General features: G+C 43.7%; 2 long non-coding RNA genes across 2 annotated transcripts in view; both read right to left on the bottom strand.

Annotated features, from left to right (window-relative positions):
- Window positions 1-18,186: 18,186 nt before the first annotated feature.
- LOC129636631 (uncharacterized) lies at window positions 18,187-37,616 on the bottom strand. Its single transcript, XR_008707046.1, has 2 exons — window positions 37,107-37,616; window positions 18,187-18,520 (listed from the first exon to the last, which is right to left on the bottom strand). It is a non-coding gene; the product is annotated as an uncharacterized LOC129636631 (long non-coding RNA).
- A 26,399-nt stretch (window positions 37,617-64,015) lies between these two features.
- Window positions 64,016-72,089, bottom strand: part of LOC129636630 (uncharacterized) — a 12,803-nt gene continuing 4,729 nt past the window's right edge. Inside the window, exons 2-3 of the long non-coding RNA XR_008707045.1 lie at window positions 66,463-66,673; window positions 64,016-64,212 (exon numbers count right to left, since the gene is read on the bottom strand). This is a non-coding gene — a long non-coding RNA (uncharacterized LOC129636630). The remainder of the gene's footprint in view (window positions 64,213-66,462; window positions 66,674-72,089) is intronic.

Genomic DNA, 72,089 nt, shown 5'->3' with positions numbered 1-72,089 from the left:
AGTCCAACTTATCACTTTTTCTTTTATGGATCATAGTTTTAATGTCATTAGTACTTTTTGCCTAGCCTTAGATTTTGAAGATTTTCTACTATGATTTTTTCTAAACATTTTACAGTTTACATTTTACATTTAAGTTCATGATCCATTTTTAAAATTTATTTTATTCAAGTATAGTTTATTTACAATGTTATATTAATTTCTGCTGTACAGCAAAGTGAGTCAGTTTTACATATATGCACATGCTTTTTCTGATTCACTGGGAAAGACCTTGATGCTGGGAAAGATTGAAGGAGAAGGGGATGACAGAGGATGAGATGGGTGGATGGCATCACCGACTCGATGGCCATGAGCGTGAGCAAGCTACAGGAGTTGGTGATGAACAGGGAAGCCTGGCGTGCTACAGTCTATGGGGTCACAAAGAGTAAGACACGACTACATAACTGAACGGAACTGAACATGCTTTTTCATGTTCTTTTCCATTATGGTTTGTTGCAAGGTATTGAATATAATTCCCTCTGCTATACAGTAGGACATTGTTGTTTATCTATTCCACATAGGATGGTTTGTGTCTGCTAATCCCAAACTCCCAGTCCATCCCTATTGCACCTCTTCTTCCCTGTGCCAACTACAAGTCTGTCCTCTGTTTTATAGATAAGTGCATCTGCATCATATTTTAGGTTCCTCATGTAAGTGTCATGATTCATTTTTATTTAACTTTTGTATAAGGTATGAGATAGTTTGAGGTTCATTTGTATGGCTATAAATATCCAGTTGCTCCAGCATTATTTGTTGAAAACCTATCTTTCCACCACTGAATTACTTTTGTACCTCCATCAAAAATAAGTGGGGCATATTTGTGTGGGGCTGAGTTCTCTGTTCTATTCAACTAATCAATCAAATCTGCCTATTCTTCTGCCAATACCACACAGAGTTCATTATTGCAGCTATATATTATCTTGAAATCAGATAGACTGATATCTTCCACTTTATTCTTCTTTTCAAAATTGTTTTACCTATTTCAATACTTTTGATGTAAACTGTTATTTTTAATATAAACTTTAGAATAATCTTGTGCATATTTATAAAAAAATCTTGCTGGGATTTTGAATTGATATTAAAACTGTATACCACTTTAGGAAGAACAGATTTCTTTAATATTAATTATTGAGTCTTCCCATTCATGGACACAGTATGTCTCTTCAGTTATTTATGTCTCCTTTGCTTTCTCTTATCAGCATTTTGTAGCTCTTAGCATAAAAGTCTAGCACATGTCTTGTTACACTTATACCTAAATATTTCTTTTTTGAGTCACTATAAACAATATTTCAGAGAGGGCAATGGCAACCCACTCCATTTTTTGCTTGGAAAATCCCATGGACAGAGGAGTCTGGTGTCCATGGGGTCACACAGAGTCAGACACGACTGAAGTGACTTAGTAGCAGCAGCAGCAGCAAACAATATTTAATGTGTGTGTGTGTGTGTGTGTGTGTGTGTGTGTGTATTTGACCATTCCATGTAACCTGTGGGATCTTAGTTCCTGGAACAGGGATTGAACCCAGTCCATGGCTATGAAAGTGCCAAGTCCTAAACCCTGGACTGCCAGGGAACTCCCTAAATAGCATTTATTTTTAAAGTTTGGTGCCCACGATACTGGATGCTTGGTGCTGGTGCACTGGGACGACCCAGAGGGATGGTATGGGGAGGGAGGAAAGAGGAGGATTCAGGATGGGGAACACATGTATACCTGTGGAGGATTCATTTCGATATTTGGCAAAACTAATACAATATTGTAAAGTTTAAAAATAAAATAAAATTTAAAAAATAAATAAAACTAAGGAATTAAAAAAAAAAAAGTTTGGTGCCCATGAGTTCATTGCTAGCATATAGAAATACAATTAATGTTTCTATTTTTACTTGAATCCTGTCACCTTGCTGAACTTATTTATTCCAGGATTACTTTTATAGATACCTTTGGATTTTCTAAGTAAATAATCATGTCATATTGCAAATAGAGATAGCTTTATTTCTTATGGCAGAAAGTGAAGAAGAACTAAAGAGCCTCTTGATGAAAGTGAAAGAGGAGAGTGAAAAAGTTGGCTTAAAGCTCAACATTCAAAAAACTAAGATCATGGCATCCAGTCCCATCACTTCGTGGCAAATAGATGGGGAAACAGTGTCAGAGTTTATTTTGAGGGGGCTCCAAAATCACTGCAAATGGTGACTGCAGCCATGAAATTAAAAGACACTTACTCCTTGGAAGAAAAGTTATGACCAACCTAGATAGCATATTAAAAAGCAGAGACATTACTTTGCCAACAAAGGTTCATCTAGTCAAAGCTATGGTTTTTCCAGTAGTCATGTATGGGTGTGAGAGTTGGACTATAAAGAAAGCTGAGCACCGAAGAATTGATACTTTAGAACTAAGGTGTTGGAGAAGACTCTTGAGAGTCCCTTGGACTACAAGGAGATCCAACTAGTCCATCCTAAGGGAGATCAGTCCTGGGTGTTCATTGGAAGGACTGATGTTGAAGCTGAAACTCCAATACTTTGGCCACCTGATGCAAAGAGCTGACTCATTTGAAAGACCCTGATGCTGGGAAAGATTGAGGGCAGGAGGAGAAGGGGACGACAGAGGATGAGATGGTTAGATGGCATCAACGACTCAATGGACATGAGTTTGGGTGAACTCCAGGAGTTGGTGATCGACAGGGAGGCCTGCCATGCTGTGGTTCATGGGGTCCCAAAGAGTCAGACATGACTGAGCGACTGAACTGAACTGAGTCTATAATGCCTTTTATTTTCTTTTCTTACTTTATTGCACAGGATTAAACTTGTAGAACTGTGCTAAATAAAAGTGGTAAGAGTATACATCCTTCCCTTGTTTCTGAACTTGGGGGAAAGCATTCAGTATTTCACCAATAAGTACAATTTCACCTGTTGTCTTTTTGTAGTACTCTTCATCAAAGAGAAAGGTCTCCTCTGTTCCTAATATTCTGAGTTTTTAATCACAAATAGGTGTTAAATTTTGTTAAATGCTTTTTCTTTTTTTGACAGACAGGAATTCACATGTTAAATGCTTTTTCTGCATTGATTGGTATGATCAGTTGATTTTTCTTCTTTAATCTATTGATATTGATTGATATCCTCATATTAAAGCAGTCTTAGAAGCCTGCAATAAACCCCACTTGATCATAGTATATGATTCATTTTGTATATTGCTGAATTCTATTTGCTAATATTTTGCTAAACATTTTTGTTTCTGTCTCCATGAATAATATTGGTCTGTGGTTCTCCCCCTCCCTTTTTTGTTACTGTTTGATTTTAGTATCAGGATAATACTAACTTCATAAAATGAATTGGGAAATGTTCCCTCTTCTTCTGTTTTCTGGAAAACATTATGGAGAATTGGTCTTAATTCTTTAAGTGTTAAAATAAAGTACTTCCTATAGTAATTCATTTAGGGTAGGTTTGCTAGTAATAAATCCTATTAGCATTTCTTCACCTGAGAATGACTTCATTTTCCTTTCATTCTTTAAGGATAGTTTCACTGGCTATGGGTTTCTGGGTTGACATTTCTTCACTTTCAGCACTTGAAAAAATGCCATGTCACTTCTTTCTGATGTCCATGATTTTTGATAAGAAATCTATTGTCATTTGAATTGTGTTTTTCCCCTATAGCTAATGTAGTTCACTTGCTGCTTTCAAGAGTTTTCTTTGTCTTCAGTTTTTAGACATTTGATTGTGATGTGTTTTGCTGTGAATTTCTTTGTGCTGTTTTTCTGACTGTTCACTCAGCTTCTTGAATATGTAGGTATGTTCTTTGCCAAATTCGAGAAGCTTTCAGCCATCATCTCTGTGAGTACTTTTCTATCCTCCTCTTTTTTCCTTCTCTCCTTCTTTAAGTCCCAGGACATGAATGTTAGATCTTTTGTTACAGTCCCACAGGCCCCTGAGATTTTGTTCATTTTTCTTTCAATTTTCTCCCTACTGGTCAGGTTGGATAATTTCTACTGTTCTACCTTTAAGTTCAGCGATTCTTCTCTCGGTCAACTCTACTGTGCTGTTGAATTTATCCTTTGAGGAAGTTTTTTTTTTCAATTATTATGCTTTCCAGTTCTAAAATTTCCATTTGTTTCTTCATTATATCTTCTATTTCCTTGCTGAAACTTTCTACGTTTTTATTTCTTTCAAACATATTTATTATTACTTGTTGAAGTATTTTACAACTGCTTTTCAGTCTTTGTCAGAGAATCTCAACTTCCCCATCATCTCAGTGCTGGCGTCTACTGATTGTGTTCTTACATTCAATCTGAGACTTCCTGATTCTTAGTGTGACAAGTGGTTTTTTTCACTGAAATCTGGAATTATGAATATTATATATGAGACTGAATTTTATTTGAACCCCTGTCTTAACTGGCTTCTTCTGATATAGCTCTGGCAGAAGGGGAAGGGATATCATTTTGTTACTGCCAGGTAAGGGTATGAGTCTACATTCCCTACTTGGCCTCCATTGACACCTAGTGGGGTGTGAGGCTGGGCAAAAGTTGAGTTCCCTATCCCCAGCTAACCTCCACTGATACCTCTCTGGCTAGGAGGAGTAGGACTGTAGCTCATTACTGCTTCACTGTGGCCTCCATTAACACAAAAATGTGGAGGTGAGATATGACTTCATTACCCCTGGGCAGAGGTTAAAGTCCTGACTGTCCACTAGGCATACTCTGACACCACTCCAGCAGGGTCAGGGCAGAAATGGCTTCTACTGACATCACAGATAGGGATGAGGGAAGCCTCATTACCACCTGGAGTAGATCAAAGTTTTGGCTTCCTGTTATATTGGCCTTCCTCTAACATAACTGTAGCAGGGGCTTGGAGCACCATGTTAATACCACAAAAGGGTGCAAGTCTAGGGTCTTCAGTCAGCCTTTGCAAGTCTAGGTGGAAGTGAAGCCACAGCTTCTTTAGTGGTGTTTGGACACAGTAGACCTATCATTGTCTAAAAGTTCTCTGTCTTGCCAAGCTTCATCTTTCCTGGTCCTTTGGCTAGAAAGAGGAGGATTTTTTTTTATTGTCTTTGCCTATTGGTATTTCCAGGTTTCTTGTTTCTTCATCTCCATGTCTGGGACACATAAGGCAAGAAGATCCAGGGATCTCACCCCATCATTCCTTGAGTCTCAGGTCCCTGGCTGATCTGCCTTATTTCCATATTTCAGAGTCTTATTATATTTATTTTACATATAATATCACGTGGTTTGTTGTATTAATACATAGCAGGAAGCATAAGGAAATTACAGCTACTTCGTCTTCCCAGAAGCTGATCACACCTACTTTTATTCATCATCATATGTTCAACAGGCTTCCCAGGTGACGCTAGTGGTAGAGAATCCACCTGCCAATGCAAGAGACCCAAGAGATGCGTGTTCGATCCCCAAGTTGAGAGGATACCTGGAGTAGGAAATGGCAACCTGCTCCGATATTCTTGCCTGGAAAAAAATCCATGGAGAGAGGACCCTAACCTAGGGGGCTACATTCCATGGGGTCACAAAGAGTTGGACACAACTGAGTGACTGTACTTGTATGTTCAACACCAAACTCAGTTCCTGGCACAGAGTAATAGATCTTCAATGAATGTATGTATACAACCAAATCCAAATTCGCCAGTGTTTAAGTAAGCCCTTTATCCTACATGTGAGCTTTTCCGTGGGTCCATGCTTGCCCAGGCTTAAAGGGGCCTCCAAGAAGTCGGTGGCCTTCCATTTTCTGTAGCAAGTACATCCCTGAAAGGTTATATATCTGTAAAATTGAGATAATCATAGAACCAACCTTCCAGGTTATGGTAGGGATTAAATAAGAAATCCACACAAAGCACTAAGAAATGCTTCTGTCAAATTGTAAGCTCTCAATAAATACTATTACTGGGCAAAAAAAAAATACCCTGAATTTTTGTCAGTTAGATTGCATTTCTCACTGAGTCTCCTTATCATTTTAAAGGTGATGTCATTTCATTTCTGATTCATTTTCAACCTGACAATGGTCCCCAAAGCTTAGTTTCTCAGCCTCCCTCTCAGCCTTTGTGACAGGCCATCGGTAATCTATAAATGGACTGGTGGTCAGTGCAGCCAAAGGTCTTTAGAATTCATTGAATTCTGGTGTTCCTTCTTTTGTCAAGCCCTTACATCACCCCCTAATTGTTCCATTTTCTAGACTCACTTACTGGTTTCTTTGAATCTTGCATGTTGGAAGTTGAATGTAATTAACTCTTGTGCTCACATGCTAGACTTTACAGAGATTTTCCATTGGATCATCCTGGGTGGCACAGTTATAATAATACCTATTTTTTCCCATTGATAATAATTCATCATAATAACAGTAGCTGCAGCTCATGGGGCATTTATTATATTCAGGCCCCTTTTTCAGAACTTTACCAGCATTTTCTCAATTAATCCTCATGAAAGAATGGGGTTATAGGCCCTTTCACACCCCCTTATCAAATGAGAAAACTAAGGTTTAGAGAGTTATGTAACTCGCCTAAGGTCACAGAGCTCCTAGGTACTGGGGCCAGCATTCCAGCCCAGGCCTGAATGAGGCCAAGAACTCTTCCCTGAGAAGTGGGACCACCTTCTTTAGCAATAACAACCACCACACAAATCAGTGATGTTTGCCCAGAGGTCGCCTTTTCCAGAGATATAAAGCAGCTTACCTGAGCAAACCTGGCTCACAGAAATAAAAAATTCTAACAGGCTAACAGGAGGAGGTCTGAGTTCTGCTTAATTGACCTGGTGTAATTATTTCCATTGGATTGCTTTACATCTGGGGATGGGTCCTTACTAAGCAGACCTGCCCAGTGATTCCCATCAGCACCTGCTGTAGTCTGGAGGAAATTAATTGCATGGAAAGTTCTCAGCTAAATCAGAGTGTCTTTATTCCCATCAGTGCCTAAAACACATACCTACACACACACACACACACACACACACACACACACACACAGAGTCCTGTGCTAAAAGGGTTTTGTCAGAAGATAGGTTTGTCCTTTAGTTTAGATGCTGCTTCTGAATGACACAGATCAACCCATTTTAAGGCCCTCAGTGGCAAAGTTACTCCAAACAGCCTGAACAGGGCCCTCTATATAGCAGTGAGGAGATAGCAATGAGCAATACAGTCTCTGGACCACCCAGACCAGAGACACACCCACTCCTGATCCCCACCAACAAAAGGAACAAATCAGACAAAATATACAGCTGAAATATGTTTGGCCAAAGTTTCCTCTCTCCTCTTTGTAAACGCAAGGAAAAGATAAATTACAGCTTCTGTTAGTAACATAATTACTTTAATTAAAATTTAGGGGGTCGGAAAAGGCAATTCTGAATGTCAGCTTTCCAATGATGTTTGTTAAGCCTGGGAGAATAGAAATACAGTCTTGTAAATAACTAGCATATTATAACTGGAGCAGTGTGTGTATTGTAATCACTTTGAGTTGGAATAGCAATTAAATGATAACCAGGATTGCATTCTCTGCCCTCCCTCGCCTCTATCCTCATTTCACAGCCAGGTAACAATCACATGCATAGGACTATGGTGGCTTCTTTTCCCCTTAATCCCATCCAAGTCACTGTCAACCTCTAAGGCCCTTCTCAACCTCTTCCTTCAACCGTTTCCTAAAGACTCTGCCCCACAGAAACCCTCCCATACTAATCAGCCGCACTTGTTCTCTACACCAGACATTTTCCTCCTTAATTGGACTGATTTCAGCTTTGTACTACAGTCTGTCATATACAGCCCTCTAATTGTGTCAGGTCTCCCTAACAAGATTATAAACTGTTGGGAGGCATCGAACGTGTCATACTCAGCGAACAGACATTTAGAACTGGAGGGATCTCAGAGACAACATTGCAGATGAGAAAACACCAATCACAGAGCTGGTTTGGGGCTGAGCTAGGACTAGAGTTCAATCATTCTAACTCACAGTTCAATGTGGTTCCAACCCTGGATTGGTGGCAGGTTTTGAACAAGTCCCATCAAGTATCACCTTGGTCAGGTATGAGGGAGAGGGTGTTAGGAACAACTTTCCTTAGATGACCACCCTTCAAGCTCCATTCCAGAGGGACTTGTCCCATTGAACAGGGTGAGAGAAGGCAAGTTAGGTGGAGAGCTAAGGAGAGGCTCCAGTCCAGAACATGCGCTTGTGACTGGCAGCCTAGCCAGCTGCTGTCATTTGGCCTGGGGGTGAAGGCAGGTGTACTTTCTGAAGGACTATGAGAAAGGCCAGGCTGGCCCAGCTTCCCTGTAGCATCTTGAGAGACACAGGGCTTGTATTAAAGAAGTTCCTCTAGTTCCTCCCCCCTCTCTCCTTTCCCAACCTAGGTGACTTAGCTCAGGTTCTCTAGAAGCTGACTTTTTGAGTGATTTTTATAGGTGATCCTCCCAGAGAAGTGGAAGAGACAGGAGAAGAACAGGGAAGAAGCCAAAAAAGGGCATAATTTCATGAAAAATCCCATGGAAGGTAGCTTCATCATGATCCCGGAGGGATGCTCATGAGTGTAAGTCACCGCTGGGACTTATCCCAACCAGAGGATGGGGGGCTAGGATCTCATAGTCTCAGCCTGCAGTCACTGGCTCAGGATGCGCTGGTGGCACATAAGTTCCCAGGCCCTTCTACCTTCTCATATGATTGAGCAGAATGAGTGCCAGGTGGCCAAGGGCAGGTCTTTGAAAAGGAGCCACAGGATCTATTGGGAGCTAAAGGACAAGGGGTTGGGCGGCGGGGGGGGGGGACCATAAATGGTGAAAGGGCTTACCTGGTGGCTCAGATGGTAAAGAATCTGCATGCAATATGGGATACCCAGGTTCAATCCCTAGGTCAGGAAGATTCCCTGGAGAAGGGCATCGAACCCACTCCAGTATTCTTGCCTAGATAATCCCATGGACAGAGGAACCTGGTGAGTCAGTCCATGGGATCACGAAGAGTCAGACGTGACTGGGCGACTAACACTTTCACTTTCACAAATGGTAAAAGGGGATCCGAAGACATCCGAGCAGAGAACCAACACTGTCAGTAACACTGGGACATTTTTATCTAGTCAACAAGCAGCTTGGAAACTTTATAGACAAGTCTCTGTAGCCTTCATTTTCTGGTTTCATAAAGGGGTGACCAGAGGTGGGCTGCCGTCTATGGGGTTGCACAGAGTTGGACATGACTTAGCAGCAGCAGCAGCAGAGGTGGTAGGAAGTAGATAAGGTTTCCACTGAGGAAAAGACCCTCAGGGCTCAAGTCGAGAAATGCAGTTAGGGGAGAAGTCACTTTGAACTATCCTCCCACCACACTCAGCACGCACAGCAAGGTGGGAGTCACTGGGAAGGCTGGCTGCCAGGCTGCCAGGAACCTCTCCAGGTAGCATTTACCTTGGTGCCTCAGGAATTGGGGAGCATATTGTTTAAGAATGCAACCCTACAGCTAACCAACAACAAGTCCCTGGATAGATTACTTAACATCAGTAAGACTCAGTTTCATCATTTATAAAAATGCAGAATTGTAAGAACTATCTCATGGATTTATTGTGAGGAATACATACGTGTGTATGTTGGGGGTGGGATATTTAGCAGTGGCACTGAATATAGTAAGTGCTTGTGGCAAGTTGTATTTTCTCAAATAAAGGCACAATATTACTTCCCACTGCACTTGGCATTTTCTTATCAAAGGAGGGAGTCTATTTCCCCTGCCTTTGAATCTAGATGAACCTCTGACTCTCTTGTAACAAATGGCAGGCAATTGGAGGTGACGTGACTTTCGAGGTTACATCAGATCAACTATGCTTCAATTTAAAAAATTAAATTAATAAAAAAATTTTTAAGTTGTTAGAGCTTCCACCTAGTTTACTGAGAACCTTGCTTTTGGAGCCCTGGGAACAACATATTGTGAGGAAGCCATGAGCTGTTCACATGGAGAGAACATGTGGGGAGATCCTGAGTTGATATGAAAAGAGAGAAATGCCAGTCAACCCCCAACTTCTCTGGTCATTGTTCAAATACAATCCAGGCCAGAACTGTTCAGCTGAATCTTTCCAGATTTCTGATCCACAGAAACAGTATGAAACAGTAAAATGATTGTTCTTGACTCAAGCCACAAAGTGATGATTTATTACAACAGGTAACTGAAATGGTGCTTCATGAATGCTAGGTCTTCACTTTGCTCGGATATCATCCACAGCCTCTCAGGTTCTAAAATGTGGTTTTGTTTTATTCCACTAAGAATGACTCAGTAAATCGAGGATGGACTCTCTCACTAATCGAGGTCACAAAGGACTGATGTGCAAGCCAGAATGACAATTTACCATCATAATAAAACTGCAAAATGGTTCAACATTCTGTCCTCAGACCAGATTATTTCCTCCATGTAAGAAATTTACTTTGGAAAATAAAGTATAATCAGGTATCTAGTGAGTGTAAAGTGAGAATAAGGGAAAGTAATTACCTGACTCAAATGATCTGATGGTATCAGGTCAAGGGAGCACGCTGCCTTCACCTCCCTGGAAACTACCCACCAGTTGCCAGAACCCAACAGCCCAGACCTTGGGCCAAGACATCAGCCCCTTCATGTGGCCTTTGGATGGACACTGATGGCATCCAGCCATCTGATAGTCCCTTTTCCATATTTAATACAGACAATTCTCCTTGTGATTGGTACAGTATTTCTTTAGCCCAGCAGATATTAATAGTGTTCTAAAAAGAAATTACATTTCATAACGTTCTATGAAAAATAAAAGAGCCGTGTTAATTCAAAAATACTAGATTCAGCAAAATTTAAAGGGGTTCATTACTACAGGACTTCCCAGAACATTGACTTTGCAAATCATGATGCAAACCACCCAGAGAAAGATACAATAAGACAATGAATTCTGTCCCCACCAACCCCCAGATCACAGTTTGTTGAATGCTGTTTTCAAGATAGTTTCCATCACATCACATTCTGAACCAGAAATCATTCTGACTACTTAAGTTGTCTTTCTATCCAACTTTTCTGGCCTAATAGACTGATTTTATAATTTAACTCTCAGAAGACTTACCTCATTTCCCTTCTGTCCAAATTCTCTTTAAGGGTATTGGACCTCTGCCCTTATGGAGTTCTGGACTAGAGGGTTGGAGGGGGCATCATGAACACTGTAATTTAGGGACAGTGCTGGGACAGAGATCCAAAATGTTGTGATGCTTCTGGAAATGCCAGAAATAACTTTGGAAGGGGGCAGCAGCATTTAAGGGGAGCTTTGAATACAGGAATTTGACACGAGTTTAAGAAGCAAAGTTGAAAAAAAAAAGTGGGGGGGCACTTCAGGCTAAATGACCAGAATATGCAAGAGGTCTAGAGAGGAGCAGAGAACAGAGTATTCAGGAAGTTGGGAGGAGCACATGATGGTGGAGGGATGAAGCTGACTACGCAGGAAGAGTCTAGAAAGCCATATTAAAGAGTGAGTGTGTGTGTGTGCATGCGTGCTCAGTCATGTCTGACTCTTTGGGGACCCCATGGACTGTAGCCCACCAGGCTCCTCTGTCCATGGAATTTTCCAGGCAAATATACTAAAGTGGTTTGCCATTTCCTACTCCAGGGATTGAACCCACATCTCTTGAGTCTCCTGCACTGACAGGTGGAATTCTTTACCACTGTGCCACCAGATGAAAGTATAGAGACACAGAAACAGACTGTGAAAGAGTGAGTGTAGCTAGAATAGCCCCAGGAGCTGGGAAAAGGACCCTGAAGCTAGTGGATGGAGTCCACAAGGAAAGCAGAATGTGGGAGACTGCTTAGGAAGTTACTAGACAAGGGAGATGGTGAAGGACAGGGAAGGACTGGTGGGCTGCAGTTCATAGGGTCACAAGGAGTCGGGCACAACTGGGTGACTGAATAACAACAGAATATCCCACAGGAAGATTAACTGATGCTCAGAAATCTGTGGTGGCTCCATCATCTCCTTCATATTCCATGAAACAGGAGACAGACTATTAGAACAGCTGCCTTAAAGGAAAAAAAAAAAAAATACTGAGCTTTGTGCTTGGGGCTCTTTGAAAAATCATCACCACATCATTTCAGATGTGCAACTTCACACAATGACAAAACAAAGAGAAGGCCTTCCTTGTGAGCGCACGGAAGCAAACTGCACTAATCCAGCCCTGCAGAGAGGAGAATGGGATTCATCACAGCTCTCAGTACAGGGAGACGTGAGGGGACAGCCACACTCCCCAGTGCTGATACAAAACTGCTGATGCCTGTCACTCAATCAGTACTCTGCTCTGAACTCTCTCCCACATCCCCAGAGGATGTTCAGCAGGTACCTGGACAAATGAGTGGTATCTACCAGCTGGGAGATTATAAAACGGCAACTGACTCTCAAGTCTCGGTGAGGAAGACAAGACAGAGTTATAGGGATTGTAGCTAACCATCCAGGTGTTCTAAAGCAGACAAGGTCATTGCTGGCCCTTAAAATGCAGAGCCAATATGGACTGGGCACTCAATATTCTGGGAAAATCTTAAAATCTGGGTTTGTATACAGAATTTCTTCATTTAAAAAATTTAAAAACAGTCAGATTTAAAATGCCAATGCAAGAGACGCAGGAGATGTAGGTTCAATCCCTGGGTTGGGAAGATCCCCTGCAGTAGGAAATGGCAACCCACTCCAGTATGCTTACCTGGAAAGTTCCATGGACAGAGGAGCCTGGTGGGCTTGCAATCCATGGGGTCACAAAGAGTTGAACATGACTGAGCATGATTGTGTGTGCGTGCACACACACACACGATACATATACACAATGATACTGCTCAGGGCATATGGGACATAGCTCTTCACTGGTTTCAGCCCTGGACCAGTTGTGTAAGACACAAATGGTCTCAGAAAGCCTGAGATTTCAAACACAAAGGAAAAGTCTGCTGTAGTTCGGCAGGCACAAAAGCTCCTGAGGCAAAGGAACTCAAATTTTTGTCTATGTTTTGTGTTCTTGGAAGCTGTGTTGTGGGTTATAACTACAATAAAAAGGACAAATTGAAATCTCAATAAGGAATTCTGCCCCAACTGTGTTACAGAGCAACCTGGGATCTGGAAGGATGTCTATGAGTGACCATAATACCCCAAGTCTTCCTAGAGAAGAGAGGACTATAGGCAGAGGTGTTATTCAATTAGGACACACGAGTGTGCCAGCTGTTAAAATATTGAAATACTAGGATTCTACCACTATCTCAACTCTTGTTATCCATGCCCAGAAGCTAACAAGATTTAGGCAATTCGGTATTCATGTTATCTGAACTCAGTACCTAAACTCACAGTATACAAACTCGGTACCCACACTAAGTACTCAGAGTTGCAGCCTCACTTTCTTGGGCGGTGGCTATGCCCACACTTGGTAGGTGGAGAAGAGAGCAGGATCTAGTGATTCTACTGATCACTTCTCCCTAGGCAGGTGAGGAGCCAACCAATGAAATCTTCCACAGAACCAGAGAAGGGTCAGCTATCGTTATCTGCCCTTTGAGAATGACTTCTGATCCCTCCAAATATGACCCTCTTAATGGTCTTCTTTCAGTTTCATGCTATGCCTGGGGCTCAGGGGCCTTTTGCAAGGCAGTCTGTGGTTTCAACAGTCCAGATACATCACACACTTTTAGCAATGCTGGGAAGTAGCAAGCAGGACCCATCTGATCCAGATGCCATAGACAACACTCTCTTCTCTTTCTCCCCCTACATTTTCTCTGTGAAGGAGAGTCTCCATCCTCCCCACTGCTTCTCCAAGATTTTGCCTACACCAGTGAATCACTTTATTTTCTTTTAACTCTTTCATCTGCAAAACCCCCACTTCCTTCTACTCTTCAATCCTCATTGTCCATGGTTGTCCTTTGCCCAGAATCAGCAAATATGAGTTTCTCTTTCCTCTAAGCAGAAAGGCTTCAAATCCTCTTACTACAGAAAAGAAATGAATCAAGAATAAAGCTGTTAATTTTCCACATGAAAACAGCCTCAAGCTTCATATCTTGCTCCAGGTCATGTGTCACCCATTTGTCCCTTTTGTCTCAGATGCATTCCTATCCTTTGCCCAGGAAAAATGCATTTCTCTGACTTCCTTGCAGGCTGCCTTCTGGGTTAGCCAATGAGAGAAAATGTTGGGAGATTGCTGGGCAGAAAAGAGGGAGAAGTCAGAGTATTCCTCCCCCTTCTTTCTGCTTTGATTAGCATTTCCTCTGTGGTCCCAGCTCCCATCAGGCAGTCTACTGTAGACCCAGACCCTGCTGAATAGTTTGAACTCCAGCTCTCTGACTCTGGTCATACCATCTTCTCCCTTTACTGTCTATATCTTAAAGTTTGTAGAGGTTTCTTGCTTCTGTTTATCTCTGGGTTGCCTCATGGTCCTGTTTGACTCTTCAACTCTCCCAACACCTTTATAATCTATTCTTCATATTTAATTCCTTCTGTTGACTAACTGTACGGAGTATTAGTATGTACTCTGTTTCTCTGACTGGATACTGGCTATCTCAGATGACCTTATCATCAGAGCACCAGCCTCCTTTTCTTGATTGCACCATAGAGGGTAGTATCAAACTATGGAGCAATGCATTAATATGATAATGTCCTTGAAACCCCCCAACTCTCTACCAAGGCCACCATAAGCTAGGGAGACTATCTTTTCTGAGGTATACAGTTCAGTTCAGTTGCTGAGTCGTGTCCAACTCTTTGCGACCCCATGAATCGCAGCATGCCAGGCCTCCCTGTCCACCACCAACTCCCAGAGTTCACTCAAACTCACGTCCTTCAAGTTGGTGATGCCATGTATACGGTAGTCTTGTAACAAATTTTCTTTTAGTTAAAAGAAATCTTTTATTTAAATGGCAGATAGTAGGAAGTATTGCGGAGAAGGCAATGGCACCCCACTCCAGTACTCTTGCCTGGAAAATCCCATGGGCGGAGGAGCCTGGTAGGCTGCAGTCCATGGGGTCACTAAGAGTCGAACACCACTGAGCAACTTCACTTTCACTTTTCACTTTCATGCATTGGAGAAGGAAAGGGCAACGCACTCCAGTGTTCTTGCCTGGAGAATCCCAGGGACGGCGGAGCCCGTTGGGCTTCCATCTATGGGGTCGCATAGAGTCAGACACGACTGAGGCGACTTAGCAGCAGCAGCAGGAAGTATTGCATTTGCTTCCAGGAAATTCATAAAATGAAAAAGGAACTCGTATATTCTGGGAAAAAAATTGGTCAGATACTAAAAAATAATTTGTCAAATACAAAACGCAATTCAAATTTCTTATGATTCGTGAATATATAGGTTGGACCTAAAGGTCTTAATCCTGATATCTCATTATTATTCTTCCACTTAGAGATTAAAACTAACCTTTTTTCAGACAAGGTTTTTTGTTGTTATTTCTCTTTGTCATGTACAATCATTGGTAGAAAAAAATAAGACTAATTAGCTACTTCAAAAAGTATCTAGTTGAAAAACTTGTCATGATTCTGTGTTATTTTTTACCTACCCTTCATCCTTCCTTAATTCTTCTGACAATGATAGTCAGATTTTCCTCTGGAGGAAGCCAGTGCCTCACTCTCCCACTGCCCTTTATATGCCTGTGTGAGTGCTCAGTTCTGATTCCTTGTGACCCCGCTGGACTGTAGCCTGCTGGGCTCCTTTGTCTATAGGATTTTTCAGGCAAGAACACTGGAGTGGGTTGCCATTTCTTTCTCCAAGGGATCTTCCTGACTCAGGGATTGAACCCACCTCACCTACATCTCCTACATTAGCAGAAGGATTCTCTATCACTCTGCCACCTGGGAAGCCTGCCCTTTATATAGAGCAGATTATATCCCAAGTACCCTGGGGAGTCATGTGACTCAGGTCAGGCCAATCAGCATCCATGCTCATGGCCATGATGACTGATTGACTGACAAATGGGCATATGATCTAATCTAAGCCAACGTGCTGCGATTCATGGGGTCACAAAGAGTCGGACATGACTGAGCAACTGAACTGAACTGAACTGAAGCCAATCAGGTCAAATAGAGCTAATCCTGGGACTTTTGAGCAATCAAGAAAGAATTTGTTTTTCTCACAGCTTAAAGGTGTGAAGATGCAAGCCTGGAATTTCCACTTGGAGGGAGACTCTGAGTAAAATCAAAGAGAAATGCACTGAGGAAAAATGGGGAGAGAGAATCCAGGTCCTGATGCTATAATTTGCATCTGTTTATCCAGTTACTGTTAAGTTAATGCGCTGTTGAAATACATTGGGATGGCAAAAACTTTTTGGCCAATTCAATATATATATATATATCAAACACTCTATTTTTTTTTTAAATCCTGATATCATTTATTGGCACAAAAATTACTCAGATACAACATGGTGTCTAGACCTGGCTACATTTTATACTTTGGGGATTCAGTTTAATACTTCTTTTGCTCATAACTCCCAACATGTCGTAGAACTTTGTGTTCAGCACCTCCATGATAGAATTTCTGTACTCTAAGCCATTGCTTTAAACACAGCATTTAGACCTCATTGAAAACAACCCCCCTACACACACACACACACACACACACACACACAGGTTTGTGTGTGTTTCTATGTTTTGGTTTAAGAAAGTTTGTATTGGATTTCTATCCTTTGCACCCAAAAAGGTTCTACCTAATACACCCATAACAAGTAAGACATTGTGTTGGGCACCATGGAGAATCTCAAGATGAGCAAATTCCTCTCTCTCAATTGAGAGAGGAAATAAATGGTTCCATATTTGAAGCTGATGATATTATTGGAAGAGGAAGTAGAAAGCACAACTAATTATTCCACTTGTATTTTGCCTCTATCATTTCAAGAAAAGTAAACATCGTATGGAGAGGGTAGAACAAATGTTTTTTCAGGGCTCAGAAATCTGAGATAAATGAGGAGATGGAAGAAAGCTCTCCACTGCCTTGAGTGAGTCCACATTGCTTGGCCCACCTGAGCTACACTGAAGAGTGCTTACAGGACTTAAAGATGAGAATGCCAAGCCACAGGGAATGCTCTCTGAAGGACTGTGAGAAATTGAAAAATTGTCTGGATTTTTTAATGAATTTTATTATTTACAGTCCAGTGAGTTGTATTTAATCCTTGGAAAAATTAAACAGTTGGTTTTTTAACACATTAGAAAAATGTGTTCATTTCTTAAATTAAATATTTTTTAAAGGAACTAATTAGTCCCATTTTTTTCACCAGCAATTGTATATAACAAGAGAAACAACAATAACAAACACCTTAGTCTGAAAAAAATAGTTTTAATCTCCAAATTGAGGAATGTATCAAGATTAAGACCTTTAAGCCCAATCTATACATTCAAGAATGACAAGGAATTTGAATTGGATTTTAGTATTTGACCAATTTCTTTTCCTCCAGAACAACAGCATGAGTTCAAAAAGAACAAGGAGTACCAAACCAATCTTCTGTCATTAATAAAATTATAAGATGAGCATAAAAGGGAATATGACAGACATAACGAATTCAAATGGTAAAGTGATTGGCAGTATTTTTTCTTGTTTTTGAAAGTTCTTATTTTCCAATGGAGAAACAAGCCACAGGATAGTACAGCTAAAATTATTAATTGATCAGAACTAAACAGTGTTTGATCAATGGAGTAACTGTAGGGGGGTTTCCAAGGGAATGCTATGAGGCTCTATCCTACTTAAAATGATGTATCAGTGATTTTGATCCTTACTGATTTTAAAATTGTATCAACCTGGGAGAGATTGGTTAATGAAATCAGGACTTAAAAGATCATAAAAGACTAATAATTTATCTTAAAAGCAACAATATGATTTTTTAATAAAAATGTAAAGTCCTACATTTAGGTTAGAAAAAAAAATTACACAAGTACAGAAGGAGGAAGACCTGGTTTAACTGCTTCGCATCCAAAAGAGATGAGGTATTTCGCTTGACCACACAGTGCAATATGATGTCACCACTATGGATGATAATATAGGATACTTCCTGACGTGAGGGGAAATAACATGTAACATTTTCTTAAGTGGATCAAACCAGTTTATAAAATTATAAGACACATACATAAACATAGTTATTAATAGAAAGAAGATACAAAAGGTAGCAGTAACTCTCAGTGGTGATAATACAGGTCACATTCTTCTTTCTATTTTACACATTTGCTGCAGTTACTTTGTATAATAAGTATTTACTGAAAATACTTTGTATAATAAAAATTTTATTTTGGCTCAATGCAGATAAAAAAGTGTAAGGTGGCTAATAAAAAAAGAAACAACACAAATGCAGTTTTAGGCTGCATTCAGAGAATTATATTTTCTGGAAACTAGACATTGATCAGTTCACCATGCTCTGTACTGGGACGGCCATATTGTATCATAATATCTCCACTTGCTGCACTCCCAGAATTTATCACAATGTGTAAAATGCCTTTATTTGCTCTTTCATTGACTTCTGCTCCACTAGCCAGTATGTTTGTGAGGCCAGAGACGCTGACCTTCCTTATTACTGCGTCACCAGCACCTCATCCAGTACCTGAAACAATGAAAACGTTCAAATAACATTCATTAAATAGGCGAATAACGGATGCTTTACTATACTGCACTTAACTGTGCCTATCTTTCAGTCTAGGATGCACTTACTGGATATATTCTTGGGAAACTTTTCACACATATCAGACCCAGAAGAGAAGGAGAAATAATGAAATGACAAGAAGCCAATTATCAAAATTTCAAAGTTTGGGCTTGATACATATTCACAAATAACTAGGGGACAGCTGCAGGGTGGTGGATTAAAAATTAATTACTTTCACGTGATTAAGGTTGCTCTCTTTCCAAAGGTTGTCATTTAGTTTCTTTTGACAGGACCTTGCCGAGCAGAGGAGAGTAAGATAACTGCTGTGATTGGGCAAAATAAAATATAACAAAGTTACAGCTCTTCTGAGGGCTGGGTGTTCGGGGCTCTATGGGTTCATATTTAAATCAGATTCTGAGCAGATGAAAGGCGTGTACAATAAGTCAGCCTGAAGAGAAAGACAGGCATATGTGCCCCCCTGGGAAACAACTGAGCCTTTAGCAGGTGCCAGGATTTGGGAAAACTGGGGGTGGGGGGGGTGAGGGGGGAAAGGTTGGAAGGGAGGAGGGAAGGAGCCATCAGTCTCTGTACCACTTTCAAGATCCACAGTAAGTGTGTTTCTATAGGTAGATTGCATCTCAGAGGAGCCCTGTAGCTCAAGATAAAGATGTCCATATAAGATGCAAATTAGGACCCCACTGCAGAGGTGCCTGCAAAGAGCTCATAACCTGGGGAGAGGCTTGGAAACAGCCTGAAGAAAGGACAGTTTGGTGAGAGGGAGAAGATCGAATGTCTTTGGCTAAAAGAAAGTTGCTGTCATTGTCCCCGATGGTGATGCTGCTTTATTACCCCTGGGCTCTCTGAGCCACGGGCACAGATGAGAGAGGGCTGGATCTCTTGGCTCGATCATCTAGCACTAGAAGAGGAACACTCCCCTCCTCCAGCCTGCCTGGTTTTAGGACCCCACCCGATTTCCCTTCACGCCTTATATCTCCGCTGCTGGGTCCACTTGCTGCCAGCGTGCAGGTTTCTGTCCACCAGCCTCTGCCTAAGCCATCCTGGACACAAGGAAAGTGTCTTCCCCCCGTCTTCAGATCTAGTGTCTGAATGACAGCTTGTTTGGTACTTTACAACTGACTTCCTTGGGGGCTCAGTCAGTAAACAATCCTCCTGCAATGTGGGAGACCTGGATTCAATCTCTGGGTTGGGAAGATCCCCTGGAGAAGGGCAGGGCAACCCACTCCAGTATTCTTGCCTGGAGAATCCCCATGGACAGAGGACCCTGGCGGGCTGCAGTCCATTGGGTCACACAGAGTCGAACACGACTAAGCAGCTTAACATACAAACACACCTACGTACCATGTGCTGTGTCTCATTTGACCTTCACAACAATCCTTTGGGGAACCCAATGAGAAAGAGAAAAAGCATTAATAACTGTTAAGCATTAACAACTCTGGAGCGTGGCACAGCTGAGCTTGGGTCCTGCTCCCACCTCCTAGCTGTGTAACTTAAGCCTCACCTTTCTGTGCCTCAGTTTCCTGTTCTCAGCCTGACTTTCAGCCCAAAAGGTGATACAGAGTTTGCTTAAGAACTTAGCTATGGAGACTGGCTGCCCAGGTAGAATCTCTGCCACTGAGCAGACATATGACTTTGGGCAAGTTACTGAAGCTCTCTATGCCTCAGGGTCCACATCTGGAAACAGAGGATGATGATATGGCCAACTTGGAGGTTTGCTGTGAGGATTAGAGAAGTAAACACATGTGAAAGACTCTGATGAAAATCTGGCACACTGTTATTATTATATAAGCTTTACTATTAATCTTGCATGCATGCATGCTAAGTCTCTTCAGTGGTGTCCGACTCATTGCAACCCTATGGAATGTAGCCCACCAGGCTCCTCTGTCCATGGGATTCTCCAGGCAAGAATACTGGAATGGGTTGCCCTGTCCTCCTCCAGGGGATCTTATTAGTCTTCAACAACTATTTTTTTTTTTTGTCCTGCTACTAAAAGTAACACATCAGCACTGCAGAAATCTTGGGGGATCTCTAGTTTGCTATTTATATGTAATTATTTTTTAACAAGAGTCTCAGTGAGCACTGCTCTAAAACATTTAGCCAATGCCTCCTCTCCTGTGGTCCTATCCCCCTCCATCCAGGCTGTCCTCATCACTGAGCTGAAAAGCAGAAGTGAGAACTCAAGAGCTGGGCAGGCGAGCACCCCTCCAGCAACCACTTCCCTTCCCCCAATGACAACATTGGCAACAAACAATCAGGAGAGAACAGGATGCAAATTAAGCCCAGAAGTTTCTTCCTTGGAGCTAGTGGCTTATTTATTTTATATGGGTTTTTGTTGTTCTGTTGTCATTTTAATTTGTCCTCTCTGCACCACTCTCCCTCTAGCAAGTAGCCACTCACTTTCAGAATCCAGGAAGATGACAAAGTTCCCATAATGTGTGCTGACCTGGAAAAAGAGAGGAAAAAGGAAACATCCACATGCTTCCAGGTGAGGGAAGGAAATGGGTTCTCCATGGTCTCCCCTCCTGTGGCCTCCCCTACCACACCTGAGAAGCCCCCTCACCCCCTCGACCCAACAAAATGCCAGGCTGCCTTCCCAAAGTCAGACAGGGCCTCTTGGTGCTTCCAGCCACACCCCTTTGAGATACAGGGGGGTGTTTCTCTTAAGTAGCTCAAGTATGAGGAATCGGATAATTTAACATCTAACTTAGGAGTTTTCAAGTGAAGGGGGACACAGTTACCAGTAGGTGGCAAAGACCAGGATGGGTGGTCACCCTGGAAGTCCCCACAGGCTTTGGTCCCAGGTTCCTAATATGCAACTGCTTCGTACCTGGGTCTCCCCACGAGAGCACTAATTCTCAGAGCCAAACTGCCTTTTGAGGCTTCAAGTTGCCCCACCTTTAGTCTCTTCTCCAGATTTTTTCGTGCAATCTTACAATGTTCTAACTACAATGGAAGAAGCAAATATTCATCCAAAACAGAAAAGATGTCCATGTTCCCTCATTAGAGAAGGAAGAAACCTCATTCCATACCAGGCCTACACTCCACACCAGCTTCATTGGTATTTGTTGAATGAATGGTATTAAATTCAAGTAGTTCTTGTGCTAATAAAATAGATAACATTGATTAAGTGCTTTTTCTATGACAGGCGCAAGGCTCAATACTTTAAACATCTTATCTCATTTGATGCTCCTAATAACCCCAGGAGAAGAGACATCCCAAATAACAGATGAGGGAACAGAGACTTAGAAAGGTTGAATAATTATCCAAGGTCATGAAGCTGGTAAGTGGCAATGCTAAAACTCAAGTCCAAGTCTCTCTATCAACAAAATCCCCTTTTTTAACCACTATTAATACAGATAAAGATAATGATAATAATAACACTGTGTGCCAGGCACACTAAGCATTTTACTTACATCTGTAACTATAATACATGTCCATACACTATCACTAGAACATTGGTATTGATTATACCCATCCTACAGGTGAAGAGATTGAGGCACAGAGAGGCTAAATGACATGTCCAGGGTCACATAGCTCCTCAAGTGCCTGAGCTGAGACACAAACCCAAGCAGTCTGGCTTGAGAGGCCCTGTCCTCTACCATCCCTCCTATCTCACTCCTCTATTACTGATCATGATCCAGGACAACAGTTTTGAATGGGAGCTTTTCTTTAGCAGGACTTTGATACTTTCATTCAATGTAAAAACCTATTATTATTTCTTTGACCCTAGACTTCCTGGAAACTGTCAGGGACACAGCAGAAGACACAAGTCTTTCTCCTCCAGAAACTTCCAGTCCCTTCCAGGCTGAGATTCCATGAGTAGTAGGTATTTACCGAGTCCCAGCCAGACACCAGCACTTTGCTAGAGCCTTGTGCTTTCCTGCTTCCTTTGATCTGCACAACCATCCTAGGGTTTTGTGGAGACCCATGCTATCCATTTAATAGGTAAAGAAACAATGACTTCCAGGGGAAAAAGAGATCCCTTAGCTGTTGGCTGTGGCTCCACTTGGCCAGGAATTCTCCCAGGCCCATCCTCAGATCAGTCAGCTTCACATAAGCCAGTAGTATTCACACTTGATTTTTTTCTTAATATTCAGTTCTCATATACACACATACATATACACACTTACAAAAAAGCCTAGCCTATTTAAGAACAAAATATAGAACTGATTGCTGGGTGCAGTGTTTATTCTAATCCGTGCAGGTTCATAAAGTCCACTTTAGACCCAAATAAGGCTGACTCACATATGTAAAAGAAAATCAGTTCCTATTTACAAGCTCCATAAAATCTGCTGCAAATACTTAGGCAGAAAGATGCAGCAAAGGCATTTACAACCTTCCCCACACGTCTCCTTGGCAGGGGTCTGGAGGAGCTTTGGAGAGAGCTGAAAACCCAAAAACTATAAGGCTCAAGTAATCTACAAGGGTAATATATCTTAATTACTAAGTGAACAGGGCAATCTGAGAATACTGTATTCAAATGGATTTTCTTTTGCAAAACCACTGCAAACTATGTCATAAATGATATGTTTAAGGGACCAGACTCATAAATAGACACATATACAGGCTTTTTGTCCCTAAAATGTCCAAGCAGTGTTGTCATTTCTGTGGGCAAACACTATCTCCATGCCCAGTCTGGTGCCACCCAAGCTCATCAGTCATTAAACATCACCTACCAGCCCTCCAGCATCTCTTCCTTGCCCCACCCTGTAGTGTGCATAAGTGGGGAGATAAGAATGGAAACACGGCTTCTGGTTCTCAAGAAATCTGCCACATGACCCATAGGTTATTCAAAGAAGAAATTAGCTGGGGTCTGTTTATAATGGGTCCTGAAAGCCTTTGACTCTGTAGATCACAACAAACTGTGGAAAATTCTTTAAGAGATGGGAATACCAGATCACCATACCTGCCTCCTGAGAAATCTGCATGCAGGTTAAGAAACAACAGTTAAAACCAGACATGGAACAACAGACTGGTTCCAAACTGGGAAAGGAGTACATCAAGTCTGTATATTGTCACCCTGCTCATTTAAGTTATATACAGAGTACATCATGCGAAATGCCAGGCTGGATGAAGCACAAGCTGGAATCAAAATTACCAGGAGAAATATCAATGACCTCAGATATGCAGATGACACCACCCTTATGGCAGAAAGTGAAGAAGAACTAAAGAGCCTCTTGATGAAAGTGAAAGAGGAGAGTGAAAAAGCTAGCTTAAAACTCAACATTCAGAAACCTAAGATCATGGTATCTGGTCCCATCACTTCATGGCAAATAGATGGGGAAACCGTGGAAACAGTGACAGACTTTATTTTGGGAGGCTCCAAAATCACTGCAGATGGTGACTGCAGCCTTGAAATTAAAAGACACTTGCTCCTTGGAAGAAAAGCTATGACCAACCTAGACAGCATATTAAAAAGCAGAGACATTACTTTGCTGAAAAATGTCTGTCTTGTCAAAGCTATGGTTTTTCCAGTAGTCGTGTATGAATGTGAGAATTGGACTGTAAAGAAAGCTGAGCACAGAAGAATGGATGCTTTTGAACTGTGGTGTTGGAGAAGACTCTTGAGAGTCCCTTGCACCACAAGGAGATCAAACCAGTCCATCCTAAAGGAAATCAGTCCTGAATGTTCATTGGAAGGACTGATGCTGAAGCTGAAACTCCAATACTTTGCCACCTGATGTGAAGAACTGACTCATTAGAAAAGACCCTGATGCTGGGAAAGATTGAAGGCAGGAGGAGAAGCGGACAACAGAGGATGAGATAGTTGGATGGCATCACCGACTCAATGGACATGAGTTTGAGCAAGCTCCGGGAGTTGGTGATGGACAGGGAGGCCTGGTGTGCTGCAGTCCTTGGGGTTGCAAAAAATAGGACACAACCAAGTGACTGAACTCAACTGAAAGCCCACTGGAAATGACTGGAGGAGAGAGGAGGTTTGCTGTCAAGAGCAGCATCTTGAGGAACCCAGGTGCAGGGAGCACAGCAGACTCCTCTCTCTCCCTCTGTCTGGAATGTCCCCAATCTTGCTCTCTCAGCTCTCTTCTGAGGCTTCTCTTGCCTCATCTCAGTCCCTCCACCAGCCCCCTCTGCATCCACACAACCAGCAGTGTATAGAATGGGCAGGGCTCTTGATTAGGCTACTAAACCTGCTGCTAAGGAATGAAGAGACTGGCTGAAGCCTAAGAAACTCTCAGAGTCCTCAAAGTCATTACTAACTGCCTTGGAGACTTCCTTGCCGTTTGCTGTGCCCCCAGGGAAGGAGCAGCCTGGCTTATTTTACAAGCGCTTTGAAATCAGTCCTCTGAGTCTGATTCTCCCTGAGGAGAAGGACTCTCTGCCATGGGGCCGCTTTCCAAAGAGAGATCATAAGAAAATCAAGCAGGACCCTGTGGGGCTCCTGGGCATGGACACTTTTCTGTGTCCCCTGTTTCTTGATTGTAGGAAATAGGCTTCAGTCTCCAAGACCTTCCAGAGTTCCAAAGGGCAGTTTCAAACAATTGCTAATCAAGGAAGGGAGGAGATGCCGAAACAAGGGAGGGGCAGTCAAGAGACAATCCCTTCAGTTCAGTTCAGTCGCTCAGCCAGTCGTGTCCAGCTCTTTGCAACTGCATGGACTGCAGCACGCCAGGCCTCCCTTTCCATCACCAACTCCCAGAGTTTACTCAAACTCATGTCCATTGAGTCGGTGATGCCATCCAAACATCTCATCCTCATCCAACCATCTCATCCTCTGCTGTCCCCTTCTCCACCCTCCCTCAATCTTTCCCAGCACTGGGGGCTTTTCAAATAAGTCAGTTCTTCACATCAGGTGGCCAAAGGATTGGAGTTTCAGCTTCACCATCAGTCCTTCCAATGAATATTCAGGACCGATTTCCTTTAGGATGAACTGGTTGTATTTCCTTGCTGTGCAAGGGACTCTCAAGGGTCTTCTCCAACACCACGGCTCAAAAGCATCCATTCTTTGGTGCTCAGCTTTCTTTACTGTCCAACTCTCACATCCATACATGACCACTGGAAAAACCATAGCTTTGACTAGATGGACATTTATTAGCAAAGTAATGTCTCTGCTTTTTAATATGCTGTCTAGGTTGGTCATAACTTTTTTTTTTCCCCCCAAGGAGCAGCCATCTTTTAATTTCATAGCTGCAGTCACCATCTGCAGTGATTTTGGAGCCCCCCAAAATAAAGTCTGTCACTGTTTCCACTCTTTCCCCATCTATTTGCCATGAAGTGATGGGACCAGATGCCATGATCTTAGTTTTCTGAATGTTAACTTTTAAGCCAACTTTTTCACTCTCCTCTTTCACTTTCATCAAGAGGCTCTTTAGTTCTTTCTTTTCTGCCATAGGAGTGGTATCATCTGCCTATCTGATAATAGAGAAGCCTTAGGACAAGACCCTGATTCCACTTCAAGGGATACACATAACAATGTCTTTGAACTCTTCTGCAGAACTAAAACCCCCAACAAATGGATGATGTTAAATATTTGAGGAAGTATTCTACATTCCAGAAAGAAGGTCACAGTTTGATAATTCTGAGAATCACAGACATTCCTCAGAATGCTGAAACCAGATTAAAGGGACACAGGCTCCATACACACCCTGATCCCCATCAGCAAGCCTACTCTTGAACCACTGCTATAAAACTCCTCACCAAATCCTCCTGGGTTGGCACACAGTTTTTGAGGGCATGACCCCATTGTTTTCCCCTTTGCATGGAAAAGCAACAAAGCTATTCCTTTCTATTTGATCCAAAACTCTTTTTCTAAGATTTGACTTGGCACCGGTACACAGAGGTCAAGTTTTCAGCATCAAAACTTTCTGAGGCGTCCCACATATGTGGAGGTCAGAGCTCCAGGAACTATACCTCCCAGGACACAGAAAAGAGGAAAAGGCCTCCCCAGGGCCTGTATCCCTGAGCCTGCAGGAGACAACACAGCCATTCCACAGAACTTACTGACCTACAATATTCTCCATTCTACCAGCATTAATGGAGAGCCTACAGCAAACCCTTGAGAGTCATTTGGATAGCAAGGAGGTCAAACCAGTCAATCTTAAAGGAAATCAACCCTGAATATTCATTGGAGGGACTGAAGCTGAAGCTCAAATACTTTGGCCACCTGAGGCAAAGAGCCAACTCATTGGAAAAGACAATGATGCAGGAAAGATTGAAGGCAAAAGGAAGAGAGGGTAGCAGAGGATAAGTTGGTTGGATGGCATCACCAACTCAATGGGCATGAGTCCAAGCAAACTCTTGAAGATAGTGAAGGACGGGAAGACTGGTGTGCTGCAATTCATGGGGTTGCAAAGAGTCAGACATTACTTAGCAACTGAGCCAACAAAAACAGCAATCAAGCCTAGCAAGTGTGGTGGTAGGAGAGGCGGGAAAGGGGGGAACCCAGATTTAGGAAACAAGGTCACCAACCTCAAGGAGCCTGAATTCTACCAAAGAGGACAGATATGCCCATGCTGCTGCTGCTAAGTCGCTTCAGTCATGTCCAACTCTGTGCGACCCCATAAATGGCAGCCCACCAGGCTCCCCCGTCCCTGGGATTCTCCAGGCAAGAACACTGGAATGGGTTGCCATTTCCTTCTCCAATGCATGAAAGTGAAGTCGCTCAGTCATGTCCGACTCTTAGCGACCCCATGGACTGCAGCCTACCAGGCTCCTCCGTCCATGGGATTTTCCAGGCAAGAGTACTAGAATGGGGTGCCATCACCTTCTCCAGATATGCCCATAACCAACCCTAATAAAAGGCAAAGGTAGAACAGGCCTCTAATGAAGAAAGGAAACTAGACTTTGCTAAAAGACAACTCTATGCAGGTATTTGAACCTCACATTCTTCCTGAAAGACCAAGGGATTCCAGGGCTCAGTGAAGCTGAGAAACTTTCCCACAGTCTCACTGCTAGTTGCGGGATTGAACCCTGCTCTTTCCGTAATGCTGAGAGGCTTCCTCCAAGAACACTGCAGTGCCCGAGAGAGATGCTGAAAATGTGAAGAATGCAAATGGAACTGGGGAAATCACCAACAGCCATGCTGGGAGTGTTATTATGTAAAATTAAATTGCTGTTGTACTTTTGCAATCAACAATGTTGGGGAGGGGGGGTAGACTTTAGATGATTTGTTTGAAGTAGCCACAATGAGAGATTGATGATAATGAAGACAGATGTAAAAAGTACCGAGACCCCAAAATAGCACTAAATAAGCCCCCTTAGTATAGAAGCAACAAGACCCACATACCCCAGTCAGTCTTATATTGCAATGTTATATGGTAATTAGTGTTCCTAATGATACCTCTGGGTTATCAAGAAAAGGATAAATTACCTTGCCATGTTGTCTAAGTGAATAGAATGCACGGTCAGGATGCTATTGATACTGCATCTGTCTTGGCCAGGCTGTGCGATCTTGGAAAAGTCAGTGAACCCCTCTGGACTTCAGTCATCTCACTGATGAAATGGGGATTGTGTCAACTCTAAGTCTTTCATGCAAACAAAGAGATCCTGGAGAGAGTAACTATTCCCACCCATCCCACTCCAACAGTACCAGCAGCCCTCATGGGGTTCTTCCCATGGACCATCTAATTCATATATGGTCATTTATGCCAAAGGTACCATCTCGTGTCCTCTCTGCTCATATCCCTATGAGTTCTTTTCTTCATAGCAGCTCTACTTTTTCCCAGATTGTCACTGGGGATAACATGACTATATTCATTTTAAAACCAGGGGGCACTTTGCTACTTATGGAAAAGAAAAATGATTTATATGGCAGAATTATTTTTACATAGGATTTTTAAGGGCATAAGTTACACTGTTCAGATGCTAAGCTACCTTTGCCATCTATAGGCAGCACAGGTCCCTTCATTCCCCTAAAAATCAAAATGTGTTTCAGAGAAACTGCTGATGTCCTGGCTTCTACACTGGAGTATGCTGAGTCTGAATGCAGACCTGGAAGAGATGTCTCTGCTCTGCTGGAAGCCTTGGTAGGGCTGAGGTTTGAGGTACATTCTATAACCCTATCTCACGCTCAAGGGTCAAAACCAGTCTAGGTCAGAGAAGGAAACGTGAGGCTGTCAGCCCCCAGGTTCATTCACGTCCAGCTCTTGAAGTTACAGCATTAGAGGTCCAGTCCTGGAAGCCTTGTTCTTTAACTTCCAGAGCACACTGTATAAAACCAAATACCCTGGGGGGAGATAAGACCGTAATCCCTGGATGGTAAATAAATTTTATCTTAACTACCAACTTTGATCAATTGGTAATGACTGCCTGGAGTATTCTATTGAGAAAGAGTGTAAAACTGTTCCCCAGGGGGGTATTCAAAATATTTAACAACCCACCAATCAGCTCTTCTTGGCCCCCTGATAGTTTGGATGTTAACTCTTCAGTTGCTAGGTCAGTTATGGGAGGTCCAAGCAAATAATCTCAGTTCAGTTCAGTTGCTCAGTCATGTCCGACTCTTTGCGACCCCATGAATCGCAGCACGCCAGGCCTCCCTGTCCATCACCATCTCCTGGAGTTCACTCAAATTCACGTCAATCGAGTCAGTGATGCCATCCAGCCATCTCATCCTCTGTCATCCCCTTTTCCTCCAGCAGCAGCTATTTACCAACTGATGCAGAAGATGATTACATATAAAGTATGATTACAGGTAAAGTATTACATGTAAAGCATCAGCTCTGGCTGTCCATCAGGTTCATGGGAACTGGGCAGCAATAGATTAGCAGTGTCAGCCTTACACAGAGACAAAGAACATAGCACCTTGTCAAACATTTTCTCTCCCTGTCTGCCAACTTGACCCTCTAAAGAATCCACGTTGTCCTTGGTGGGTCATGGGACCAGAAACTCCTCTGTTGTAAGCACTGTAAATTTGACTGGTTGCAAATCGAGAGGGTGAACCTCAGATATATTCATACTGGATATGGGTACATTGATTTGTTTTCCATTCAATAAACTACCATTGATGTGAAACCAGAACATTCATTGATAATTTTGTTGGACTATACCTTAGAAAGCTAACAATGATAGAATTGCTTCTATTCAGCAGCAATTAAAATTATGGGTAAGATGAAGCCTATGGATCTGACACAGATGGTAGCTTTCAGACCCTAGGAGCCCTGGAAAGGTAGTCAAGTTCTTCTGGCCTTTCTTGAGTGCTTCCAGGTTGGAAGCTATTGCTAAAAACCTTAGGTGGAGAGCAATTCAGGGTTACCTTGAAGGTGGGACACCTGGTCTGACAGGCAGAGCAGATTACTCTTCAGCCATAGAGGATATCTAGGGATAAGGGTCTAAATCTCTTGCATATCCCAGTGTGCATCAGAAACACCTGGGACTATGTTAAAATGCAGATTTATGGGCCAGAAATAAAAGATTCTAGCTCAACAGAAGTCTGCACTTTAAAGAATTTCCACTTGACTCTGTTGCAGGTTGTAGATCCCATTTGGAAAAAACTCAATGGGAGTGAGAGCCCAAGAGGCTTCTGAGGGTGATGGAAACTGACAGTAAAAGAGAGGAAAAAGATATCAAGGGGACGTGGGGCAGCTGACATACCCTGCACCCACTCTGGCCTTCCTGACACATGGTTAGATCCTGCCTTCACCAGAACAATGAATGGGGTTCATTGACTGATGCAGAGTGACAAGTGCTTGCTGCACATTCATCATTTTGAATCTCACTGCAGCAGAAACCTACGTAGTGGACACTCCCACCATCACTCCAATTTTCAGGTGACAAAACTAGGCCCAGGCCACCCAGCTTGAAGGCAGTGAAGCCGGGGCTTGTAACCGGTCAGCCTATCTCCAGGGCCTGGATACTCGTGGCCCACCGGGACTGCTGAGGTACATGAACAGTTCTGGTATACCTGAGACAATAGCCGGCAAGATCCTCGTAGACGAGCTGGAATACAAATACAACTATTAACTCTCCTCAATTTATAGTGACTAGAACTGGGGAAAAAAGGGCAGAAAGTAAAACTGACAGGAGCTCAAGCTGCACGTGATAAATTTCCTTATAATTAAAATACAACTGAAGAGTCTTATCTCCTTGACCAAATTTAGATTTACAAAATTGACCCTGAGAAAACTGGACCCGAAAAGAATAAAATTATTATGGCAAGAACTAACATTTGAAATGGTCCAAAAAAACACCTGCATAATAAATCAAATATGTATTTATTGTACAATATATTGGAAATAGAACTTCTCATAATGAAATGGAAATGAAAGCCAAATTATTGGAAATTTTTAGATATTACCGGATAGCGAAAGATGATCAAGAAGCTAAATTTGGGGAATTTCCTAGCAGTCCAGTAGTTAGGACTCCACACTCTCAGTGTCAAGGGCCTGGGTTCGATCTTTGATGATGGACCTAAGATTATATGAGACACAGAGTGTGGACAAAAATAGTTTTTTTTTTAAATTCCGATTAAAATGATCTTATTTATAAACATGGAATCAAAATGTCCTTTGGGGGTCAAAATAGCAAGAATGAGCATTCAATAGGTCACATTGGGCTGTAGTTATACATGGTGCCTATCACTTGGGCAGCCACCCTCCCTCACAGTCAGGATTTGTAGAATAATCAGGACACAAAAATCCTGTGTCCATCGGTAGAGGAGAGCATGTCCCCCACATTCCTCCAGCAACAATGTGCTGTTCACTTTCCAAGGGAAACCAAGACAAGAATCACTGCTGAACTGACACCGTGTTTACATTCTTGATGCGCGTACACAACAACCCCCTCGAGGACAGGAAGAAGACTTTGAGAAACACTGCTTTAAAGACTGAGACCTTCCCCTACCTTGGCATCTCTCTATCCCACTCTCCCCACCCTGAGTATTTAACACCTGCACCCCACTCTTCAGCTATTGCTCTAGTCTACACCATCGCCATCACTTATCTGGACCACGGCACTAACCTCACCCAGCCTCCTATTCTCATTGTTGCCTCCTTCCCATCATTCTTCATCCTGTAGCTGGAGAGATCTCTCAAAAATATAAGTCAAATTATGTTCCTCTACTTAGAGCCATTCAGTGGTTCCCTGTTGCACTTAGAATAAACCATAAAATCCTTATCCTTTTTTATGAAACCCTTTACATTCTGACCCTGCCTGCTTCACCAGATATATCTGTACCACCCGCCCATCTCCCACCTCACTCCCCCCACACTACCTGGCTTTTCTTTCTTCCAGTTAATCCCCACCATGGACCCTTTGCATTAGCAGTTTTCTCTAGCTAGGGCACTCTGTTCTCTGAAAGATCCTGCGGGCTCCTTCTTGACTTTCAGATCTCGGCTTCAGTGTCACGTCCTTGGAGAGCCTTTTCTGACCTCCCCCAGCCCAAGATACCACAGTCACTATTGTTTCACCCTAGTTCAATTATCTTCATTCGTGCCGCATCTCCTGCTTTGAGTTGTGTGTTCATTTTTGTTGGATCCGTCCATTATGTGGTTAGGTTCCATAAAGGCCAGAACTGATTTACCTTGTTCACTATATGTAAGCACCCAACATGTATCTATGGATACAGTGAATGAATAGACAGATGAATGAATAAGTAAATGAAAAAATGAAGTAACTCAAGGCTATGGAAAGTTTAGGAGCTGGTGTGCTGGGAATACCCAGAGAAATGAAAGTAAGGTGATCTTCCTTCTCTCAGCCCAAAGCCTGGCTGAAGTCCCTCCACCTTTCCTTTAGGAAGCCTGCCCCATCCTCCTATGAGTTTCTATGTCAGTAATGGGCATTTATGGCTCACCCTTGATTCCAGAGTGAAATCACCTCCATCATCATACTGTATTATATTCCATGTGATATTGCTCCATCTCATGGCTTTGGATCTCCCCAACAAGTGTAAATCCCTTGTAATTTTTGGTGACCTTTGGATCCTAGTGGACACCCAATAAATATTTCACAAACCATAGAAGGTCAAGGTTGGGAGTGATCTTAGAGATCATCTTCTGGAGGTTTCTGTGTGGAGGTAACAGAGCTGAGACCAAGAGACATAAAGTGACTGCCCAAGGTTGCATGACCAGCCAGACACAGGATGGCTCCTCGAACCTGGATGTCCTGTTTCCCAGGCCAGGATCTTTTCCACTGTATCAGTGGACCATTAGGAATGCAGATTCCTGGGCACCCACTCAGATCTGGGATAGGGCCCAGAATCAGGTGCCCAAAGTGACTAGGAAATCCCAAAGGCAGTGCTGCTTCTGTGACTTGATGCTGTGCAGTGCTTAGTTTGGAGAAGGCAATGGCACCCCACTCCAGTACTCTTGCCTGGAAAATCCCATGGACAGAGGAGCCTGGTAGGCTGCAGTCCATGAGGTCGCTAAGAGTCGGACACAACTGAGCAACTTCACTTTCACTTTTCTCTTTCATGCATTGGAAAAGGAAATGGCAACCCACTCCAGTGTTCTTGCCTGGAGAATCCCAGGGACAGGGGAGCCTGGTGGGCTGCCGTCTATGGGGTCACACAGAGTCAGACACGAGTGAAGTGACTTAGCAGCAGCAGCAGTGTTTAGTTGCTTAGTAACGTCCAGCTCTTTGCAACCCCATGGATGGCGGCCCTCCAGGATCCATGGGGACTCTGCAGGCAAGAATACTGGAGTGGGTTGCCAGGCTCTCCTCCAGAGTTTGTTCCCAACCCAGGGATCAAATCCAGGTCTCCTGCATTGTAGGAGATTCTTTACTAATTGAGCCACCAGGGAAGCCCAACTTCATGTTACGTGAGACCATATGAACTGGCTGACATTCAGGAGCTCTTGAAATACAAAATGGCAATTTCATATGTTTTGAGCTAATAATAGGCATCATGTGAAATGTCGAGCTAGATGAAGCACAAGCTGGAATCCAGATACCAGGAGAAATATCAATAAACTCAGATATGCAGATGACACCACCCTTATGGCAGAAAGCAAAGAGGAATTAAAAGACTTCTTGATGAAAGTGAAAGAGGAAAGTGGAAAAGTTGGCTTTAAAACTCAACATTCAAAAAACTAAGATCATGGCATCTGGTCCCATCACTTCATGGCAAATAAATGGGGAAACAATGGAAACAGTGGCAGACTTTATTTTCTTGGGCTCCAAAATCACTGAAGATGGTGACTGCAGCCATGAAATTAAAAGACACTTGCTTCTTTGAAGAAAGGCTATGACCAACCTAGATAGCATATTAAAAAGCAGAGACATTACTTTGCCAGAAAAGGTCCGTCTAGTCAAGGCTATGATTTTTCCAGTAGTCATGTATGGATGTGAGAGTTGGACCATAAAGAAAGCTGGGCACCGAAGAATGAATGCCTTTGAACTGGGGTCTTGAGAGTCCCTTGGACAGCAAGGAGATCAAACCAGTCAATCCTCAAGGAAATCAGTTCTAAATATTCATTCGAAGAACTGACGCTGAAGCGGAAGCTCCAATACTTTGGCCACCTGATGTGAAGAGCTGGCTCATTTGAAAAGATCCTGATGAAGATTGAAGGCAGAAGGAGAAGGGGACAACAGAGGATGAGATGGTTGGATGGCATCACCGACCTGATGGACATGAATTTGAACAAGCTCTGGGAGTTGGTGATGGACAGGGAAGCCTGGCGTGCTGCAGTCCATGGAGTTACAAAGAGTCAGACACAACTGAACTGAACTGAATAATAATCTCTTGGGTATAAGGTGTTCCTTGTAACCAAGGAAAAGACCCTGAGGACAGATAATCGCTCTCTAAGGGAGGAAAAAACAAAAACGAAAAACTGAAAGCCTGAGGAGGAGGATAATAAATAGATTCTCTGAAGTGGAAATTTCAAGTAGAACAGGGAGACCTTCCCTTCCTGGACCAAAAGCTACCCTGAGGTGCCAGGGGGGCAGTGTGGGTATCACTGGCCATATCAAGTCTTCATCCCCGAAAACATCATACACAGTAAGGCAAGTCTTTAAAGGTGATGTGTATTGAGGGGGTCCTCTCACCAAGGGCCACTTCTGGCCCTTTATACAGACCACCTCATCCTCACAGCAGCCTAAGTCTGTACTGTCAGCGTTCCTATTTTACAGATGAGGAAACCCAGGCAGGGAGCAGGCAAGGACCTAGCCCAAGGTCGAGGATGAGAAAGTGATGGAGACCTTGGTCTCACCCACTGCTCTGTTTTGAAGATGGTCCAGGGAAAGTCATAGGGCCATTCAGCACGGACTTTGAAAAACCACCTCCAGCATGGAGTGGACAGTTGACTAAAGGACCTTTGAGGCAACTTCTTAGCCTGGGGTTTTCGGATTCCAGGATTCTGAGTGTGGTGTTTGGAAGAGGGGGTTCACCACAGGTTCTTTTCCCCCAAGCACTCTCCTCCGTCCCCTCTTTCTCTTGCCTCCTGGCCAGGTATACACTGTTGCTGGGGGGAGGATGTACGGGGGTGGGCCCAGGAGTTCAGGATTACAATCTGCTATTTCCACCTGATATCCCCTGGGCACTCATTTATCCACAGGAAATGCTGTGTCTTACAAACTGCTCTCAACACCACAGAAGCAGGCATACTCCCCGCCCAACACCACTCTAAAGACAAAGAAACTAAGTCACCGGAGAGAGGCCTGGCCTCAGCTGGCCAGTGACAGGGCCAGGACAGGAACCTGGGTCTGTCTGAGTCCAGAAATCTGTGCTCTCTTCAAAAAACCCCAGAATGCCCATGAAAGGCGGCTACAAAACACAGCTGTCTCTTCCCTGTTCTTCTCCAGATGTTAACGTGGCCTGAGAGCCAAGTGGAGCTAAGTGGGAGGGAAGGAGTCTAAATTCTTGGTTCTGACTGCAAATGGCACGTGCCTCCCGCAGCCCAAGTCCTCACATCAGAGAAGCTGGCAGCCCACATATGCTTATCCCAGGTGGTGCCACGTACACGCCCCACACAAAGCAGGGGGTGGGATACGGGACGTGGCTTTTCTTACTGTGTTGATCAACAAGCTTGATCACAAGAGTCTGTAATGATAATCTGACAACAGTAAACAAAAGGAAGTTGGGTCGCTCCCTAAGCATTTAAAGTCTAGCCCTGGTCCAACGCTTGCAGTCTTCTTCTCTTCAGGTGAGGTCGGTGGGAGCCTGTGACGAGCTGTCAGCTCCCTCAGAGAGGGGTGAAAAACGCCTCCCCACAAGGTTCACCCCCGGGAGCTGCCACCTCCCCAGCAGCCCAGCTCCGGTTCTGGCAGGGACAGGTGCTGCTTCCTTTATTTTGCCTGATAATGCTGTCAGTTCCCTTGTGGGTTCCTTTGGCTGGTTTTTGTTTTTTATGCTATGGGAGTTCTCAATTAGCCTCTCTCCTCCACCATCTGCTGATGACAATGTTGGCGTTCGTGACAGCAGCAACAGAGGCTCCGTCCCGTCTGGGCTCTGAAACAGCGAGAGGGGACTCAGAGCTGAAGCAGCGAGAGGGGACTCAGAGCTGAAGCAGCGAGGGGGACTCAGAGCTGAAGCAGCGAGAGGGGACTCAGAGCTGAAGCAGCGAGGGGGACTCAGAGCTGAAGCAGCGAGAGGGGACTCAGAGCTGAAGCAGCGAGGGGGACTCAGAGCTGAAGCAGCGAGGGGGACTCAGAGCTGAAGCAGCGAGAGGGGACTCAGAGCTGAAGCAGCGAGAGGGGACTCAGAGCTGAAGCAGCGAGGGGGACTCAGAGCTGAAGCAGCGAGAGGGGACTCAGAGCTGAAGCAGCGAGAAGGGACTCAGAGCCTGGCTCCAGACCAGAGTCGATGCTCCCCCACTGTGGGCAGACCAGAGATGACAGAGATGGGGAGGGGCTGCGTTTCCTCTTAGAAGAGCAAATCAAATGAAACAATTCCACTCCTAAGTGTTTACCTAAGAGAAACAAATGTATGTCCACAGGAGCCCTTGTACACAAATATCCACAGCACTTTTCTTTTTAACCACCTAAAACTGGAAATAACCCAAATGTCCATCAGCTGGTGGGTGGATTAACAAAGATACATCCATACAATGGACTGCTACTTGGCAGTAAACAAATTTCCAACACACACAACAGGATTGAACCTCAAAAAGCATTATGCTAAGGGGAGGAAACCAAAGACACAAAAGACTACTTACTGTCAATTCTATTGATGTGAATCTCTAGAAAAGGCAAAGCTATAGTTAAAGAAAAATAAACCACTGGTTGCCAAGGGTTGGGAGCTGGGGAAACAGATTGACTACAAAGGGTTATGAGTGACCTTCGGGGCTGATGGAAATGTCCTATATCTTGATTGTTCTACTGGTTAGTAAGCATATACATTCATCAAAACTCATTCAACTGCACTCTTAAAATGACCAAATTTTATTGCATGTAAACCCTACTTCAAGAATACTGTTGTGTTTTTTTTTTTTTTTTCAATTAAACAGGTTATTTTTAAACCACAAGATGTTTCAGAGCCTTTGGTACACTGATGTACATTTTCAATCTTCAGGAAAGAGCTGCAGATATGGCCAAGGTTTTTTAAATTCACTTGACAAAAGATTTAATCAAAAGTTTTACAGAACATTAGTTAAAATCTTGAGGAAACAGGTAGAGAAAATTGCATTAGAAAATTACCAACCTGGATAAAGCATTGCCCTCTCTTCACTATCATCTTTAAAAACTCAAACCCCCTTGAGAAAAAGAATACATTCAGCAGGACATCTTCATGGGCTTCCTGGTTAAGTAGGCAATTTCCTGCAGGTTGAACACCAGGTATTATTAGCGTAAGTTCACTGGGTGAGGGAGAGGGTCCTGGGAGGGGAAGCAGGAGCCAGAAGCCTGACTGGGTGGGTGCCCTGTATGCTGTGGCCATCCATTCATCCATCATTCACCCTGTGAGACACTCTGCCATGCGTCAGAGAAGCAGTCAGATAAGGTGCCCACCCTCTAGTAGCCCACAGCCTTGCTACTCCTATTGAGAGCTGTCTGTCCCCAAGTTCCAGCACCCATGAGACCCTCTCATCCATGATTTTCTTCTGGGACTTCTATTAGTAACTGCCTTTTTCTAGTAGGAGGGGGGGTTCACCTTCCTGCCCACCTCCAACTGCCCTGATCACCAACTCTAACAAATGGGTCACCCCAAGCTCCCTGATCACCACAAGGGATTTAGCACTGGCCCTGGAAAGCTCAATGGCACCCCACTCCAGTACTCTTGCCTGGAAAATCCCATGGACAGAGGAGCCTGGTAGTCTGCAGTCCATGGGGTCGTGAAGAGTCGGACATGACTGAGCGACTTCACTTTTACTTTTCACTTTCATGCATCGGAGAAGGAAATGGCAACCCACTCCAGTGTTCTTGCCTGCAGAATCCCAAGGACGGGGGAGCCTGGTGGGGTGCCGTCCATGGGGTTGCACAGAGTCGGACACAACTGAATCGACTTAGCAGCCGCAGCAGCAGCAGCAGCAGCTGGAAAGCTCTGGCAGGTGGCAGTAAAGGGAGAGAGTCTTACAGCTCATTACATCTCAAGCCACATGCAAATTCTTCCTACCCCTCCATAAGCCTACCTGTTGCTCTGAACCAGAAAAACCAGATGAGAGAGAGCATTGTGGAGACAGCTGCATGGAACAGGGGTTCCCAACCCCCAGGCCATGGACCAATATCAGTTGATGGCCTGTTAGGAACCGAGTCACACAGCAGATTAGGGTTAGGTTTAGGGTGTGTTTGAGACAGCGTCAAATCTCCACAGATTAAAGTCAAAGCGGAATATCCTGAGCTTGCCACAAAAGCACTGAAAAGCCTGCTTCCACTTCCAACATCCGATTTTTGTGAAGCAGGGCTTTCTGCAGTGACAGCAATGAGATTACAGAGTAGCCTGTACATAGCAACACCCTTCAGGTGTCACTGTCTCCCATCACCCCAGATGGGACCATTTAGCTGCCCGAAAACAAGCTCAGGGCTCCCCCTGATTCTGCATTATGATGAATTGCATCATTATTTCATTATCTATCACAATGTAATAATAAGAGAAGTAAAGTACACAACAAATGCAACGCACTTGAACCATCCCCAAACTATCCCAACCTCACCCCACCCGGCCCAGTCCATGGAAAAATTTTCTTCCATGACACTGGTCCCTGGTGCCAACAAGGTTGGGGACTGCTGGCATAGAACATGCCTACTTTGCTAAGTGGATGAAGAGCCCTGGTACAGCAAGCTCTTCTGTCTCCCTTCTGCCTCTCAGGGCTCCCTGACATGACTACGTGGTTCCTGCCCAGAAACTCTAGGGAAGCAAAGCTCAGACCCAAGACCGGGACCCTAGTCTGCTCTTTCTAGAAATAGCTCCTAATTCCTGCACTATACTGTTTCCTCCCCACTCCTCACCTAGGAAAGAAGGCAGACCCAGGAGTGTACAAGATTCTCCTCGCCTTTTTCTGTATTCCATGCACCTTGCTTTTCATCCAGTCACACACACACACACAAAGACGACAACCCTAAACCACCAAGGCTTAGAGACAGAAGTGCCTGGGAGATGGAACCAGAATTGGTAACACACGACTGCCCTGATCTACAGCTCCCCTACTGCTCAGGGTCTAGAGAGGGTACCCAGAGCCCCAGGAACACGCTCTGGAAACAAACAGAATCTTGGAAACATGCTCTGCTGAAGGGAAATGGTCAGACGTTTTGGCTGCCCATCACTTTCTACACTGCGTTCTTGGGTAAGAAAGCACCATTTCCTCTACAGGAACCTGGAGTCATGCACACTCCGCTAGGCTCCAGGCTACTGGACCTTGCACAGGTGACCCCAGCTCCATCAGGAGATGCACCCACACCAGACCTCACCCAGGACCTGGGGACGCAAGGTCTCCAGAATGGCAGCGGGACTCCAGTCTCTAGCAGCAGGGTAAACCCCATGTCCACCTGTGTCCAGCACACATGCCTCTGTCCTCACCAGGCTGTTGGAAACCACAGGTCTCCTAGTTTTCCTGGAGATATTGGTTTTCCAAGGCTGATTCTTCAGTCTTCCTATCGTTCCCCCTTTAATATCTTTTTAATAACTTCCATTGCTGCTACACGATCATTACACTGTGCATGCACAATACCCATTGCCTCTAAACTAGCAGTGGTCAGACTTTTTGCTCAAGACCACGTCACACTTTAAAAATTAAGGATCCTCAAGAGCTTTTGCTTATTCCATTACATCTATTGGTATTTACTGCATTAGAAATTAAAAGTGAGACTTTTTAAAAAGATATTAATGATTTTAAAATAATAATGAAGTTATTGCAGTGAAAGTGAAGTCGCTGAGTCATGTCTGACTCTTTGCAACCCCATGGACTGTAGCCTACCAGGCTTCTCCGTCCATGGGATTTCCAGGGCAAGAGTACCAGAGTGGGTTGCCAGTTCCTTCTCCAAATTTACAACATGTTAACATAAATTAGGTGTTTTATAAAAACTGTATTTTCCCCCCAAAATTTAGTGATATGAAACGGCATTGTTTTCTGAGTTTGCAGGTCTCGGTAATGGCTGGCTTCATAGAAGACAGCTTATCATCTCTCTGCTTCTCCCTTCAATCTGTTTTGATACCACATACCATGTAGATTTTGGATAACTCCATTGCACATTTATGACAAAGACTGAAAAAGACAAATACCTCCCTGTTATCACAAGAACACATGTGAGCTCACATATCCCTCTGAAAGGATCTCTGAAACCCATGGGAGTTCCCAGAGCACGCTTTGAGAATCACTAGTTTAAGCCTATCAGATCTACTTATGGGACTGACTTGCTGGCTAAGGATCCACACTAGATCTTGTGAGGGAAATGACCCCGGTCCTCTGTTACTGGTGAGAAGAGTGGGAGAGGCAGCAGCTAACCAATGGGACCAAAAACAGAGCAGTCGCTACCATCTCCCCAGCAAGGTCACACGTTCCATGAGGGCAGGCTTGGATTCTATTTTGTTCACTGCTCCATCCACAGATAGGAGAACTTCTGATAGGCACTCAATAAACATGTGTTGAGAGAATGAATCAAATAAATGCATGTGTATACATATTTTGAAAGTGAAGGGTTAGTTGCTTAATCGTGTCGCTTTGCGACCCCATAGACTGTAGCCCACCAGGCTTCTCTATCCACGGAATTCTCCAAGCAAGAATACCAGAATGGGTAGCCATTCCCTTCTCCAGGGGATCTTCCCTGACTCGGGGGTATATTTTAAGGAATCTGCTAAAAAAAAATTAAGAAAGAAAACAGAAAAGCCTAGCTGCCCTAGGTGATAAACCTCACCCCTAGGAACACGCAGGTTTCCAGAATCACAACTAGACAGGAAGCACCGTGATAGCCGACGCTGTGACTCGTCTGTGTCACCCTAGCACTTCACGGGAGGTCACCACCTCAGAGGTGCTCGGGGCAGCGGCACAAATGACCACACAGTGGAGACGTGACCGTCTGGTGTGGCAGGTGTCTGCTGCTCATATTATGTCACTGTAAGGCTTTTCACGGATATCTCCTGGAGGCTGATGCATCAAAACCATAGCATCAGTGAGGAGGCCAAGGAATTAACTGCCCCAGTCATCTTCAATTTCTTTCTTCATAACAGAATAGTTATCTCAGATGGCATTTTCCACTGCATGCCGCAGGAGAAGTGGGGCTGCTCCAGATGAGGTGGTGCTCCGTAGAATCAACCTCTTCATCTGCCCCTCTATTCCCCCTTCCACCCCCCACCACCATGCAGCCCCCATGCCAGGAGCAGTCTGAGGCCACAGCCCAATCCAGACACTCCCCAGAGAGATAAGAGTCTTGGTACCACTGAGCCTGTTTCCAGGTGTGATAAACTTTCACCTCCTGTCCCTGGGTCCCTGGCCACCGTGAGTCACACTCCTATGTCCTCTGTTGCTGCCTCAGCCAGTTTGAGGAGGCTTTTTGTCACTTGTAGCCAGAGCAGCCTTAATAAAGTTAGCCGATCTGTATGGATGCCGTCACAGAAGCCCCTAAGCCTTTATCGTTTCCCAGCAATCACCCCCATAAGCCCTACTGGGAAACTGTGGGCTGAGGATGGAGAAGGAGCAGCAGTAAAAACCTGTGACCATCTATTGACCAGCACATTCCCAGCCTGCAGGGCAGGGGTCCTTTACCCTAGATGAAATTAGTTAACCTCCTTGGCTCTCTTCCAGCAGACACACACACACACACACACACACACGCACACATGCACATGCACGCACACACAAAGAGGTGGAGATTAAAAATAAAAAGAGAGAGAGAGAACTCTTTCATTCTGGGCAAGATCTAAATGCAATTACAATTCAGTAGATCCATGAGGAAATTGACAAGAGCCAATGCTTTGCACAAGGCATGCTCTGATTTCATGCCGACAAATTATTTTTTAAAGGGCATTAATATCACAAGCTGATGACTTTTAGCCCTGAGCAAATGATGCATTTTAATGCTTCTTTACACACAGCTCTCAGCCCAAGTGAAGCTGTCTTCTTCGGCAAACCATTAGCAAACATTTACATTTCAAAACTCAACAGGACGGCTGTTGTTAGGTTTTCCTTTCTTTTCATATATGCCCGCACAGATAACTCATATTTCACATGCTAAGTGTTGTGTAGCATCCTGTTTCTAACCCCTGGCATACCTTTAGAAGATGGTGGCTCCTGGTTTTCAGGCCGACCATCTAAAGATTGATTTTGAAAGGGAGAAAGAAAGATAGTGGCATCATCAAACACTATTACCTTTGTGGCAGGCAGGCTCTTTTTGAAATGGCAGTGTATTTTCAGGTTCCTTTATTCCTCAGCACAGGCGAAGGAACCAGACATCGGGTGCCTTCTCCTGCTTGAGAGTCAGAGCAGGATCCTCAGAGAGCAAAGTCTAGTGGTTAGTGTTCATCTTTCCAAGTGTGGCCAAAATGACAGTGAGCCCGGGGGGTGGAGGAGAATTAGAATCAATTAGGGGCAGAAGCTCATTTTCCTCTTTAATAGACACAACTTGGATAAGAGTCACAGAATTAGAGGTTTTGAGTGTGCAGTCAGGATCTGATGCATTTTAGGTCATCATCTTACAGTTCAGTCTATGCTCTAGACTGGAGTCTTCAGTGTCCCCCACTATAACAGTTTGAGCATGCTGACTCTGCAGGCAGACAGGTATGGGTTCAAATCCCAGCTCAGCCACTCCCTGGCAGTGACACTTTGCACAAGCGACTCAACCTCTTCCGTTTTCTCCATCTGTAAAATGGGAATAACAAGGCCGCCCAGCTCACTGAGTTACTGCTGATGTGATGATTCCTGCGATGAGGTCCACACACATTGTTCCTTCCCAGAGGCAACCTTTCCATCCATGCTGCTCCACCACCTCCATGGCTTAGGTTCACTCTTCTCCCAAGAATGGCTGTGCAGCTTTGTCCAAACCTTACAATCTCCTTTAATAATCTGGGGAGGTGATCAGAGAAACAAGATGATGAAAACAATGTTGTGTTGCAACAGGTTTGCAGGGGTAGCTGTACAACGCTCTACATTTACTAAAACTCATTGAATTGTACATGCACAGTGGGTGAATTTTATGGTGTGTGAATTAGACATCAATAAAATAAACAATGGAGAAAGAAGTGGAAACCACTCCAGTACTCTTGCCTGGGAAATCCCATGGACAGAGGAGCCTGGTGTGCTGCAGTCCACGGGGTGCACTTGGAAGAGTCAGACACAACTTAGTGACCAAACACCAGCAACAAGAAAATAAACAGCCAGGCCAGGAAAGTTAGCAAGGATCCAAAAGGTTACCTGACAAAGATTAACAAATGGTTTGAAATCCCCCATGTGTCTGAGACTTACGCTCTGACTCAAACATTCTCAACTCCTCGTGCCCTTTAAATAAAAGGAGCACTTGACATGCACAGGCCCTGGTGACTCAGACGGTAAAGAATCTGCCTATGACATGGGAGATCCAGGTTTGATCCCTGGGTCAGGAAGATCTCCTGGAGAAGGGATTGGCTACCCACTCCAGCATACTTGTCTGGAGAATCCCATGGACAGAGGAGCCTGGAGAGCTACAGTCCACGGGGTCCCAAAGAGTCAGACACGACTGGGCAGCTGACACTTTCACTGACTTGCACACTCTTTCCCTTCACCTGTCTGCTCTGTGTCTAATGTTGGGACAACTGACAGATCATGAGTCTTTAAGGCAAGACCCACCTCCCTCCCCGCTTCCCCAGAGGAAATGTGCTCCCCTGCTCTCTGCCCACCTTTCCTTCCCCAGGTGACACTGATTGGAAGGAACTCAATGAATATGAATGGCACTGGAGAGATTCGTACCAGGAAATCCAGACCCAGGAGCGATCTTGTTACTGAGCTAGGGGAAAGCTGAAAGAAAACGCAATCCATTCTACCTAATGTTCACTCGCCCTGACAGCTCATCTCTCCCACACACTCATTCCCCCAAATATTTATCTATCTTGCTTCCTCTCTGGGTACACAATGGCCCTAGCTAGCTTGAACGGAGATGACATTCTCCTGAAAAACGTCTTTTGCAGTGATGTGTGCACTCCGTTATTTTGGGAGCAGCCGACATCGCTACAGGATGGCTATTTAGAGTCCCTGGGGCATCCTTCTGGTGCAAAATGCCTCTGTCCTTCTTCATTCTCCATCTCTGTCCCACTCAGGTGGGCAAAACACAGCCTGCTTCAAGGTGACCTTAGAAGGAGGGAGAGGACAGCCCTCCCAGGTACCTACGGAGGACACCCCAGCTTTTTGACGCTTTAGGAAGCTGCCAGTGGCTCTGCTTTCTCCTCTGGAGCCCCTATCCCAGTCCCTGTTCCCTGCTCGAAACAGCACCTTAAATCCACTTCCCACTTCCCAAGGGTCTGCTTCCTGCTCACATCTTACCAAGTGTTCTCAGGATAAGTCAAAGTGTCAGTCGCTCAGTCATGTCCAACTCTTTGTGATCCTATGGACTATGGCCTGCCAGGATCCTCTGTCCTTGCGATTCTCCAGGCAAGAATACTGGAGTGGGTAGCCATTCCCTTCTCCAGAGGATCTTCCCCCCTAGGGATCAAACCCATGACTCTTACATTACAGACAGACTCTTTACTTGCCTGAGTCACCAATTTCTGACTGTGGTTTTCCCCAACAGATTTAAGATAAGGCAAAGGAAGAACACAAGGAGCCGCCCCATAACCACCCAAGAAAGGAGCTGAGATGGGCAGATTGAAATCACCCTTGCAGTGGTAGGGCCAGCACCACTGACTCAGGGGATCAAGATAGCTAAGAGCTCAGAGGGCCATTCAGGGCCCAGGCTCTGATGGGGACCTTGATTTTATTCCTCACCCACAGACATTAAGGAACAAAGGCCAGCAGACTTCTGCAGAATGGAGAGCAACAGAGACTCCACCAGACACACAGGGTGAGCCTGGGCAGCCCATGGATGTGTCCTTCCTGCTGACTGGACAGGTTTTAGCAGGGCCTGGTTTAAGGAGGCCCTAATACACCCATCTCCACATAATCTCCCATCCTATTTTCTTTTTAGGCTTTTTTTTTCTGTCTGAACAGAACAACTCTCTGCCTTCCTTTTTCTGAAGCCACTCTGCAAATCTCAGGGCCCAGAAATAACTTCTGGCTTCCTCCTTTTAGGCCTCCTGTTCTCACACCCTGTTTTTCTGAAGTATAAGCAGGTTCAGCATTTTAGCACCTACTTGAGTTAGAATTCATCACCATCCAAAAGGATCCCTGCTCTGTCCGAAGCTGCCTGGTTGGTCATCCAGAACAAATCAGATGCGGATGCAAAGCTTTGCTTCCGGACCCCTCTTCAAGTGCTTACATGTGAGATTATTCTGCCCCAGAAGGGCCAGTCTGGGAGGAGGACAGAGAACACTGCCCATCGAAAGGGCCCCAGGAAGGTTTCCCTAGGTTCCCCATCTATCCTTGGGGAGACCTCCCTGTCAGTCTACAGCCACCTGCCTCACTCTGTTTGCACCCCTCTCCTCCCTCCAGCTAGGTCTCTCCTCTCAATAAGACCCCTCGCTCAGCCTCTTTATCCTCAGCTCATGACCACATTTAGCCCCTAATGAGCCCCTCGGACCTTCTGTCCTGCCTTTACTCACACTCCAGCCCCCATTCCCTGCACCCAGAACCACCCAGAACCTTCTGATCAGAGGACCTGGCAGCCCTGTCTGCAACCCCAGGGGTCAGCCATAAGCCCCACATTCTGCCCAGCTTCACCCTCCCACAGCCCTTCTCCACAATAAATCTCACCCCCACCCAGCCAGGGCTTCTCTAGTAGCTCAGTCAGTAAAGAACCTGCTTGCAGTGCAGGAGACCTGGGTTTGATCCCTGGGTTTGGAAGATCCCCTCCAGGAGGGCATGGCAATCCACTTCAGTATTCTTGCCTGGAGAATCCCATGCACAGAGGAGCCTAGGCTACAGTCCATAGGGTCACAAAGAGTTGGCCACGACTAAGAGACTAAGGGACTAAGTACCCACCCAGCCAGGGCACGGATCCAGATCCAGACCCAGACGGGAGCGTCATCTTTGATGGCCTGCGCTCGCTCATCCCCCTGACCATCCACCAGTGAATCCTGCAGATTCTGACTCCCACAGAGGTCCCGCGTGCACGTGCTCTCTTCCCCACCCCAGTGTCTCCGGAATCGGCCTCTCTGAGGTATCCACGCCCATGCCCCAGCTTCCCGTCCTCCAGAGGAGACAGTGGAACAAGTCACACCACTCCCTCCCTGGCTTGATGTCCCCAGTGATTCTCCCAGCACTTGAAATAAAATCCAGACTCCCTCCTGTGATCCACGTAGTCCTGCTAATCCTCAGCTCACCCTTCATGCTTAACGTCCTACCATACTCTCCGTGAACAAATGCCTCCTTCATATATTATACGTTACTCTTCAACTTCCTGTGCTTCTTAAGGAAGAATGGAAGCATTCCCCGGGCGCGTGCTCACAGTCGTCCTGATAGTGATCAGACATCTACACTGCCCAGTAGCACTTGCCCACTTCTCCAACCAAAGCAGAAACTAAGTGCATCATCTCTGCTCTCCAGTCACGTTTTCTACCTGAGGCTTAAGCCTTACCTCCCAACATCATCCCTTTTTCTAAATTCACGGTATTTTCTAACCGTGTCCCTATTCACTACGCAGCAGAAAAATAAGGCAGGCGGAAGTAATGGAAACTCTTTTGGTGCCCTCTTGTGGTCACAGCTAGTTAGCCGGCTGAGATGTGCCCATAAGGTGGTAGGCTTTTCTGTTGCTTTTGGAGAAGGAGAAGGCTGCTCTGGGGTCTCTACAACGGGGAGCTTCAAGCTGGGGAGGGAAATACTTTCAGGTACCAATCCTAGATAGATAGATAGATAGATAGATAGATAGATAGATAAATAGATAGATAGATAGATAGTTAGATAGATCTCTATGGTAGATATATATATATGTATCCACCATCCACAGGGGGAGGAATCCAGATCAAAATCCTTTCCAGCCAGCATCTGAGTCTCAGATTCCTGTTTCCTAAAATAAGGGTAATAACCCCAGCCCAACCACCCAAGTAAGTGTGAAGTAACCATGAGATGGAGACTGAGTACTGGATCTACTGAATATATGTATGTATGTGTGCGTGTGCGTGCGTGCGTGTGTGTGTGTGTGTGTGTGTGTGTGTGTGTGTGTGTGTGTATTCCAGCATTCAACCTTGATATATTCTAAATGTTTCTCCTGTCCCCACACCCTTGCTATTCATACGAGTTTTCTGGAATCACCGAATGAGTCAGGCAGGATGGGGAGGAGGATGGATTGGGGGTGATGTGTGTCTGACAAAGAGGTGCCCATATGCCACTCATCGTCATACAGAAATGTCCTGGAGAAAACGTCAGCAGCAAGATGTTGCAAGTGGTGAGGCAGAAAGGTGGTGGGGGGGGGGGGTGGTTGGGGGTGGGGTGGTGTTGTCACCGTCCTGGGGAAATTCAAGGGCAGATGTTGGGTTCTGGCATTTGCCCAGATGAAAAGCCAAGAATCTGTGATTAAGAAAACTAACCCTAATCTCCTGTGTTTCCAATACGTCTAGAGCCCCTAACTTTAAAATATTCATCTTTGCACCCCTGGAACCTATTAAACTGTTGGACACCAACAGGTACTTAAGAAATAGGCAGTGCATGACTGAGAGTGAGTGAATTTGAAGGAATAAATGAATTTGATTTTGAGGAAATGTGTGCAACTCTACAAGCCTCTAGCTCTGAAGCTGCTTACTTTCTAGTCCTGCCCAAGCTCCTAAAGACCCTATTCTTGTCCTCTGTAAGCCTGAGCTTTTTCATCTCTCTTATTTTGACTACAGTGGGAAAAGGTCATGGCTCACTTTGTCGTAAGTGCCTAGAGTTTTGAAATTGCTCTCTGCACAGCTAATTTTGCATTGTCTGCCCATCACATTGCTTAAACTGAATAAAGAAAATATGCCTGCTTCTAACAGTGAAAATGGATAACCTTTTCCCTCAAACCAACAGTTCTTAATTCTGGTTGGACATTAGAATAAACTGAGAAGCTTATGTACTCATACACACACACAAACATACACACACAATCAGTCCTCAGGACCCATCCCAGAGCTATTACATTGAACTTTCTAGGGGTAAGGGCCTGGGCATCAGTATTTTTCCAAAGCTCCCAATACACATGTGTGCATGCTAAGTCATTTCAGTCATGTCTGACTCTTTGCAACGCTATGGACTGCAGCCCACAGGCTCCTCTGTCCTTAGGGATTCTCCAGGCAAGAACACTGGAGTGGGTTGCCATGCCCTCCTCCAAGGGATCTTCCCAACCCAGGGACTGAACCCACATCTCTTTTTCTTGTGCACTGGCACCACCCGGGAAGCCCCCTGATATGCATCCAGGCTTAAAAATTGCTGCATGATGGAGTGGACCCTTGCCCAGAAAGCACAGCCTCACTGACAATGCAGGATGAAGCGGTAGGCTTTAATGTTGCCTTCCAAGCACCCTGAGACTCGGACCAGGAAGAAAGGGAGGATCCTGAGCCCTAGGCTGGTAAAGATTTCCAGTCCTCACACCTCCTTGAGCACCTCTCTTGCTGATGGCCAAGAGGGGGATGGAACCCCAAAGGGCTAGATCTGCCTTGTCTGACTTAGGAATTTAGGAATAGTTTCCAGCAGGTGGACGGGCATCAGCACAGGCTCCAGGGTGGCCCTGCCAGGTCCAGCTGGCCTGGACAGAGAGCCATGGTAATGGTTAAGGGACAGAAAGACCTTCTTTTCACAGCACTAACTGGGTGGAAACTGGGCTTTCAATGCAAATAATCTGACATTTGGGGGTGCTGCATAAGGAACCCACTATTCATTTAAAATTATGTTTTCAACAGCCGCTCATGTATTTCAAACACAGCACATGAACCTAAATTCAATCTGCTGCGTTGTAATTTCTTGCTTTTCATTTAAGGCCCCCAGGCCTCAACTAATTTAAGGGACAATCTGGTGATGACAAGGAGACCATCTTCTTACAAAAATGTCACCAGCATAGGGGACTAATTCACAAATGTGGAGCACAATTGAGACTTTCCAAATCTTACCTACACTTTTGGAGTCTTTTAAAGCTATGCACCTGAGCCATAAAAAATAAAATAAAGTCTGTCTACTAGGTAGCAAATCATGGTGGTGCCCATCGCTTCTAGTCTCCACCAGACCGTTTGTTCTCTGTAATGTCTCTGCGCTCTTAAACATTAGTCAGCTGCCTTTGAAACCACGGGATAAGCATGAGCACGGATCATCCCTTTGTCATGTTCAAACAGTGATCTGACCGTGTCCCGCTGGCTCTCGGTGAGAACGGCAGACTTCGGATCATCAGTAAGCCCCATGCTGAGATCAGAAGTCCACCCCAGGCACAGGTACCAATGGCTTGTCACGGATGGATGGGAGAATTGTCAAGCTGCCTCTCTGCGTCTGACAGAGACACTGGGGAGAAGGCCTGTTTTAGGACTCCCTGCAGGGTGCTCTGATCCGCAGGCCAGGAACCTGGAGGTGCTGCCTCAGAAGGCAGAGTGGCACTCACCTTGAATGCATCACCCAGAGTCAAGCAGGTGCTCTGAGCTGGTCACCCTGGGGTGCCCCTACACAGAGCGGAGGCCTTCAGAGGACTCTCTGTCCATAATGGAGGGAAGTTACAGCAGTGAACCCTGACTCTCCGAGGGCTCATCCCTGGGAGCTGCTGAGAAGCAATCTATGCTTTCAAAAGACCTCGACTTTCCCTTGCCTCGCCCTCAACCCTCATCCTCACTGCTTTCCCCTCTGTCCTCAAATAGTGCTTGCCACACAGAACACACAATAAATAAAGTTCCCAAAGAGCAAAAAAGCAATCCCTCATTAAAAGCCAACCCATAAGATAAGAGAGAGAAAAATCCAGGCTGGATGCCCCTCTTCTTTCAGAACTTTGGCTTAGAACTCATTCATTCATTGTCAGTGCCTGTTCCCTGACATCACTGCCTTGATGGGGCTCTGGCTGGCCCTTGGCAGAGGGAAGAACAAAACAGAAGGTGCTGCTGGGCAGAGTCTGACAGATTCTTAAATGAACCCCTGTCTTTGCTAGAAGAGAGAATCGAAAGGGAGAGAAGTAGGGAGACCCCACAGAGAAGGCTTTCAGTAAACATTGGTGGCAAACAGAACAGCCCTGTCACAGAGCATGCCGTGAGTCCCCGATGGTGCCCCATCCAAATGAGAGCCCTGTGGGGACGTAGCCTTCCTGCTCAGATGCTCGGGTCCTTCGAGCCTACAGATTCCGCTGGAGCCCACTCCTAAGAGCCACCCTGACTTGATGAGCTGGAGAGACCCCCAAATGTTACCCACCTGTGGAGAGCCTGAGGCCCTCTGGGTGCCTGAGAAGAGGTGAAGGGAAACCATCTCAGCTTTGGCCCATGCGGAGTCAGGGGTGAAGGCACCCTGTGCTGCGAGATGGGGCCGGCAGGGGTTGTGAGCTCCTAGTGAACAGTGGAGAGGGAAGCGCTGGGATTGACAGCAGAAACAGTCTAGGTCCCCCTCTGCCCTCCAGGGCTGACTACCTGAGTGATGGTGGGCACGTTAGGTCACTTCTTCCCCTAAATACTGTCTGTAGTAGTGTCTCCCAAAGTATACTCGCCAGAACACTCCTTGTGGTCCATGTAACACTGTCCTATAAAAATGTTCAGGTATCCCTGCTTCCAAGCTAGTCTTTCACAGTGTGAAAGAGAGCTACAGTGCATCTTGATGTCATAAGGCTCTGAGCGTTCCTACAGATGAACCTGTTTCCGTCAGCATTGTCCACCCGTGTTTGACAATGACCATGCAGCCTTTTTTCACAGGAGCATCTCCAGGGCAACTAATTTGGAAGAAGGCCAGTGTACAGAGTGATTCTCAACCTCTCCCTGGGGGGCAATGTTGCCCCCAGGGAACGTTGTGCAATGTTTGCAGACCTTCGGGATTGTCACAGCCGGAGGTGGGTGGGTTGCTAATGACATCTGATGATCTGAGGCCATGGATACTGATAAACATCCCACCGTAGCCAGGACCAGTCCAACATGTCAGTAGGGTCAAGACGAAGAACCTGTGGTCTACAGCCATTTCAACATTCTCTCACCATTCACTCTCGTTTTCACCTCTGGCAACCAAACCAGCCCTGCTTCCCTGGGTTCACCCACCTGCCATCTAACTACCTACCCCGAAGCCTTTTCTCATGTCTTGTCCAGCTTGACCTTTTGCAGCACTTGGCGTTGATGATCTCCCTGTTGTTCTTGAAACCCTTTCCTTAGCTTCTGAGACCTTTCTCCTGGTTCTTCTTCAGCCTCTCTGGCTTTGCTCCCCTCCTCCATCCGTGTAAACAGAGGATGCACCCTCTTCTCCAAGCCTCTTCTCTCTGGTTCTCTCCTCTTTCCCTGGATGACCATATCTCAAGTGACCACAGAAGCCAGAGACAGCTTCTGCATGTGAACTCCCTGGGGAACCTGGATGAGTAGGAGATGGTTCTGCTTTGGGAGAACTAATTTAGAGAGGGCAGTAAGTGTACTAATCTGCTCAGGCTACTGGAACAAAATGCTACAGATTGGGTGGCTTAAATAATAGAAATTTATTTTCTCAAAGTTCTGGAGGCTGGAAATTCACAATCAAGGTGTTGGCAGATTTGGTTTCTCCTGAGGCCTCTCTCCTTGGCTTACAGATGTCTGCCTAATTACCTCTTCTTGTAAGGACACCAGTCAGACTGGATTACAGCCCACCTAAACAGCCTCGTTTTATCTTAATCATTTCTTTCAAGGCCCTATCTCCAAATACAGTCAAATTCCAAAAAACCAAAAGTTGTGGTTAGGGCCTCAATATATAAATTTGGGGGTAGGTAAAATCTTTCCTGGAAAAGGAAATGGCAACCCACTCCAGTATTCTCGCCTGAGAAATCCCACGGACAGAGGAGCCTGGCAGGCTAAAGTCTATGGGTTTGCAAAGAGTCAGACACAACTAAGCAACTAACACACACAAAATCTTTCTTCCCATCTTTCTCCTTCCCTTTTCCTCTTCTCCCTCTCTCCAGCAGGTAAAACTGAATTTCCATGAGGTCAATGTACACACCATCAACATGAGATATTTCAGGTACTTGATCTATGCTGAGTTGATGGCAGGTACAATGTCAATTTCAGAGGATACTGAGCTCGTAGAGAGCTGAGAAGCTCCACTGGTAGGCAACAGGGGGTAGGGTGGAGCTTCTGAGACCACCATGGACACATACCTGGAAAAGAAGTAGATATCTCAGAGCACACAGGCCACACAGAAGCATGAATCCTGAAGTAGGTGAGATGTGCCCACAGGTATGCTGAGCAGCGAGAGTGGGTGAAGGTAGCCGAGGGTTCACACCATGGAGGCAAGAGAGCAAGAAGGCTGGAAGTGAAGTCAGATCCAGTCAGAGCTTAGAGGAGCAAGAAGGCTAGAATGATGGATGTGGGCTTTCCCCTGTAGATGTTACAAAACCATCCAAAACTGTAGAGTCTAGGAATGCCACAGTGAGGGAGGGAAGAGGCCTGCTTAATGCAAGAGATTAATCCAAAAGATAGCATAAGGTTGCAAACAGCCAGAGACTTAGGGGTGACATAAGACTTCCCGCAATACTCTGCTCAAAGTCAAGGTCAAAAAGGCTTATGATCTCAGTCTGAATACCCTCCCCCAAAATATCAGAACCATCACATGACTCACCAGCTTCAAGCCACTAATCAAAGTACAAAGACCAACCTCATGCCAACAAAAATCAATTTCTGTGGTGCCCTTTGCTTTACAAATGATCTAGATTTTCCGAGTGCCATGGATGTGATAAGGTAACTTTTCCAATAAGATTATTTCATGCAAGAAACAGTCTCCTTTTCAATAAATAGTTTTAAACCATTCTCCCTGGTTTCTGAATTACACTACACTCTGAAGATATATAAATATCAGGTAGCAGTTTTATTTCCTGTGAGTGGGGAGCTTTGGTTTAATAAGGAGGAGAGAGGCGGGGTGATAGACTGTTGGAGAGGAAGCAAGATGTATTAGATCATCTCGGCCATCTCGCTGGGCCTGCCCAAGATTGCTCCCAGCTGCACTGGCATATTCACTGCTGCTCAGGCTGGTCCAGTTTTAAATGATTTAAGGGTAATATATTAAAGGCTCATGACCAGCTATAAAGAGGTGCTTCTTCCTGAGACACTAGCAAAGGCTTAGCTGTAATTTTAGATGGATGCTCATCCCACCAGAGGTCAGGGGGCACCTAGCTGTCCTTCAGGCTGTATCACATCAGGGCCGCAGAGGTCACATCCATTTGGACTGTGGTCGCCATTCAAAAAAGAGTACCAATGCCATGTGCATTTATCAAAATTCAAAAGCAACCATGACCTGTGTGCATTCTTATTGTCCATGACACTCAGTACAGGTAGGTTTCAAAAGGAACAGACAGACATCACAGAAAGGTGCCAAGCAAATTCTGGAACTGATAATATAACTGAAACCAAAAACTTACTAAAGGGTTTTAATCATAGATTTTAGTAAAAAAAGAAAAGAAAGAAAGAAATCAGTGAACTTGAACATAGGTAAACTGAAATTATCTAGTCTGAGGAGTAGGGAAAAAAGAATGAAGAAAAATGAACAGAGCCTAACAGATCTGTGGAAAACATAAGTATAACAACATACACAATCAAAACAGCATATTTTGGGCACAAAAACAGAACTACGAATCCATGGAACAGAATAGACAGCTCTGAAATAACTCCACACACCTACAGTCAATCAGTCTTCAGCAAAGGAGATAAGAAAACACAATGGAGAAAAGACAATCTCTTTAGCAAATGGTATTGGAAAATTGGAGTCACATGAAAAGCAATAAAATTAGAACACACCCTCACACCATACACAAAAATAAAATAGCTAAAGACTTAAATATAAGCCATGACATCATAAAACTCCTAGAAGAGATCATAGGCAAAACATTCTCTGACATAAATCAGGGCAATGTTCTCTTAGGTCAGTCTCCCAAGGCAAAAGGAAATAAAAGCAAAAAGAAACAAATGCAGCCTAATCAAACTTAAAGGCTTCTGCACAGGAAACAAAACCACAAATGAAACAAAAAGACGACCTATGGCATGGGAGAAAATGTTTGCAAAGATGAGACCAACAAGAGCTTAATCTCCAAACTATACAAACAGGTCAATTAAAAAAAAAAAACAATAAAAAAAGGACAACTGGCCAATAGGCACATAAAAAGATGCTCAACATTGCTAACTATTAGAGAAGTGAAAATCAAAACTAAAATGAAGTACCACCTCACACAAGTCAGAATCAGTTCAGTCGCTCAGTCATATCCAACTCTTTGTGACCCCATAGACCGCAGCACACCAGGCCTCCCTGTCCATCACCAACTCCTGGAGTTTACCCAAACTCATGCCCATTGAGGCGGTAATGCCATCCAACCATCTTATCCTCTGCCATCCCCTTCTCCTCCTGCCCTCAATCTTTTCCAGCATCAGGGTCTTTTCAAATGAGTCAGCTCTTCGCATCAGGTGGCCAAAGTATTGGAGTTTCAGTTTCAACATCAGTCCTTCCAATGAACACTCAGGACTGATCTCTTTTAGGATGGACTGGTTGGATCTCCTTGCAGTCCAAAGGACTCTGAAGGGTCTTCTCCAACACCACAGTTCAAAAGCATCAATTCTGTATCCTGCATCGAACCTGGATGCCTGGGGCTGGTGCACTGAGACGACCCAGAGGGATGGTACGGGGAGGGAGGAGGGAGGGGGGTTCAGGATGGGGAACACGTGTATACCTGTGGCGGATTCATGTTGATGTATGGCAAAACCAATACAATACTGTAAAGTAATTAACCGCCAATTAAAATAAATAAATTTATATTTAAAAAAAAAAGATTAGAAATTAAAAAAAAAGCATCAATTCTTTGGCGCTCAGCTTTTCTTCTTTTTTTTTTTTAATTTTATTTTATTTTTAAACTTTACATAACTGTATTAGTTTTGCCAAATATCAAAATGAATCCACCACAGGTATACATGTGTTCCCCATCCTGAACCCTCCTCCCTCCTCCCTCCCCATTCCATCCCTCTGGGTCGTCCCAGTGCACCAGCCCCAAGCATCCAGTATCGTGCATCGAACCTGGACTGGCAACTCGTTTCATACATGATATTTTACATGTTTCAGTGCCATTCTCCCAAATCTTCCCACCCTCTCCCTCTCTCACAGAGTCCATAAGACTGTTCTATACATCAGTGTCTCTTTTGCTGTCTCGTACACAGGGTTATTGTTACCATCTTTCTAAATCCCATATATATGCGTTAGTATACTGTATTGGTGTTTTTCTTTCTGGCTTACTTCACTCTGTATAATAGGCTCCAGTTTCATCCACCTCATTAGAACTGATTCAAATGTATTCTTTTTAATGGCTGAATAATACTCCATTGTGTATATGTACCACAGCTCTCTTATCCATTCATCTGCTGATGGACATCTAGGTTGCTTCCATGTCCTGGCTATTATAAACAGTGCTGCAATGAACATTGGGGTACACGTGTCTCTTTCCCTTCTGGTTTTCTCAGTGTGTATGCCCAGCAGTGGGATTGCTGGATCATAAGGCAGGTCTAGTTCCAGTTTTTTAAGGAATCTCCACACTGTTCTCCATAGTGGCTGTACTAGTTTGCATTCCCACCAACAGTGTAAGAGGGTTCCCTTTTCTCCACACCCTCTCCAGCATTTATTACTTGTAGACTTTTGGATCGCAGCCATTCTGACTGGTGTGAAATGGTACCTCAGAGTGGTTTTGATTTGCATTTCTCTGATAATGAGTGATGTTGAGCATCTTTTCATGTGTTTGTTAGCCATCTGTATGTCTTCTTTGGAGAAATGTCTATTTAGTTCTTTGGCCCATTTTTTGATTGGGTCATTTATTTTTCTGGAGTTGAGCTGTAGGAGTTGCTTGTATATTCTCGAGATTAGTTGTTTGTCAGTTGCTTCATTTGCTATTATCTTCTCCCATTCTGAAGGCTGTCTTTTCACCTTGCTAATAGTTTCCTTTGATGTGCAGAAGCTTTTAAGGTTAATTAGGTCCCATTTGTTTATTTTTGCTTTTATTTCCAATATTCTGGGAGGTGGGTCATAGAGGATCCTGCTGTGATGTATGTCAGAGAGTGTTTTGCCTATGTTCTCCTCTAGGAGTTTTATAGTTTCTGGTCTTACGTTTAGATCTTTAATCCATTTTGAGTTTATTTTTGTGTATGGTGTTAGAAAGTGTTCTAGTTTCATTCTTTTACAAGTGGTTGACCAGATTTCCCAGCACCACTTGTTAAAGAGATTGTCTTTAATCCATTGTATATTCTTGCCTCCTTTGTCAAAGATAAGGTGTCCATACGTGCGTGGATTAATCTCTGGGCTTTCTATTTTGTTCCATTGATCTATATTTCTGTCTTTGTGCCAGTACCATACTGTCTTGATAACTGTGGCTTTGTAGTAGAGCCTGAAGTCAGGTAGGTTGATTCCTCCAGTTCCATTCTTCTTTCTCAAGATCGCTTTAGCTATTCGAGGTTTTTTGTATTTCCATACAAATTGTGAAATTATTTGTTCTAGCTCTGTGAAGAATACCGTTGGTAGCTTGATAGAGATTGCATTGAATCTATAGATTGCTTTGGGTAGTATACTCATTTTCACTATATTGATTCTTCCAATCCATGAACAGGGTATATTTCTCCATCTGTTAGTGTCCTCTTTGATTTCTTTCACCAGTGTTTTATAGTTTTCTATATATAGGTCTTTAGTTTCTTTAGGTAGATATATCCCTAAGTATTTTATTCTTTCCGTTGCAATGGTGAATGGAATTGTTTCCTTAATTTCTCTTTCTGTTTTCTCATTATTAGTGTATAGGAATGCAAGGGATTTCTGTGTGTTGATTTTATATCCTGCAACTTTACTATAGTCATTGATTAGTTCTAGTAATTTTCTGGTGGAGTCTTTAGGGTTTTCTATGTAGAGGATCATGTCGTCTGCAAACAGTGAGAGCTTTACTTCTTCTTTTCCAATTTGGATTCCTTTTATTTCTTTTTCTGTTCTGATTGCTGTGGCCAAAACTTCCAAAACTATGTTGAATAGTAATGGTGAAAGTGGGCACCCTTGTCTTGTTCCTGACTTTAGAGGAAATGCTTTCAATTTTTCACCATTGAGGATAATGTTTGCTGTGGGTTTGTCATATATAGCTTTGATTATGTTGAGGTATGTTCCTTCTATTCCTGCTTTCTGGAGAGTTTTTATCATAAATGGATGTTGAATTTTGTCAAAGGCTTTCTCTGCATCTATTGAGATAATCATATGGTTTTTATTTTTCAATTTGTTAATGTGGTGTATTACATTGATTGATTTGCGGATATTGAAGAATCCTTGCATCCCTGGGATAAAGCCCACTTGGTCATGGTGTATGATCTTTTTAATGTGTTGTTGGATTCTGATTGCTAGAATTTTGTTAAGGATTTTTGCATCTATGTTCATCAGTGATATTGGCCTGTAGTTTTCTTTTTTTGTGGGATCTTTGTCAGGTTTTGGTATTAGGGTGATGGTGGCCTCATAGAATGAGTTTGGAAGTTTACCATCCTCTGCAATTTTCTGGAAGAGTTTGAGCAGGATAGGTGTTAGCTCTTCTCTAAATTTTTGGTAGAATTCAGCTGTGAAGCCGTCTGGACCTGGGCTTTTGTTTGCTGGAAGATTTTTGATTACAGTTTCAATTTCCATGCTTGTGATGGGTCTGTTAAGATTTTCTATTTCTTCCTGGTCAAGTTTTGGAAAGTTGTACTTTTCTAAGAATTTGTCCATTTCTTCCTCGTTGTCCATTTTATTGGCATATAATTGTTGATAGTAGTCTCTTATGATCCTTTGTATTTCTGTGTTGTCTGTTGTGATCTCTCCATTTTCATTTCTAATTTTATTGATTTGATTTTTCTCCCTTTGTTTCTTGATGAGTCTGGCTAATGGTTTGTCAATTTTATTTATCCTTTCAAAGAACCAGCTTTTGGTTTTGTTGATTTTTGCTATGGTCTCTTTTGTTTCTTTTGCATTTATTTCTGCTCTAAGTTTTAAGATTTCTTTCCTTCTACTAACCCTGGGGTTCTTCATTTCTTCCTTTTCTAGTTGCTTTAGGTGTAGAGTTAGGTTATTTATTTGACTTTTTTCTTGTTTCTTGAGGTGTGCCTGTATTGCTATGAACTTTCCCCTTAGGACTGCTTTTACCGTGTCCCACAGGTTTTGGGTTGTTGTGTTTTCATTTTCATTCGTTTCTATGCAAATTTTGATTTCTTCTGTGATTTGTTGGTTATTCAGCAGTGTGTTGTTCAGCCTCCATATGTTTGATTTTTTAATAGTTTTTCTCCTGTAATTGAGATCTAATCTTACTGCATTGTGGTCAGAAAAGATGCTTGGAATGATTTCTATTTTTTTGAATTTACCAAGGCTAGCTTTATGGCCCAGGATGTGATCTATCCTGGAGAAGGTTCCATGTGCGCTTGAGAAGAAGGTAAAATTCATTGTTTTGGGATGAAATGTCCTATAGATATCAATTAGGTCTAACTGGTCTATTGTATCATTTAAAGTTTGTGTTTCCTTGTTAATTTTCTGTTTAGTTGATCTATCCATAGGTGTGAGTGGGGTATTAAAGTCTTCCACTATTATTGTGTTATTGTTAATTTCTCCTTTCATACTTGTTAGCATTTGTCTTACATACTGCGGTGCTCCTGTGTTGGGTGCATATATATTTATAATTGTTATATCTTCTTCTTGGATTGATCCTTTGATCATTATGTAGTGACCTTCTTTGTCTCTTTTCACAGTCTTTGTTTTAAAGTCTATTTTATCTGATATGAGTATTGCTACTCCTGCTTTCTTTTGGTCCCTATTTGCATGGAAAATCTTTTTCCAGCCCTTCACTTTCAGTCTGTATGTGTGCCCTGTTTTGAGGTGGGTCTCTTGTAGACAACATATGTAGGGGTCTTGTTTTTGTATCCATTCAGTCAGTCTTTGTCTTTTGGTTGGGGCATTCAACCCATTTACATTTAAGGTAATTACTGATAAGTATGACCCCGTTGCCATTTACTTTATTGTTTTGGGTTCAAATTTATACACCATTTTTGTGTTTCCTGCCTAGAGAATATCCTTTAGTATTTGTTGGAGAGCTGGTTTGGTGGTGCAGAATTCTCTCAGCTTTTGCTTGTCTGAAAAGCTTTTGATTTCTCCTTCATACTTGAATGAGATCCTTGCTGGGTACAATAGTCTGGGCTGTAGGTTATTTTCTTTCATCATTTTAAGTATGTCTTGCCATTCCCTCCTGGCTTGAAGAGTTTCTATTGAAAGATCAGCTGTTATCCTTATGGGTATTCCCTTGTGTGTTATTTGTTGTTTTTCCCTTGCTGCTTTTAATATTTGTTCTTTGTGTTTGATCTTTGTTAATTTGATTAATATGTGTCTTGGGGTGTTTCGCCTTGGCTTTATCCTGTTTGGGACTCTCTGGGTTTCTTGGACTTGGGTGATTATTTCCTTCCCCATTTTAGGGAAGTTTTCAACTATTATCTCCTCAAGTATTTTCTCATGGTCTTTCTTTTTGTCTTCTTCTTCTGGGACCCCTATGATTCGAATGTTGTAGCGTGTAATATTGTCCTGGAGGTCTCTGAGATTGTCCTCATTTCTTTAATTCGTTTTTCTTTTGTCCTCTCTGATTCATTTATTTCTACCATTCTATCTTCTAATTCACTAATCCTATCTTCTGCCTCTGTTATTCTACTATTTGTTGCCTCCAGAGTGTTTTTAATTTCACTTATTGCATTATTCATTATATATTGACTCTTTTTTATTTCTTCTAAGTCCTTGTTAAACCTTTCTTGCATCTTCTCAATCCTTGCCTCCAGGCTATTTATCTGTGATTCCATTTTAATTTCAAGATTTTGGATCAATTTCACTATCATTATTCGGAATTCTTTATCAGGTAGATTCCCTATCTCTTCCTCTTTGGTTTGGTTTGGTGGGCATTTATCCTGTTCCTTTATCTGCTGGGTATTCCTCTGTCTCTTCATCTTGTTTAAATTGCTGAGTTTGGGGTGTCCTTTCTGTATTCTGGCAGTTTGTGGAGTTCTCTTTATTGTGGCGTTTCCTCGCTGTGTGTGGGTTTGTACAGGTGGCTTGTCAAGGTTTCCTGGTTAGGGAAGCTTGTGTCGATGTTCTGGTGGATGGAGCTGTATTTCTTCTCTCTGGAGTGTAATGAAATGTCCAGTAATGAGTTATGAGATGTCTATGGTTTTGGGGTGACTTTGGGCAGCCTATATCTTGAAGCTCAGGGCTGTGTTCCTTTGTTGCTGGAGAATTTGCTTGGTATGTCTTGCCCTGGAACTTGTTGGCCTTTGTGTGGTGCTTGGTTTCAGTGTCGGTATGGAGGCGTTTGATGAGCTCCTGTCAATTAATGTTCCTTGGAGTCAGGAGTTCCCTGGAGTCAGGGTTTGGACTTAAGCCTCCTACTTCCAATTCGGTCTTATTTTTACAGTAGTTTCAAAACTTCTCCTTCTATACAGCACCATTGATAAAACATCTACGTTAAAGATGAAAAGTTTCTCTACTGTGAGGGTCACTCAGAGAGGTTCACAGCGTTACATGGAGAAGAGAAGAGGGAGGAGGGAGTTAGAGGTGACCCAAATGAGATGAGGTGGAATCAATAGTGGAGAGAGTGGGCTAGCCAGTAGTCACTTCCTTATGTGCACTCCACAACTGGACTGCTCAGAGATGTTCACGGAGTTATACAGAGAAGAGAAGGAGGAGGCAGGAGACAGAGGTGGCCAGAAGGATAAAAGGGGGAAATGAAAAGGAGGGAGACAGATCCAGCCAGTAATCAGTTCCCTAAGTGTTCTCCACCGTCTGGAACACACAGAAATTCACAGAGTTGGGTAGAGTAGAGAGGGGTTAGGGAGGAGATACAGGTGACCTGGTGGAGAAAATGGAGAGTCCAAAGGGAGAGAGAGCAGTCAAGCCAGTAATCTCGTACCCTAGTGAAAAATGGGTCCTGAAGATTGGGTTCTTAAAGGTACAAAATTGGTAACAAATACATAAAAGCAAAAATAAAAAACCTAGAGTAGAGTTTGGAATTTCAAAAATGCGATGTTAATGAAAAGAAGAAGGAAAAGAAAGAGAGAAGAAACAAACAAAGAAAAACAAACAAGGTCGCGAAAATTATAAAGAAACTACAGGTACAAAATTGATAACTAATACCAAAAAGCAAAAATTAAAAATCTAGAGTAGAGTTTGGAATTTCAAAAATACAACGTTAAAAAAAAAGAAGAAGAAAAATAAAGAGAGAAAACAAACAAACCAACAAAAACAATGTCACAAAAATTATAAAGAAAATACAGGTACAAAATTGATATCAAATACCAAAAAGCATAAATTAAAAATCTTGAGTAGAGTTTGGAATTGCAGATATACGATGTTATATAAAAGAAGAAGAGAAAGAAACAGAGGGAAAAAAAAGTCACAGAAATTATGAAAAAAACTATAGGTACAAAATTGATAACATATACCAAAAGGCTAAAATTAAAAATCTAGAGTAGAGTTTGGAATTTCAAAAATACAATGTTAAAGAAAAGAAGAAAAAGAAAAAAAAAAAAAAAACACGGTCAAAAAATTATAAAATATATATATGAAGTTTGCTGAAGAAGAAAAAAAAAAGGGTCTTTTTTTTTTTGCAAAGTACTAGTTATAAAAGTGAAAATTAAAGGACAATAGAGGACTTAAAATTTAAAAAAAATAATTAAAAAAAAAGAAAGAAAGATTGATCATAAAAATAGTAAAAATATATCTAGGTCTTTCTCTGGTTTTGTTGTGAGTATTGTGGGTTCAGTTCATTTTTGGCTAGTTCCTTGGTCCGATTTATATTTCTCAAGATCTATAGGCCCCTTCCTATGTAATCCGTAGTAACCACAGGGTTTTAATCTATGGCCTGTAGCTTCCAAGGCGTTTCCCTCTGTTATAGCTTCTTCTGTTTGCTGGTCTCTTCAGTGTCTGGTTCCCGCCCTGACACAAAGGGGACGGTGGCGGACACTATTTTTTTTATTTTATTTAGGCTCACTTGTTCAGCCGCGCTGTGGGGAGGGAGGGAGGGATGCTGCAAACAGATAACACTGGCGTGCGCTCGCAGTGCCTCAGCCACACTGGGTCTGCCCCCGCTCACGGCGCGTGTAGCCTCCCTGCCCACACTGCTCGGGCTCTAGGTTGTTCCGCCGGGAACAATCAGAGGCCGGCCCTGGGCTGAGCTCCCAGGTCCAAGCCGCTCAGGTTCAGGCACTCGGGTAGTCCTCAGAGGCGCAGACTCGGTTGGGCCTGCGTTTTGTGCTCTTCCCAGATCCGAGCAGCTCAGGTGATGAGGTGTTTGGCGGGCACCAATGATGCGACTTATCGCCTCCCCGCCACTCGGTTATCTGGGTGTAAAACCGGCGCACCTTCTCAGGCAGATGTTGACCGTCCAGACCCCCAAGAAGTTTTAGTTAGCAAAGAAGCCTGCTTACTGTTTTATAGATAGTGTCTCTCTGGGGCTGCGATTGCCCCCTTCCGGCTCTGGCTGCCTGTTACCGGAGGGGGAAGGTCTGCAGCCGGCTATCTCTGTTCAGTCCTTTGTTCTGTGTGCGGGCCTGGCAGTGTCTTAGGCTAGGGCTGGCTTTTCGCGTGGTAGATATCCCACAGTCTGGTTTGCTAGCCCAAATTATTTCGCTCAGATAGCGCTCAGGACATTCGGCCCAATTCTTACTCTAAGGGACACAGCCCACGCCGCACTTCCCTGCCCAGCCCCCGCTTGCTAATGCCGTGTGCAGGCGTCTGCGCTGCTTCTCTGCTGGGGGAGTTACCGTAGGGCTCACAATCTGCGATTTTTAATTGTTTATTTTTTTTTTCCTCCCTTTTATGTTGCCCTCTGTGCTTCCAAAGCTCGGCACAGATTCAGCAGTGAGAAGGTTTCCTGGTGTTTGGAAACTTTTCTCTTTTTAAGACTCCCTTCCCGGGACAGAACTCCGTCCCTCCCTCTTTTGTCTCTTTTTTTGTCTTTTATATTTTTTCCTACCTCCTTTCAAAGAGTTGGGTTGCTTTTCTGGGTGCCTGATGTCCTCTGCCCGCATTCAGAAGTTGTTTTGTGGAATTTACTCGACGTTTAAATGCTCTTTTGATGAATTTGTGGGGGAGAAAGTGTTCTCCCCGTCCTACTCCTCCGCCATCTTGGCTCCTCCCCTCAGCTTTCTTTATATAGTCCAACTCTCACATCCATACATGACTACTGGAAAAACCATAGCCTTGACTAGATGAACATTTGTTGGCAAAGTAATGTCTCTGCTTTTTAATATGCTGTCTAGGTTGGTCATAACTTTCCTTCCAACAAGTAAGTGTCTTTTAATTTCATGGCCACAGTGACCATCTGCACTGATTCTTGGAGCCCCCAAAAATAAAGTCTGTCACTGTTTCCACTGTTTCCCCATGTATTTGCCATGAAGTAATGGGACCAGATGCCATGATCTTAGTTTTCTGAATGTTGAGCTTTAAGCCAACTTTTTCATTCTCCTCTTTCATTTTCATCAAGAGGCTCTTCAGTTCTTCTTCACTTTCTGCCATAAGGGTGGCATTATCTGCATATCTGAGGTTATTGATATTTCTCCCAGCAATCTTGATCCCAGCTTGTGCTTCATCCAGCCCAGTGTTTCTCATGATGTACTCTACATATAAGTTAAATAAGCAGGGTGACAATATACAGCCTTAACATACTCCTTTTCCTATTTGGAACCAGTCTGTTGTTCCATGTCCAGATCTAACTGTTGCTTCCTTACCTGCATAAAGATTTCTCAAGAAGCAGGTCAGGTGGTCTAGTATTCCCATCTCTTTAAGAATTTTCCACAGTTTGTGATCCACACAGTCAAGGGTTTTGTTATAGTCAATAAAGCAGAAGTAGATGTTTTTCTGGAACTCTCTTGCATTTTCAATGATCCAATAAATGTTGGCAATTTGATCTCTGATTCCTCTGCCTTTTCTAAAACAGAGTCAGAATGGCCATCATCAAAACAGTCTACAAATAATAAATGCTAGAAAGGGTGTGGAGAAAAGGGAACCCTCCTACACTATTGGTGGGAATGTAAATTGATGCAGCTACTGTGAAGAACAATATGGAGGTTCCTTAAAAAACTAAAAATAGAGCTCCCATATGATCCCACAATCTCACTCCTGGGTGTACACCTGGAAAAGATGAAAATTCTAATTCAGAAAGATACACGCACACCAATGTTCTCAGCAGCACTACTTACAATACCCGAGTCACGGAAGCAACCTAAGTGTTTATCAACAGATGAATGAATAAAGAAGATGTGCCACGTATATACATATATACACATCGGACTATGACACAGCAATAAAAACTAAGGAAATAATTCCATTTGCAGCAACATGAATGACCTAGAGATTACCGCATAAGCTAAGTAAGTCAGAAAGAGAAAGTCTAATACCATATGAAATTACTTATATGTAGAATCTAAAAAACAACACAAATGAACATATCTACAAAAGAGAAATATACTCAGACGTAGAGAATAGATGTGTGGTTGCCAAGGGGGAGCAGGGTTGGGAAGAGAAGGAATGGAAGTTTGACATTAGCAAATGCAAACTATTGTATATATTGTAGAATGGATAAACGAGGCCCTACTATACAGTATAGGGAACTCTATTCAATACTTTGTGATAAATCACAAAAGAATACATATATATATTTAACTGAATCACTTTGCTATACAGAAGAAATTAACACAACATTGTAAATCAACTATATACTTCAATATATTTTTTTAATCATGCTGGGACAACATGATATCCAAAAGCAAAGGAATGAGGTTGGGCCTCTGCCTCATGTCATATACAAATATTTTCAAAATGTGTCAACAACCTAAAATACTTAGAAGAAAATTTACGGATAAATCTTAAAGACCCTGAATTTAGAAATAGACTCCTATATATGACAATGAAAGTATGAACAAAAAAAGAAAAAAATAGATTGGACTTCAAAATTGTACAACTCTGTGCCTCAAAGTGCATCATCAAGAAAGTGAAAAGGCAACCTACAGAACAGGAAAGAGTATTTGTAGATTATTTATCCAATAGCTTTCAAAGACAAACAACTCAATTAAAAAGCGGGCAAAAGACTTGAGTAGACATTTCTCTAAGAATATATACAAATGAGCAGCAACAAACACACGAAGGGATGATCAACATCATTAGTCATTAAGGAATTATAAACAAAACCCACGATGAGATACCACTTCACACCCACTAGGATAGTTATTAAAAAAAAAAAACCACACACATACACACAAAATCACAAATGTTGGTGAAGATATGGAAAAATAGGAACACTTGTACGTTGCTGGTGGGAATGTAAAACATTCAGCTGCTGTGGAAAACCGTTTGGTGGTTACTCAAAAAATTAATTAGAGCTACAATGTAAATAAGTAACTCCCTTCAAATTTGGACATGGATATTTGATACAGATCCAAAATAATTGAAAACAAGTACTGAAACAAATATATGTATACCCATGTTCATAACAGCACCATTTCACAACACCCAAAAGGTAGAACCCCAAATGTTCTTCACTGGATAAATGCATAAAAAATTGTGACATATGTAGACAATGAAATATTATTGAGCCATATAGAGGAATGAAGTACTGATATATGCTACAACCAGGATGAACCCAGAGAACATTATACTGAGCCGAAGAAGCCAGACACAAAATATTACATCTTGTATGATTCCATTTATATGAAATATCCAGAATAGTTAAATCCAAAGAAACAGAAGGCAGATTCTTTGTTGTCAGGGACTGGAGGGGACAGGGAAATGGAGGTTAACTGCCTTTTGGAGGTGATAAAAATATCGTAGAACTACAAACAGGTGGTAAAGGCACAGCATTGTAAATGTACTAAATTTCACTGAATCCTTCACTTTAAAATGGTTCATTTTTATCTTGTGTACATTTCACCTTAGTTAAAAAGAAAAAGTAAACCAGATAAATCAATTTTTGAATTTTTAATAGTTTATTAAAAAAACAAAGCTACTGGAAGGTAGAAATCAAATCTCACTCACCTTTATGTGCCCTCACCCCTTGATATTTACCACTATCTGCCGCATGAAGACAAGAATCAGTGTTTGCCTGAATGAATAAATAATCTGAAGAAAAATTATACATAAACTATGGAGACTTAGAAATTCCCTAATATCTTCCTTGCTTTCTTCATTTGTTTAAGTGTTTCCTTAGATTTTCTTTTTCCAACCACAAGAGCAATACTCACTGGTTTCTACAAGCCAACAACCAAGGTATGCAAAGCCTTCCACCACCTGCTCACCCCACACTTCAGCACTGTGGCCTCCGCACTCTCACAAACACCCGTTCCGGCTATTAATAGATCAACAGTCTTGTGTGTATTTTACACTTACAAGTTTTCTTCATGCTTAATCAAAGATCCCCCAAATGATGTGTGCAACTCATATCTCAGTTATCATCTTGGTATTAGTATTCCGAGAGCGAATTACTCCTGTGCTCTTCCGTTCGTCCATCTCCTCCGCTGGATGCTGGGGACCAAGAGAGAATGATAAGGAGGCATCTTCCCAGGTCAAAGTTATGAATTTCAACAGCTCCATGCACTGCCTAATTACAGAAAGGAGGAGTCCAATTTGAAACTTTAAATGAGAACACAGGCAGTTGAGACATTTGGCAACACCCATTTTCCCTCCCCTAATATATGCTATTCATTACTTTATAACCATCCCTGCCTATTAGCAGAGACTGTCTACCTCCCAACATAAATTTTATCCAGGATTATTTTGACTTAATTTTTAATTCACAGATAGCATTCCATCACCTCCAAACATTTACTTATTTACAATCAACCCTCTCTATCTTCAGGTTTTGCATCTGCTGACTAAACCAACCACTGTTCTAAAGTATTTGGCGGGAAAAACATCCAGAAAGTTCCAAAGAGCAAAGCTTTAATTTGCCATAACCTGGCAACTATGTTCATTTTAAATGGTCTAAAGTACACTGGAGGATGTGCATAGGCTATATGCAAACACTACACTATTTTATTCAAGGAATTTCAGCATCCACGGATTTTGATATCTACCAGGGTCCTAGAATCAATCCCCGTGGATATCAAAGCATAGCTGTATTTACTTATTTTTCTTAGTGTCTGCCCCTTGCGCCTCCAGCATGTTACCTCCACAGAGCAGAGATTTTAGCCTGCTCTGTTCATTGACAAAAGTCCAGCATCCAGAATACTGGCCAGTACATAATAGGTGATCATATGAGAATATATCATATATAAAGTTCTACAAGATCTCCCCTTTTCGGACCTCTTGTAAAGGTCACCTCCCTCTAGAAAAAGTTAGGGTTATAAATTTGGTATATTTCTTCTTGTCTCCTCTCCGTCGTGGTTCCCCAGGAAGATTACAGCTAAATAAGGGAAAGTGGTTCCATCCCTGGGTCGGGAATATCCCCTGGAGAAGGGAATGGCAACGCACTCCAGTTTTCTTGCCTGGAGAATTCCATGGACAGAGGAGCCTGGTGAGCTACAGTCTATGGGATCACAAAGAGTTGGACACAACTGAGCAACTAACACACACACACACACACACACACACGGGAAAAGTTGGGAGTTGACCAGTTGACAAGGTTCTAGCCTACCTGGAGCTACCAGTTTCTCATTTCTCTGTGTCCCCAGTGAAGTTTAGAAATAACAGTCCCTTCTTGGGAATCATCCCAAGAGAATTGATAAGCCCCTCTACATAATCTCACTGAGTCTTTAGTCCAGTCTTTGGGAGAGGCAGAGGAGGTATCACTGCATCTTAGAAAGGCATCTGGGAGGCTTCTGAGTGACACGAGGGAACTGACACCAGAATCCCCAGCTCCAACCGCTCAGGACTATCGCCAGAGCCACACGGAAGCACGCCCTCTCCCTCACGACATCGTGTTTAAAATTCCAGTTCAGTGTCCTATTTTTCTACCAGAGCAAGCACTGGTCCCTACTGGGGGACCAATAGAGTCCAAAACAGAGGCTCAAGGTTTTTTCAAGAAGTATTGGTTGGCCAGCATTTTGTTGACTGTCTTTCAGTTTGGGTTTGTCTGGTGTTTTCTCATGATCAGACTGAGGCTATGCATTTTTGGCAAAAATGCACAAGTGGTATTTTTGCACAGAAGTGAAGATGTGCCCTCAGCACAACACTCTTTGTCAGTGTCAAGGTCTTAAGAGGCAAGGAAAGACTAAGGAATTGTTAGGGAGTACAGAAAATGAACAGGAAAACAACCAAATGCAATGTGGAGTCCTGGGTAGGACCCCAGAACCCAAGAAGGATATCAGCAGAGATGGTTCTGTGCTAAGGTTGATGTCTTAGTCTCGATCATTGCACCGAGGTTATGGAAGTCATTAATGTTAGGGGATGTTCGGAAACTGGTACACGGAGACACTGTGCATGCATACTAAGTTGCTTCAGTCATGTCTGACTCTTTACAACCCCACGAACTGCAGCCTGCCAGGCTCCTCCATCCATGGGATTCTCCAGGCAAGAATACTAGAGTGGGCTGCCATTTCCTTCTCCATGGACACTGTACCATTTTGCAACTTTTTCTGTAAGCCCAAAATTCAATATAAAAGATTTAAAAAGATGTGTTGGCTGTTCCTTATTCTCCTCACCTCTATTTATCTGGAAAGAGAGAGGGGAAATACATCTTTCAAGCTCCTTTAGAGTTACAAAGGTAGGAATACCCAAGCCCAACCCAAAGGAGACCTAGATGGCTGCCAATAGCTTCTGGGCTCAGAGGTGGATGACCAATGGAGGGCGGGCTCTTGCTGAAATTCCAAGATATTCCATCTTGGACGCATGCTTGCTAAGTCACTTCAGTCATGTCTGATTCTGTGCAACCCTGTGGACTGTAGCCCCCCAGGCTCCTGTCCATGGGATTCTCCAGGCAAGGATACTGGAATGGGTTGCTGTGCCCTCCTCCAGGGTATCTTCCTGACCCAGGGATGGAACCTGTGTCTTTTATGTCTCCTGCATTGGCAGGTAGGTTCTTTACCACTAGCCCATAGTTCTTTACCACCTGGGAAGCCCATAGTTTGCTGAAATTTTTGTTCCCATAGACTTAACTATGTCCTGACACAGGAACCTGGAGGACTAGTCTCATTGGTCAAACCCTTAACCCACTTGGGAGGGCCTTACTCTCTCTTAATCTGCCTAACCACCCACTTATCCTTTCTGTTTGCTGGGGCCCCACATGCAGGGGTAAGCATTTCACAGGAATTATTCCCCCTTCCATGTCCTGATTCCAACTCTGACCCAACTTGTGCTTAACATTTTTTTCCATCACTTTAGATGGCAGTGGGGTGCTCCAAGTTGTGTGTGTATGAGTGTGTGCATGTGTATATGTTGACTCTAAAACAAGTGATTTTTCCACTTACACTATATAAATTTCACACCATCAAGCCATACTCAATATTTCTGTAGTATTAGTGAAGTTGAAATCTTGTCATTATCAATTGCAGGTAGCAAAAAATAAAGGACTTCCCACAAACCCCGTCTATAAGCATCATTCATTCAGTAGATATGTATTGGAAACCCCAGCATCACGCACTGTGGAGCAGTGGGGAGTGACTCACTTCCAGTCTTTCTTCTACAACACAGAATAAGTGAACCTTCTTTGAAGGGCCTGAACCCCCTCCCATGACTCACTGGGAGGCCTAGCTTCTTCTCCATCCACGAGATGTGTATCCAGCCATAAACATGCAGAAAGCAAAGGTCAGGATCAATGTGACAGACATTTTAAAGGAATGGAAAAAGGCAATTCATCAGATATGGAAGTATCTAAAAGGAAAGAATTGTGGAGACCATCCTCTGCTCTCATTTCTAAGTACCAAGGCCAGATTCTATCAAGAGCATTAGGTCTTACACAAAGGAGGCCTTTTTCACCAACTGTCAACCTATTCAGACAAATGGGTTATAACCACAACCTCCTATAACCAAACTAACATGGACTGAAAGAGTTAGCTGCTCAGTCAGGCTCAACTCTTTGCAACCCATGGACCTCTGTCCACGGGATTCACCAGGCAAGAATACTGGAGTGGGTTGACATTCACTTGTCCAAGGGATCATCCTGACCCAGGGATCAAACTCCAGTTTCCTGCACTGCAGGCAGATTCTTTACTGTCTGAACCACTAGGGAAGCCCTTGGACTAACCATAGACTGGGTGTCTTCTAAACAACAGAAATGTCTCTCACAGTTTTTGAGGCTGGAAGTCTATATCTGCCGAGAGCCTCCTTCCTGATACATAAACAGCCATCTTACCCATGTAACCTCGCTTGGCAGAGGGGGTAGGGGAGATGTCTCAGGCCTCTCCTGCTGCTGCTGCTGCTGCTAAGTCACTTCAGTTGTGTCCGACTCCATGCAACCCCATAGACGACAGCCCACCAGGCTCCCCCATCCCTGGGATTCTCCAGGCAAGAACACTGGAGTGGGTTGCCATTTCCTTCTCCAATGCATGAAAGTGAAAAGTGAAAGTGAAGTTGCTCAGTCATGTCCGACTCTTAGCAACCTCATGGACTGCAGCCTACCAGGCTCCTCCGTCCATGGGATTTTCCAGACAAGAGTACTGGAGTGGGGTGCCATTGCCTTCTCCTATCAGGCCACAAATCCCATTCATCGGGGCTCTGCCCTAATGACCTAATCACCTCCTAAAGGCCCCACCCCCTAATACCATCACCTTGGGGTTAGGATTGCAACATAAAAATTTTGAAACAATCAGACCATGGTATTGATTGACCCACTTCAGTCCCCATTTCCTCTTCTAGTAGATTAGGTCCTGGGCTCATCGTTACAGGTGGAAATGAAAAATAGGAAATGATTTGGGCCCAACCTGACATGAACTTGACTGTTGAGGTTCCAGACTGCTGTAGGGGAGTGGAGTAAGGAATGCATCAGCCTTTGGAACAGACCCAAGGACCCAGAGAAAGTTTTCAGACCCTGTCTCTCTTTACGGATATAATGAGAAAACCACAGTGTTTTGGAGACTACTGACCACAGTCCTGAGCCCCGGCTTCTCCCAGGGTCCACCCCACCCCGGCGGCAGGCTGCTGGGGAGGCTGTGCTGGAAAGGTACTGATTCAGCAGTGCTCAGAGCCGCCTCCCCTGAATGCTCAGAGCAGCTGCTTAAATGTCTCTCAGCGTGAGTGAGAGGAGCCAGCTAAATTGTTGCCCGACACGTCAGGAGAGGCGGCCGCCCCACATCTGCTCAGCCCTTATTTTTAATTGCTTAATAATAGTGAGTGGGCTTCCCTCCTCCCCCTACCGGGCAAAGCAGCGTGGGGGGCTTTGACATTCAGGGCCTGGCGTGTGGGCAGCAAACGCAGATGAGGCTGGGAAAATGTCAACCACCTACAGCTTCTCTCCCAATTAATCACAGCACCATATGACAGGGCATACCTCCGAGGAGGAACACTGGGCTGGCAGTGGGGAGAGCTCGCTCCAGCCCCAGCCTGGCTACCGAATTAGCCCTGTGACGTAGCTTGAGCAGCTCACCCTCTGGGAGCCTCGAGTTTCCACTCATTTGAAACTTTTTATTTAAAAGGAATGGGGATTGGAGGAAAGGATAAGGTCTCACAGGCAAGTGATTAAGGGCTTGTGATTCAGACCACCTGGGTCCACTTCCAGCTTCCACCACCTGCTGATGGGGGGGATCCCAAGTCAGAGATCTGAGTTATCTGGGTCATAATTCCTTCAATTATTGATACAGAGATGAGCATCACAACAGGACCACACAGCAAGGCGGTTGGAAGGACTTAGAATGGAGCATAGCATGAGGTGTGCACTTCATAAAAGTTGGTTGCTATTATTATTCCAATTCTAGTCAACTAAGTCAAGTTCCAAGGGAAGTATTTTCAAAGATGAATAACACATGGAATTTGCCCCCAGATACTCAGCCTTATGGGGAAGACACGCATATGCATAAAATAGCAAGATGGAGGAGGAAGGCTGCCTGTAAGAGAAGGGGTAGCACCATGTGCCGAGGATGGGC

The sequence above is a fragment of the Bubalus kerabau genome, chromosome 22 (assembly GCF_029407905.1).
Source record: "Bubalus kerabau isolate K-KA32 ecotype Philippines breed swamp buffalo chromosome 22, PCC_UOA_SB_1v2, whole genome shotgun sequence".
Taxonomy (NCBI): Eukaryota; Metazoa; Chordata; class Mammalia; order Artiodactyla; family Bovidae; genus Bubalus; species Bubalus kerabau.
Note: the sequence above shows the minus strand (reverse complement) of the source record. Positions and strands in the feature narration are given on the sequence as shown.